This window comes from Urocitellus parryii, chromosome 3 (assembly GCF_045843805.1).
Source record: "Urocitellus parryii isolate mUroPar1 chromosome 3, mUroPar1.hap1, whole genome shotgun sequence".
Lineage (NCBI taxonomy): Eukaryota > Metazoa > Chordata > Mammalia > Rodentia > Sciuridae > Urocitellus > Urocitellus parryii.
Window position 1 is genome coordinate 192,753,107 of NC_135533.1, and position 72,089 is coordinate 192,825,195.

Sequence of the window (72,089 nt, forward strand, 5' to 3'; positions counted from 1 at the left end):
AGATTGTAATATCAGCCCAAAGAATAGGTGAAAGTTTTTGGAAAAATGATAACCACAAAAATAGTTTAAATCATATACTCAAAATGCAAAAAATATTTAAACTGATGTTTCATAAGATGATATCCAAAATGCTAAAAACATATGAAATGGTATTTGATTTAATTAGGCATAAGAAAATACAAATTATAATCACAATTTGATACCACTATGAACCTACCCAAATGAAAGACTGCATATTAATAATTTAATATCAAAAATTCAAAGTGTTGGCAATACTATGGTGCAAACTCTGAGTCGGTTAATAAATTGGAGCAGTCACCTCAGAAAATTGTTTATTGATATCTACTAAACACTGAAGATATGACTATTCCAAGTCCCTTAATTCAATTTCTATGTTTATAACCAACACTATTCACACAAAAAAAAAAACCTTTGGCAGGATGTTTTTCAGAATGTTCTCAAACTTTGTAAACAACCCAAATGTTATCAATGGTTGAATGATAAATTAATCATGCTGAATTCCTACAAACAAATCATGTAAATAAATGAGAGTGAAGCAACACTGCCACATACATCAGGGATGGGTCTCATAAACATGATCTTGAATGAAAAAAAAAAGCAAAACTGTATGATTTCACTTATGCAAAGTTCACAATCAATGAATGAGTCCCACTCCCAGATGCCAGACTGAAGCTCTAAATGCAACTCTAGTCATACCACATCTCATATTTCTCCTGACATGAATTTCGTTTACTTTATCAGATCACAGAAAAGAATCATCCATCTGATCCCTACTTTTCCTCTCTGGCATTGTCTCTTAACAGTCCTCAATTGGCCTCTGATATTTCAAAACATCTTAAACACCAGAAATTTCCTAAGCAACCCATGATGTTTATGTTATGGGGTCTTGCATATGGTGTCCCTTCTCTTAAGAGTATCTTTTTGACTCTATTTTTCTCTCCAATCATCTCACCTGGGAAGTTTTCTCTTCCCTGACCTTTGGGTGTTTAGCTCAGCTGATCCTCTTATAAACTCCCATAGTCTCAACCCATCATGGTACCTGGAAAATTGCACTTAATCTGTTTATCCAACTCATTACTCTAGGACCTACTCAGGAGCAAAGACTCTTTCTTTAATATCATTGGCTCCTAATCCTGAATAGTTGGATACAAATGAGTGAATGAGAGGAAAAATGAAAGAGCACGCTATTGAACTGCCTTTCTCAGCAATACTCTCGTGATGATTTTGTAAAAGAACTTTGTAAAATCAAGTTAAGATTGAATTTTCTGGAAAGCAATTGCTTTAAGTTCTACCCTTTACAGAAATGCAAAAATCTTCCATAGAAAGATAGATGATAAGGGGCTGGGGATTTAGCTCAGTTGGCAGAGTGCTTGCCTCACGTGCACAAGACCCTGGGTTCAATCCCCAGCACCACCAAAGAAAAAGAAAGGAAGAAAGATAAATGATAGATAAATAGGTATTTAGATACATTGATAGATGAATAGATATAGATTGACAACTGTAGAGATGGATAGATATATGAATTGATAGACAAAACTAGAGAGATAGATAGATAGATATAGATAGATAGATAGATAGATAGATAGATAGATAGATAGATAGATAGATTTCATATGGTAGAAATGGACTCCAATGCTTTAATCCACATGCCCAGTTCTAAAAGGAATTCAAATGTCCTAAGCATAAGGAAACTTGAAGAATATGTTTTCTTTGGAAGTCCATTGTTATTAATCTCACAAGAATGATTCATCCTTCCAACTTCCAAATTGCTCTTAAATCAGGGGTATGAGGTTGAGGGAAAGCTACCTCTTCTTTTGTAAGTGTTTGGGGAAAGCACATTATAAATGGTCTCATTGCTCCTCTGGGGAGGATGAAGTTCTTCACTTCATTTGAAGCCCAAAGATCCTAATTTAGAACTTACGTTCTTGAGGATTAGCTCCATATAGTAGAAGATCTATGAAAGAATTAAAGTGAAATCACATCTTTGCAGGCTAGAGAGAAAAGATTTGAAGTTCTATTCTCTTGATACTCATGAAGAAAGACATTTGGAGGCCAGATCCAGGGGGAAAGAGTAACTAGTGTCTACCATCAATCAGTCTGCAAGTGTGGATCTGCTACTTTCACATCAAGACGGGTAAAATTATCTGGTATCTTTTTGATGTGAATTTTTTTTCTAAAGCACACACTCATCAACTACTACTCTATGAACATTTTTTTTTCCTGTGAGTGACCAAGACATACTTATCTGAGCCTTCCTTTCAGCATCTTCTCCAGAACTTTTTACTTACATGATTCTCAGCAGATGAGGTTTTGAACAGATCCTCAAACATCCTGTGAACCTAATATGCAGGAAGCATCTGATTTTTTTTTAAATGAAAGCTTCTAAGGGATAGCAGTTCCTGGCCTCAGTTTTATCTATATTCTTTGGACATTTGTTTGCAACAGAATTTTGCTTCTAATTTGCTCCATGATGGACAGTGGCAGCTGCACATAAAGCAGATCTGAGCCCACGAGAGAAGAGGGAGCATCCATTACCTCCAGTTTGTGCACATTACTGTCATTACCCTTCTGCATCTGAGCATGAGCTGCAATCATCTCTTATCAAAAAAGTATAAAATATCCCCTATTTCCTGTAGTGCCACTGGTTTCTTGTGACTCACTGAGTCATTTTCCTAAGCTGGTGATGCCTGTGTCACCATAAGTTACATGGCAGTGATACCGCTCATCCTTTTGGATTGAACATGTTTGTATGGTGATTTGCAAATGTTGCATGTATGTATCTGTGTATGTGTAAGTGCTTATGTTTGAATGCATTCAGTCAGTCATGAAAGCAGTCATAAAGAGAGAAAAATCTAGGAATTTAGAAATAAGTGATAAAATAAAAAGCCAACCTACATGAATCAAAGAAAAAAAACATGCAAAGTTACTCACAGAGACAAAATGTTTCTAGACCAGAAAAGTTTGAGAACCTTCTGAGTGACAATGGAAATGCATCCCTAAATATGAATGATCAAAGAAGGTGCAATCGGTTAGACTGAGACACACTGGGACAAAGAATTTTGAGACACAATTATCATCAATGCCCATCCAGCCCTCTCCAGGGCAAGTGGATACTCTGAAGAAATGATGATGATAAAGTCAATTGTGCTTGGCACAAAATATCTCATTCACAGAGACCTTAACTTTTGCACACACACATATCATACTAACCAATGTTCCAAACATGAAGATGTTTCCCCAGTTCCCCCTACATCAGGTAAAAACAGATTCTGAATGGAGCACATGAATATCCCCAACAGTGTGCATGGATCACATATAGGTACACACATACATAGGCATATATACACAGAGAGAGATTAAGATCACACATGAGCTTACATACATATGTCCTGGGTGTGCACAAGTTTACTTGCTGTGTCCTTTGTTGGTGTTTACTTCTCCGAAAGTCAAATCAGTTCTGAAGCACTGAAAATTGTGAGCACATAAGTAAAGACGTGCCTGAAGGCTTCAGGGGTGAAATAACTAAGAACATTGTCAAAACAGGGATGGAGACAAAGCCTCATGGGTTTTAGAATGGATATCAAAGAGAGTAGAAGTAGAAGATGCAGAATGGAGAGGAATTTGAGGGAGCAAGGTGTTTGGAAGGCCAAAGAATGGGGAAGATAGAAGACACTCAGGGAGATTGCTGAAATGATAAGAAATTCTAACCAGAAACTGAAAAATAATAAACATGTGATTTAGATGCAGGGAAATAATTCCAGTGACTGCCTGGTCCAAGATGTGGATGTGGGAGATCATTGAATATGAGCTAACGATGTTTTCTGAGTCATTCAACCGTTCTGACTTTTGACATCAAGGATGACAGCAGAAAGACAGGGAGAATATGGATTAGGTGCTCAGTCTTTCAAAAACTGAAGGCCTTATAGTTTACTGACATAACTACGTACTTGTTTCCATACTTTGTTCTTGCTCCTCCCATCTGATATAATGCCATCCCTGCTCCAGGTTGCCATACCACATCTGAACAGAAAACACATGTATTTCCCCAAGAATATGAATTATTTTTTATATATTCTCTCTACCATATAAGTTCATATATGCATTCAAAAACATAATTCAGTGGTTATCTCTGTTTATGCTCCTTGTAATATCACAATCATGGGGAAAGTTTTGACTGTGAACTGTGGAAAGCAGTGACAGTGAATGGAAGAGCAGTATCTGAAATTGAAATTGGGGGTCCCTGATGACTTCGTAGCTGTGGCATGCTTGGTGCCTGGAAAAGTTTCTGTGTAAAGGTGCAGGATGCTTAGTTGCTATGGTAATGCCCTTCATGAGGAGGATCTATGCTAGAGTCTTACCAACCTCGACCTTGATCTCAGGCACACAGCTCCTGGGAATAAAGGAACTCTTTTACTAGACAACCACAATGTTTCACCAGCTCTGCTGCTCCTGAACCTGCCTAACTTTAAACAATGAACTTTCTTGAGAGCTACACAAAGCTTCTAACATTGCACATTGTAACCATGATGTAAATGAGGAATAAACTGCATAATGTTGCTAACTCTGTAAATTTCATGAATACAAAGAATAATCAGTCTATCTATCTATCTATATATATATATATATATATATATATATATATATATATATATATATAAAATAAAGATTGCTGGCATAATTCTTTATGACTGCTCTCCCATCAGAGAGCAGTGCTCGACCCAATCCCAGTTGTTATCTTCAAAAATCTGTGCACATGAGTCTTTATTTTTCTAATCTCCCATCACCCCTCGAAGAAACCTGATAGTTTGCCTGCACTGGTTGGGGCAGTGATCAAGGTAATACATAGGAATTTTTTCAGGTGGTATTAAAAGAATCAGGAGAGAGTTGCAATACAGAGATTCAGAAAGAAAGATAATTTTTTTAAAATGGACCATGTATTTGTGAGAATGCAGGGCACTGGTGATCTGGATGAGCATGATATTGATGAAGTTTTCAGGGCAGAAACGTGAATTCTCTTGGACTGATAAGTAGGTAGAGAGGGAAGAAGTAAAGAAGGTGCTGAGGATAATTCACTCCTTGAGGTGCTTATCTCAGAGAGATATAGGAGAATATTTGAAGAACTGTTTCTAAGAATCCCAATTATTGATGCTATGGTAAAAGACACTTTCAGATTATATGTTGCTAAGATAAGAAGATACATATTATTTTTATTACCTTTTTAGTGCATTGTAGTTATACATAATAGGAGTTCATTCTAACATATTCATAAATGTATACACCATATATTTCTCCATTTAATCTCCATTACTACCCCCTTTTCTCTCCTCCTCCCTCTCTCAATACCCTTCCTCTACTTGCCCTCTTTTTTTATTTTTAATTGGTACATTATAGTTGTATATACAATTGGAATGCACTGTGATGTATTCAATATGGAGTTTCCTCAGAAAACTAGGCATAGAACCACCATATGACTCAACTGTAACACTTCTTGGTACTTATCCAAAAGAACTAAAAGTAGCATAATGCTACATATATACTTATGTTTATAGCAGCATAATCCACAATGTCCATCAATATAAGAATGGATAAAGAAGATGGTACTATATACACAATGGTATTCTACCCAACCATAAAGAAAAATGGAATTATGCCATTTTTCTGGTAAAAGGATGGAACTGGAGAACATCATGCTAAATGAAATAAACCAGACTCAAAAAAAAGTCAAAGGTCAAATTTTTTTTCCTATATATGGAAGCTAAAGAGAAAAAAGAATAAAAGAAGGTGATATTGCGAAAATAAAAGGGAGATCAGTAGAATAATCACAGAGGACCAAAAGGGAGGGTGAAGGGGAAAGAACTGGGGAATGAAGTTGACCAAAGTTTGCTATGTGCATCAATGACACATTTGATCTTTCTATATTGATCTTATTGATCCTGCAATCTGACTAGAACTTGTTTGTTCAAATATCTTTTTAGTAGATCCTGTGAAATTACAGATGATTATGTCTCCACAAAAAAAAAATAATAATTTTACTTCTTTCCAACCTAGATGCCTTTCATTTGGTTTTCATTGTTTCATCACACAAGTCAGAATCTCCTGGTGACAGGAGACACTCTGCTTTGTTCTTTATCCTGGAAGAAAGCATTCTGTCTTCCACCATCAAAACTGATTTTAGCTATAAGCTTTTGGAGATGCCTGTTAGGAAGATAAGATTATTTACTCCACTTCCAGGTTTGATAAGAGTTTTTATCTGGAAGGTTTTATGAATTTTTGTTTTGGGGGGTGTACTGGGGATGGAACTCAGGGGTACTAAATCACTGAGCTCACTCCCGGCACTTTTCTGTATTTTATTTAGAGACAGGATCTCACTAAGTTGCTTAGCACCTCATTTTTGCAGAGGCTAGCTTTGAACTCGTGATCTTCCTGCCTTAGCCTTGGGAGCTCCTGGGATTACAGGCATAAGCCATAGAGCCCAGCATGAATTTTAACAAATGCTTTTTCTCGATCCATGGAGATGATCATGGGTTGTTTTTAGTCTCTTGAAATAGTGAATTATGTTAATTAGTTTTTAAATGTTCAACTAATCTTGTATTCCCAGGATTATCCTCATTTGGTCATAATGCAGTTTTCTTTTAATAAATTGTTTGATTTACTAAAATTTTGTCAATAATTCCTTCATGAATATTTATGAAAGTTATGAGTACTTAGGTTTCTTTCCTTGTGATGTAGTGCTCTAGTTTTGGAATCAGGAAAATGCTGGTTTCATAGGATGAGTTGCTAAGTAGTCTTTTCAGATTTATTAGAAGAGATTGCATAAAATTGGTACTATTACTCTTTAAATGTTTGGTAGAATTCATCAGTGAATCCATCTGGGTCTGCAATTTTCTGTTTCTTTAATAGACAGAGATACTGTGTTTTTATATTTGAGTAAGTTTTGATATCAATGTCTTTCAAATAAACTGTCTCTTTCATGTGCTTCGTCAAATGTAATGGCATAAGACTATTAATAATACCTGCTTGTTTCAATATCTATATACATCATAATGTCTCCTTTTTATTCCTGATAGTAACAATTTCCTGCTGTCTTTTTTTTAACTGATTAATTTGGAGACATGTTTAACAATTATAATAATCCCAAGGAACTGGAATTTGGTTTCATTTATTTTTCTCTATTATTTTTCTCTTTTTATTTTATTGCTTATATCTCTTATCTTCATTATTTCCTTCCTTGAACTTGCTTTAGGCTTGTTGTTATTTCTGTTGTTCTTTTGATTTATTAATATGTGATTTGAAGTTTCTAATTGAAGTCTCTTTTCTAATATAATACTTAGTGCTAAAAATTTCCCTCTCATACAGTTTTAGTTGCATGTCATACATTTTTAATTGTTTCAATTTAATGTTTCAATTTCATGTAACAATGAATGATTTTTAAATTTGACTTTTGATTTTGTCTTTAACCCATAGTTAACTTAGAAATATGTTTTTTAGTTGTCAAATATTTGGAAATTTCCCAGAGATCTTTCTGTTATTGATTTCTAATTAATTCTATTGAAGTCTTTGCATGCTGTGAACCTTTCAAAATTCATTGAAACATTTTATGACACAAAATTTTATTGTGTTCTCTTGAACACTTTGGGGTTTTTTTTGTTCGTTTATTTCTGGATAGAGTATTTTTTAAATGTGAACTAGATTCAGCCAATTAACAGTGTTCTTTAAGTCTTTCCTAATATTTCTAATTTTCTATTTACTTGGCTAATAAAATACCTGAGAAAAGAAATTCAAAATTCCGAATTTGTAAATTTCTCCTTTCAGTTCTTTTGGTGTTGCTTAATGTAGTTGAACTTCATTAGGAGATTAAAAGTTTAGGATTATTACTTTTTTTTTCACTAACTGACCCTTGGTCATTATGAGATAAGCACCTTTCTCTGTGGTGAAGGGAAAGCAAGGAATGAGAGACGAGTAAGTGAGAAATGAAAGACGGAGACTAGGCAGATACACACGAGAGAGTTTATTTGTCAGAGCTGATATATAAAGGCCATCTCTCTATAGCAGAGACAGGCAAAACAGGCTTGGGTTCTAATATTTTTATCAGGGAGACTCAGGAATCAGAGCTGGGCAGATCCTAATGCCAGTGGTTAGGGGTTGGGTTGGTATGAGGGAGTATTGAGCCTGTCTCAGAAACGCCCTTGGGCAGGAAAGTGAAACTTTTTCCTTAAGTTGGTGATTGTCACTTTAGGATGGCCATCCAGAGGCTAAGCAAGGACCTTATACGTGGTAATATATTTTACACTCAATATATTTTATTTAATAATATCATAGCCACCCCAGATTTCTTTTGATTTTCTTTCTTTTGATTGTTAGTATGTTTTCCAATCCTTTTTTAGCTGTATTCATCCTTAGATTTGGAGTGAGTTTCTTATCATTAACATATAGTAGCAGCTTGCCATTTTATCCTGCCCTTTATTTGTGGTATGATCAAGGACTTACACTGAATGATTCTACTGATATTTTTAATTTAGACCTACTTTTTTTTAAATTTGTTTCCTCTTCTATATTACGCAACTGCTTCTTCTTTTCCATGTCTTCTTTTGAATTAAGTCTTTGCGTGATTTGTCTTCATATCTTCTATTGGCTTATTCACTGTTATCACTCTCTTTTTGAAGGTGTTGCTTAAGTTTTATACACACTGCTTTCACCTATTACTGTCTCCCTTCAACTAATGTACCACTTCACATATAGTGTAATGATCCCTCCTGGACTTTGTACCAATCGTGTGATCAATTTTACATCTACTTATAAATAATATCTAAGCTTTACATGAGATCAACAGGTCTGGATTACCCGCTTGCCTGAACTTTGCTTTAACTCAAGTCTTGATGCTGGGTCTTGCCTGATGTTGAGACATGGGCAAAGGACAGGTAGTCAGTGTAGATAATAAACAATTGGGTCAGAAAGATGAGGGCTAATTGTCAAACAAAAGGAAATGGTTTGCTAACACACACACACACACACACACATATATACAACTGGTTGCTAACACTCCTGGGAAACACTCCTTCCAGATGCAATGAGTTGCTAATGTTTGCCCTTTGGGCTGCTTTTTCCTGCCCTTGAGCAATGGGCGGGGAGGAAATCTGAGATTTATAAAAGAGACAAGACCACCCCCTCTCACAGTTACCCAGCTCTGGACCCTGACATCTCTCCAGAGAAGTCTGCTATCTCTGTTCTGTCTCTTGCTTAAATAAAACTTGCTTTCTATGCTTGCTTTGGCATTTCTCAGGTGTTTGATCTTTAACATCAGGGGAAAGGGGACCTGATTCTGATTTCCAGGACTGGTATCCATATCATAGCTAAACTGCAGCCTCAGTGACCTGGACTTGAACAAAGGGGACTTCCTGTGCCCCAACAGGGTCAGACTTGGCATCTTCAGCCCTGTGATCTTCAACCCCACTTACCAGCCACACAAATGCCTAGAATTAGAACCCTGGCTTTCAACTGTACCGATGGCCTAGTGACCCCTCAACTACCTCAGGAGGCGGCCACAGCACTCTAATGGAAACTCAAAGCCCTCTTACCTCAGTCTCACTGAAACTACATCATCTGCCATTGCCTTGCTAAGGGAATGTCACTGGGCATCCAGAGGCCAGGCCATGGCAAGAACAAAGTTCCACTTTATTTTAGCAGACAACAGAGGCCCTCTTTGATTTAGTCATTCATTCTTGGACTAAATCACCTTTTACAGTTAAATTCTTCATCTCCTGGCCCTACCTTCTTGGTTCAATGCTTCCTTCTGTGCCCATTCCTTTACCCTTCCTGGAAACAACCAGAGTCTATGGAATTGAGGGAATCTTTTCCATTCTTTCCCCATACCTCCACCATCTTTTGTGTCCTCTCACCTTAGAAGTGGATTTTAGTTTGGGTGTAACAGTGGTCCCTTCACCTTCTGAATATAGCCTCATTTCCCTAAGGTTTATTTTTTTTCTCTCTCCCTTCTCTCCCCTTCCCCTCCCTAACAAGATTAGGGAGACACTGTTATTTCCCCCCCCCCCTAGTTAATTACCCTTGAATCCATTCACTACAGGAAGGAGATGTCTGCTGAGGATCTGGGAAGTGAATATCTCCCAAATGAATAAGTGAATCCTAACAACCATCTGGGTGCCCTGGGTCCCCTACCATGTAACCCTTGAAGTTCCTTTAAGCACCCCCCACCTTCCTAATAGGGAGAGTCACAGCCTTTGGGACAGGAGTCCCCTGTCCTGTGTTTCTCCTTTGCTAGCAAAGCAATAAACCTTCTTTTTCCTTTTTCTCAAAACCCTTTCATTATTAAGTTGACATTGATTGATATTGGGGATAGGGACCGAGCTTTTGGTTATACAAATAGTTCATTTACACTTTCCTGATTGTAAATTCATTGTTTTCCCCCAAATTATTAAGTTTTTCAAAATCTTTCTCTCTAAAATAAACATTTTTGAAAAACAGGCAAAGCAACCTAGGCTAAAATTCTAAGCAACATGACATCTAAGAGCACACACACTCTGGAACCAAGTGATCAGTGTTTCCCTTCCATTTCTCACATCCTACCTCAGTGTCTCAGCTTCCTCATCTGTAAGATGGGAATGAATAATAGAAATGACTTTAAAAGACAAGTGTATGGGTGCATGGATAAATTAACATGCACACTATTCAGAATGTTAGCCAGAAATATAGTGTGCCCTCAGGAAATACATCAAATTTGTTTTGATTTTCTTTAGTGTTTTCCAGAGATATGCACACCATAATTATGAAAATAACTGATATCCCTTCCTTCTTTCCTTTATGCAATCACTCAACAGTAAGAGATGAATGTCTCTTCTGTCCAAAGCAACATACTAGGTAGGGGTTGAAGATTGAAAAGTGACAAAAAAAAAAAAGGGGCAACCTTGTGGGAAGAAAGAGGAAGCAGGTGTGAAAGAGACCTTTTCATACAATGAGATAAGTGAACAAATGGAAATTTGCAGTTAATTTTATAGGAACACAAACCTCAATTCAGGAAAGATTTCATCATGAAGAAGAGGGAACAGAAATTCATAAAGTGGAATTCCCTGGGCTCTACCTCTCCCAGAAATAAATGGAAATCTACTGTTTTTAATTTCCAGCATGTTGTACTAAGCAAGTCCAAAGGCAGAGGAACACTCAAATACCTGTTAAAAGTTTTAGGCATTTATTCCAAATCAAAGAACCACAGTTGGCCTCCTGAGTTAAATAACTCACTGGCTCTAGTTATTTCCATAGCCTTTGTTCCATAACTACTCAGTTTTTAATGTGTGTGCAAAGCCCAGGAGGGGAGGAGGAGCAGCTGTTTCCCTCAGAAAGTAGCCCTCAAAGAGAAATGCAGATCAAATAACACCAGAGACTGGCAGTTTGCTGCTTCTCCAGGGAAGGCAAGTCTGCAAACAGCTGCCTGGTGGGTGGGGAAGGCTCAGGCTCACCCTGGTGACTGCAGCGCAGCCATTGTTTCCTGGTAACTGGTACCGGATGCCTCTGGCAGGCAGGGCATGTTGAGAGAGATCCCTGAGGAAAGAAAAATTGTGCCTCTCAAATTAGGACAGACTCTTGTATCTGGAAATGAGGACAGGTAGGCAAGATGTGCCTGGGTCTAACAGAAGGTTTTCTGAGAACAGAAGATTCTTCTCCATGTCAACCCCTTTCTGTTACGAAAAATCACAACTTTCTATGGAATTGCATGGGGGAAAATAAAGCAGAGTATCACCTGCAGGAACCAGGTTGAGTGTCACACAGCTAGAGCCAGCCTGTCCAGGCTTTAAACCACTAAGTCTTATGAAAACCCATTCTTCCCTATTCCAGGGAAACACATTGAGACAATCCATAAACAAGAAGTTGTAAATCAGGAAGAAAGAAGTGGAAAGAGTTTGCTCTTTTCCATAAACAAAGGGGACATTGATTTATCTAAGCTTCCACGAAGCAATTTTCATTTCCTTTAAATGCTGGTTTCCTTGCACCATTATAGTAAGAATTGATATCCAAAGCGTGGGTTCACAGCAATACTTCAGGGTTTTATCTAATAGGTAAAATAAGATTTATCTGAGCTGATGATGTAATCACTATCCTTAGTTTTCTACAGAAAGAAAAGGGAAGAAAGCTCAAGTTTTTTGTTTTTTGTTTTTTTTTTTTTTTTACTTTATGGATGAAGAGATCGAGGAACATGAGACAGTAAGCAGGAAATGAAAGATGGAGACCAGGCAGAGATACACACAAGAGTTTATTTGTCACAGCTGACAAATAAAGGCCATCTCTCTATAGGAGAGAGAGGCAAAACAAGTTTGAGTTCTGGGACTTCTATGGGGGCAGCTCAGGAATCAGAGCTGGACGGGTCCTAATGCAGGTGGGTAAGAGTTGGGTTGGTACGAGGGAGTGGTGAGCTTTCTCAGAAACATCCTTGGGCAGGAAAGCAAAACTTTTTCCTTAAAATGGTGGCTATCACTTAAGATGGTCATCCAGATGCTAAGCAAGGACCTTATAATGGACATGGCCAAGATAGCTCTGTATCAGAAGCTTACAAATTCCTCTCTTTTCCTGAGTCCACAGGTAAAATAAAATAGCGATTGGTTTTTTTTTTTTTTTCAAATTTGCACAAGAAACAGATAATTATTGTTTAATCTTATTTTCCTGTTATAAAATTTATTTAAATGTTGGTACCTGATACTACCATCAGTACGCTAATGAGTGTACAATTGTGACTTCTTTTGAGTCAATTCGTGTATTTGCTTAGATTAAGTTCAATCTATTGGTATTTCGTGTTATTCCTCAAAGAGCTCCCTGATGCTCTATCCCCTGATCAAATTATGTCTCCACTTGTTAGAAACCAGAAGAGATTACCGTACTAAGAGACTAATCACATTTTTTAGAGGTAAAAATCTATTTTATGTGCTACCAATTGCTAACACCCAGTTAGCACTTATTCAATGCTGAACTCAGTGATCAAATTTCGAATCAATCCTATAAGGCAGGTGTATTTTTTTAGGTAAGAAACAGAAACTCATGAAATTAAAGCATATGTTTAGGGTCACATTGCTGGGAAGCACCTGACCAAGATTCAGAGCCAAAATGCCCAAGCAGAAATGTCAAATAGACACGATGACAGATGTGATCCCCTATAAGGGATCAGCTTTAATCACTGCTGAATCCCATCACTTAGCATAGCACTAGACATGCAGTGTTTGGTAAATGAATGAATTTTCTTGTTTTGTCAAGGTCTGGAATGAAGTGATTTATATTCCTTAAAGAGCAGGCCTTGATGGAGTCCTAGGAACTATTATTCATGGACAATATTTAAGTTATTCCCAAGTAAGGGAGGGTGCAGAGATGGAAAGCTTCCAAATGCATCTTTACAAATAGAACCTCGATATTGAAACTCGCCAAGGACATGGAAAACTACACATAAATTTTAATTTTAAATTTGGGTTGAAAATTCCAAAATTAATTTAGGTAAATATGTTCCAACAATATTTTTAAAGTCTAGAACACCCGTTGAAATTTAGATTTTTTTAGGAAGGCATCAAGCATCTCGTTCAAAATTTTAAACCTACTAATTTAATCATCACTCTCAATTAGAGTATGGCAAATCCAAATTACAATGATAGTGTGAAAATAAGTTCTAACCCACAAAATTGGTGAAAGTTTGTAAGAACTATAATATAAGGTAGCATTTAAAATCAGAAGGGAAGGAATAAAGGGATTAAATGATAAATTATGTTAGGGTCATTTTGTATCCAGTGGGAATTCCTACATTAGATCCCCAAATCATATGATATTGAAAAGGAAAAAAAAAACTCCCATCTAAAGACATATATAAGTCAAAATAATAAAATAATCAAATTATTACCAAAAAATGTGGAGATCATTATTTTCTTCTTCAGATTGTCCTTTCTACCTCCTCCACAACATCATCTTTCTCCCTTCCTCCTTCCTCCTCTTCCTCTTCCTCTCTCTATTTCTTTCCCTTCTTGCTCTGTTTCTTTCTGTCTCTATCTCATCATTTCTCTCAGTTTTACTTTTGGAATGAAAAGAGACTTCTTAGCCAAAAAACAGGAACATATGACTACAGAACATATTTTAAAATGCTCTGATGAAAAACAGAATGGAAAAAAATATCATTAATACCCACATAGAATCAATATGCTAATAACTCCAAAAAATCACTGAGATGAAAAATAAGTTTTGATGATTTCAGGTTTCATTGAAAATCAATGCAAGTCATGAATTGGCAACCCACTGAAAAACAAACTCAAATAGCCAACCATTATATAAGAAGATATTTCAAATCTACAGCAACAAAATTGCATTTTTACATCTCAAATTAATTGATTAGCTGTTGGAAAGAGCCAGCACTGGTAGTAATGTGGGAACAAGGAAATCCTATATATGATGGAAGTACGTGAGATGCAATCTTTTTGGAGGACGATTTGATACTAAAATACACATATTCATTTCTTACTACCCAATAATCCTACTGGCTGAATGTTTTCTCTGATATGTGGATGCTGATCCATAATGAGGTGTGGGGGAGGCATGGGAGGGAGGAATGGAGGAACTGCAGATAGGGCAAAGAGGAGGGAGGGGAAAGGAGGGGGGATGGGGATAAGAAAGCCTGTGGAATGAGATGGACATCATTATCCTAAGTACATGTATAAAGACACAAATGATGAGACTGTACTTTGTGTACAGAGACATGAAAAATTGTGCTCTATATGTGTAATAAGAATTGTAATGCATTCTGCTGTCATGTGTAACAATTTAGAATAAATAAAGAAATTTTTAAAAAACATACTATTGAAAAACAGTATTTAATGACGATACACGCACATAGTCTCCACTAAACACAGTTGCAAATAAAAAACAAAACACTCAAAAGGACCAAAATGTACATAAATAACAAAATGGAAAACAGAATACTTTCAATTCTTAAAAAAAAATGTGAATGCATTGACCTATAGAGATTTCTAGGATATTGTAAGTGAAAGTTAAAAGTAAGTATCATTAATGGTATAATCCTATTTTTGTAAAAAGAAAATATCTGTGTGCATGTATAAAGGGTGACTTCTATTTTCTATTAGCACATCTTTAGATCTCTCATTATGGCTTTTTCTTTATTCATTTTAACACTTTCTTTTAAATAGAAGATTCTGTTCTTAAAAAAAAAATGTGTTTTGAGCACATCATCTTGATTCCAAATGTTGAATTTACTGCAATGAGTGTACCTAATACTTCAAGAAAACACCAAAATATTGGGCTGGACTGGCTCAGAAGCTCAAGAAAAGACATATTCTAGTGATAGTGTGTCCAAGATCTGCGTCCAATCCAACTTAAGTTCACTTGACCTGTTCTATTGGTTCCCTGCCCAAGGAACCAGAGTCTTGGAGCCACACAAACATTCCAAACTAGCCTGGGCTATCAGTATTGAGAGAGAAAGAGGACATTCCAGAAACATCAGAACCAGAGCTTGTGCTTTAGATACCAACAAAGTTAGGCTATCAATGGGGTGTGCTAAAATTAACTTGCTTAGTTTATCTGTCCTTCCAAACTCAAATGAGTCAGGAAATAGAGTCATCCAGTCATTGACTCTTCAGTCATTTGGCAAATGGTCATTATGCACTGAAAGCAAGTTGAGCTCAGACTGAGGAAATAAGTGCATTGTCTCCCTGCTCAAATGGATTTGATCTGGATAACATACAGACAGCAAAACAGGCATCTATGAGACAGTGGTTAGGTGTTTTGATGAGTGTACCACCTGAGCAGTGTGGGCCAACATAGAAGTTGTTATATTGTTATATATTGGGGGTGTTAGCAAAAAGCAAGGAGGCACAGAGTGGAAGTTCTTTTTACTCTAAAACGTAAAGAATCAGTCAAATTTGACCTCTTAAAAATGGACTTAAAATCAGCATACCACAGTGATGCAGCCATATCAATGTTTATAGCAGCTCAACTCCCAATAGCTAAACTATGGAACCAACCTAGGTGTCCTTCAATAGATGAATGAATAAAGAAAATGTGGCATATATATTCAATGGAATATTACTCAGCTTTAAAGAAGAATGAAATTATGGCATTTGCTGGTAAATAGATGGAGTTGGAGAATATCGTGCTAAGCAAAATAAGCCAATCCCCCAAAACCAAAGGCCAAAGGTTTTCTTTAATATGTAGATGCTAATTCACAGGGTGGGAGCACTAGGGAAGATTGAATTACCTTATGTTAGGTACAGGGGAGTGAAGGGAGAGCATGGGAGAGCATATATGGATAGGAAGGATAGTACAAAAAAATAGACATTATTAATATATATATATATATATATATATATATATATATATATATAACCGCATGACCAATGTGATTCTACAACATGTACGATCAGAGAAATGAGAAATTATAGCCCATTTATGTATAATATATCAAAGTGCATAAATGCATTCTACTATCATAACTGATTAAAACAAATTTAAAAAAATGAGAAATGGAGAGCACTTCAGACTGAAAAAGTGGTGTTTGAAAACGTCCTTTGGTGAAAGAAAGCTCAAAGCATTTGGCTAACTGCAGAAGATTCTGTGCCTAGGGCCCTGAGAGCAAAAAAGGAAGTAACAGTACATGAGATTAGACAGGTAAGTGGAGAGCCAGATATGAGTTGATCTCAGATACTTCCCATGCACAATTTTTCAGTCATAATCCACAGCGATGTGAGTATGAATTTTACATTTTTTCTGTGTTAACATGAGTGTAGGTTAGCTGATCATTTCAAAATTTAATGTGCAGCATGATTTTACATTTTCCTTCAGTTTTTCACTGAAATGTTTATAACATTCCCTGACTCCATTCATTGATCTTCAATGTTGCTTTACATGGAAAAGTGAGCAAGTTATGCCATAAAAGTGGATTTGCAGAAGGCAGATCACCAGTCAGCACAAATCCTGTCAAGAGTTAATTTACCCAATCTATTGTGGGTTTACTTGATATTACTTTATTTTATAAATACACAGATATAGGTATATAAATAATATGCATGCAAATTCATAGACATATTCAGATACCCACATACAAATGTACACTTAGGGTCAGTCCTATGCACGTTTCTTTAAAGCACTGAAGTTTATATCATCCAGTTTCCATAATTATTTCCAGTAAGCACAAATAGGCAGACAAATATTTTTATTGCAGGTGGCACAAGTCATTTCTCAGATTGTATTTGCTTTTTCTTTACATGATAACATTTCTTGCTCAGGGAGGTCCCAGTGTTTAGAAAATAGGTGTTCCAGAAGGCCATTCCAGAAATGAAATATGAGGCGCCAAGTAACAGGCAATGAAGAAGTTGAAACTGGCAATTAAGAAACTAAGCATTTGTGTTCTGGAACCTTAATGAGTTTAAACCTGTGGTCTCAGAGACCTGCTGTGGCCTAATGGAAATAACAACCCAACCTTTCTTGGTGAGGAATGAGAAAAACTGAGCCCCACCAACTATAATTCAACTCTGAAGAGCACACAGAGCTTCCATATATCATATATAATTTATGGGGGAAAATGCAATATTTCTGATGGAGTCAGACTTTATTATTCAAAGATGTTTTCAAGGCACATGGATACAAATTGTGTGATGGCAAACTGTGGGGTGGAGGATCCACCATAGTTAGAGCCGAGCAGGGACATATGATGCAGAAGCGGAGTCACCATTCCGTCCACAAGAATGAAAGAATCGAAACTGAGCAAATACCTGAGTGTTAGGGTCTGTAAACAAGTCGGGATGGCGCCTGGCATTTTGCCAGAGGGAGTGGTTTGTGAAGTAACGCCCGCGAGCCATTAAGTGTGGAGATTCCTTATTGGTTGACTGCTGTATCTAGTTTATGTTAATTAAGATAAGCTGTGTGGAATGTATATATACCCCTCCTGTCCTATAATAAACGGCTCCCACTCCTGCTGTATCAATCTACACAAGTTGCTTGCCCCCCCCCATTAGTCTGCCCAGCCAGCCGGGCTGTGGCACCTGAGCATAGTCAGTGGCCCAAATTCCTTCTCCATGTGGCAATGTGATTTATGCAAATCATGTTCTTACCATTTAAAAGCAATGTTGTTAATTTCATGTATTCTAGATTGTAGTTTTCTTTTTTATTTAATTTACACATTCAGTTTTTATATAGCCTAAAGCCATAATCTTAAGGCATTTAATAGAGCATTATTAGTTATACTAGTTATACTTGCTTATACTTACACAGCACTATAATTAAATCATCTTTGTTTTCCTTGAAAGAGGTCTCTGTACTCCACGGGCTTACAAACATTTTTTCCTCTAGAGAATAAAAGTTATTATTGCTATTTTAACCAAATTTTGAGCTTCCCAAAGATACAGTGTTATCTTTGCCTTGCAGTACCCCGGGTCAAAAGTTGGGTACATGCTTGTTAAACTACCAAGGAACTAATAAGACACACTGTTAAAATGTTAGTTTCTGTTCTTTTTCATTTGAATAATTCTTCCTGAAACTGGAAAAAATAATTGTTTTTCCATCATATTCCACCAGCAGAGACTTTATGTTGTCCCAGCAAATGTGAAGGTGATATAAAATCAAGAATAAAATAAAGTATTACATAGCCAGTTAAATGTGTCCTCAACAGAAAATTTACTTACTAAAAGGTCTAATTATCACATGTGTTATTTCTTGGGAGTAAAAGTCTGAAAGCGAAAAAAAAAACAAAACATATACTCTCGTATTTCTCTGGTTATTCTGGAAAATACTTGAACTTGTGTCCCACTTGGTTTTACTATAATGACCCCAGCTCCCAAAGGAGTGCTATATTTTGAAGTAGCAAAACTTGGATTCCAAAGTCAGTCACAAAACAAAATGTCCACATGGAGAACTGAAATCCATCAATTAAGTACAGGCAGAGCATGAAAATAACTCTTACGTATCAGATGTCATGCTGTAATGGAATATGCTGAAAAATGTTCTTCCAGGAAGCAGAAGAAAAGTATCAGTGACTGATAACCTTAAGGAAGTTCATATACATACAATATAAGTAAAATTTTAAATCACAGATATTAGTTTCATTCATCAAGCTTTATTTGGGGGAATTTTGAAACGACTCCTACAAAAAGTCACCCTCATTATACACTGAAACTTCAATCAGTGCTTTCAAAATATGTCTTAATGAAATCATGTAAACCTGCTGATGTGAAAAAATGTGATTCTATTACCTTTATCAGTTCAGGTCATAGTATGAAACACATTTTAAAAGTCAGGAGAATTTTAATAACTGAATTAGGTATACAGTTGTGGCAGCATGAATGCAGGACAAATGCAGCACCCGGAGATTTACCTTGTAGGAGGGTGGGTACCTTGCTTCTTCCCTAGGACCAAGAGAGTGGTTAACGGACTTGGTGAGGGGGTTGGGGGGTGGGAGAAGAGTGGAGAGGGCTGCCTCATAGGACCCACTTCAAGGGATGCTCCTAGTAGACAGAGAGGGAGTTAGGAAAATAATATTCTGTCCTCTACTTCTTCCCTCGGGTCTCAATCTGGGTTCCAATCAGAGGCAAGAATGTAGTTTGACAAAGTGTGAACAGTTCAGCCCTGAGGGGTGTGAATGGAGAATGGAGAAGGTGGAGCCCATGGAAGATTCCCAGCATGTTTGATTCACTGTTCTGCAACTCCTGTTTCTCACCTTGACAGTCTATCTACATTTTGCTCTATTGGCTGATCAGCAGTCACCTCATTTCTTTGTTCATTGTTATATAAAACTCCATGGTGTGGAATTTTCCATCAGCCACTGAATGGTGATCTCCGTCCGGGCTGTTGCTAGTTTTTCACTAGTACCGGGCTGTTGCTAGTTTTTCACTAGTACCAACAGTGTTGCTGGGCTGATCTCCTACATCCATGTTTTTATGGTTTGGTTGTGAGGTACCTCCAAAAGTTCCTGTGTGAGAAAATGCATGAAGGGTAAGAGGAGAAATGATTGGATTATAGGAGTATTAAACCAATTAGTGAAGTAATCCCCTGATAGGGATTAATTGAATGGAAACTAGAGGCAGGTAGGGTGTGGCTGGAGGAGGTGAGCACTGGGGGTGTGGCTTTGGGGTATATATTTGTATCTGGCAAGTGGAGTCTCTGTGTTTCCTGATGATATTATAAGCTGCTTCCTTCCACCACAGTCTGCCACCATGATGTTCTGCCTCACCTTTAGCCCTTAGGAAGGAGCCAGCTACCTATGGATTGAGACTTCTGAAACTATGAGCCCCTAAATAAACGTTTCCTCCTCTACAATTGTCCTGGTCAGGTCTTTTAGTCACAGTGGTAAAAAAAAAAAACTGAGTAAAATACATGTCATGACACTGGTGTATGAAATCCATGGGACACTTTTCTAAGCAAGAGTTTGCTGAGCCAAAGCAAGTACAGTTTTCAAAGAAACTAAAATGCCCCCTGCCACCCCCCCAACACACACACTTTTTTCAAAGACTGAAACTCCCAGAAAGCTGTTGTGCACAAAAGAGTACCAGGAAAAAATGTTGACAGCAAATTGTTATATCCTGTTGGATATAAAATTCAGATAAACACTGGCAGTCAGAGCCAGAGGCAGGAAAAGACACACCCCTACCCCAGGCAAGGCATCCTGAGGACTAGATCTACAGGGTTCTTCTGTTCTGAGGACCATTAGCCTTCTTTGTATGGAAGGTTCATTTGTTGAGATCTCACATGTGTACAAAAGCCTTAATGACTGGACCTGGTATTGTAATTGGGAAACCCCTTTTAGTCTGTGAACTAAAAGCATTTATCTATTTTATTCTGTTTCCCATCGTGCCAACAGGAAGTTAGTCATTCTAATCCTTAAACTTTTATTTGTAATTCCCCTCTGAATGTTCCATTGGACAAGTCATGTTATCTCAGACAGTATTGAGAATGAAGAGAAAATATTATTCAAATTTTTTCTCTTGTCACCTTTAGTAAATAATTTCCACAGTTTTGTTTTCCCTCTGTATATCTAAGGAACGCATTCTCTTGTGCTGCAGAAGCCTCACGTTAACTGTGTATTTCTGGGTTCTCAGGTGGATTGGGGAGAGCCCTAGCCAGGATGTCAACACTGCCTGTGGTTCCTGTCACCATCTTTCCTGCTGTTGTGAGAATCAATCTCACAAGGAGCCAAGGACAAGTCATACACAGCTCCTGACAAATGGTCAACATTAGGTTGACCCTTAGGGCAGCTCTACTGGACCAAAGCTTCAGAACTAGAAAATTGACTTATTTTGAGATACTTTTAAAATCCGCGTTGAAGGAAGATATGAAATCCCCTTACCATCCTGGTCAACCCAGCTTCTGCTGACTTCCTCTGTCCTGGAATAGTCCTTTCCCTTTCGCCTTCTTTTGCTCAGCTTTCCTGAGAGTTGTAGTCTCGGGAATGCATGCTATACACAGTGGAAGAGCCCTTGCCTACAATGTGAGACCCAGAGTTCAGTCCCCTGCACCACAAGGAAGAAACAGGAAAAAAAAAAAAAAGAGTGGTACTGCTGGGCCAGGGGAGAGTGTGAGGCAGGACCAAATGCAGGGGATACTCGGGATGCTTACTTCCCAGGGCACAGGGAGGATAATCCCTCAGGATATCTGCTCAGCGGCATCAACCCCGAGTTTATAATGTGAAGCTATATCACAGGGTAAGGAAAAATCCCTTACTCGTTTTCTCTTTCCTTGACATATTACTCCTTAAAAAAATGTTTAAAAATGAGTGAACTTTCTTCATTCCTCAATTCCTTTAGGAAGCAGTTTCAAGAAAGCAATTTATTGCTGCAGAAGGATCCTTTATTACCAACATCACTGCAAAATTTCATGTGCCTGTGTATGTGTGTGTGTTCCTGGCTATTTCAATGGGAAGATCATTAGGAAGTGGAATCTACTCTCACTTGCAGGCCAGGCATTCAGAGCTTTAGGGATTTTGTGCTGTTTTTTTTTATCGGTCATCCCACTGGGGCTGATAAGTATGAACTGGATAAAGAGAGGAAGTAGAATTATTTTTGGTGCCTCTATGCTAAAGAAACAAACCTCTCCCATGGCCTTTCTGCTGGCTCACAAAATTTTCTCCTACATTTCTGGCATGGAATTCCATTTCTCTAAATGCTGCAGATGGAAGGTTTCCCACTACAGGCCAACCGCGACTCTTTGGCATGACCCATCTCCCTTGCATAGTCCAGAGAGGGTGCTGCTCCAGACATGGGTAAGAGTGCACCCATCAGAAAGGGCACATGTGTCCTGTCACCAGCATCCACGCATCTGAGCAAGAGCAGACCACGCTCTCTTTCCTGCCATCACCTCTCCCCAGCAATTCAGAGCAAGGCTGAACGTTAAACAGAAAGTAGCACCGGAATGGAACAGCATCATTTCCAACAGCAAGATGAAAGCAGCACTTCAAATAAATCATTTGCTGAAACGTATTTTATTTATCATAAGAATAAAACAAAGGCAAAGCATTAAAAGAAAATTCCAAATAAAGACACCCTGACATTTTTAACATTTTCTTGTTCACTTCTGGTCTTTCTAAAGGTGTTGACGCAGTTTTTAAAGTGCTATTAAGTGTAGCCTGATTCTTTCCTATTCTGCTTTATTTATTTAAATGCTACAGTATTAGGCATTTTTTCACAAAGCTATATTATCTTCTTAAGTATTAATCTAAATGTCAGCACAATAATTTATCAAGAGCCCATTTCATGGGTAAACCTCCCATTTGCCCTTGTTTGGAGATACTCAATTTTGTTTTATTTTAATGCATTGTACATAGTGCCACAAATGATATATGCTTGATGTGGTTGTTTAAGTAATATTTTTGCACTTAATTTTTTTTTTTGCATTTCAGAGAATTAAATTTTGTGGTCAAAGGGCTGAACATTTTTATAAATTTTGTCAAATTGCTTTCTAAGACTGTTTCTACTCTGAAGCATGTGGGGTTGTTTCAGTTAATGTCAAATTATTATTTTTTTAATGAGCGGATTTTTAAAGAGACATATCTTCTCTGTCCTTAGCCAAGCATTTGGTGTTTTACTTGTTTGGAGAAATATTATTATTCATATTTTCCTCTTTTTCAAGTGATTCTGTTATAAAGTTGATCTACACTGGAAATGTGAGGTTGTTGCAAATATTCTGGGCACTGAAAGTATAATTCTGCCTTTATAAGTTCAGCTTCCTTGCACAACATGAAAGGGCTATGCATTCATGCTTAGGGGATGGCTCAGGCACCCTTGAGCTGGGTGCAGGGGATGCCACTCCCTATAAAATGACTGACTCTTGCTAGAGTTGTACAACTCCACTCTGGCCTTCTTATCTTGATCAGTCCTTTAACTTCACAAACATAGAAGGCAAACTCTGGGAAGTAGGTTGATTTGGAAAATCAAAGAAAGCTATTCTCAAACAACAGACGCAATAATAGGTGGTGAACATTACTAAGAGGAGAATCATTTGTAAGGTCTTTTAAATGACCAAGAGCCTTCTCCTAGTAAGCACTGCACTTCATCCTTACAATCCAGATCTGCATTGCTTGGATAAATGCATGTTTCCTCCCTCACCTTGTTTCCCCCACATGCTCTAGCTGCTGTGGTCTATTCTTGGTTTCTAGAATGTTCCACACTTGTTCTGGTCTGAGGGTCTTGGCACGTGCTATCTCCTGTTTAGAATTCTTCCTACTCCTCACCTCTCTTCTCACCATGCAGAATTTGGCTCAAATGCCACCCCCCAACCCACCCCCGTCAGCAGCCTTTTTTCCCCCTGTCCTGGCTGAAGTAACTCACGTCGTTTAGACATTCTCCATCTTTTCGCAGGTTTTGAATGCCTATGTACAACTTACACCTCCTCAAATTGTCTATCCATAAAGTCTTTACTTTCTTATCATCTGTCTCCTCTGGTTCAAATATAAGCTCTAGAGAACAAGGACTTTGCTAACTGCAGAATTCCCAGAGCCTAGAACAGCACCCAGCACACATCATTCAACACATATCCATTGTTGTCAGAGTCCAATGATAATTCTTTTATTGCACCCAAATAAAAAAGTTACAATTTTTTTTTCAAACTCACTGAGTAAAATTTTAATGAATCATCAACAAATTATATGTGGCCCTTCTTATCATCAGAATGTAACACTGGCCAAACTTAGTCCTTAGAGCAAAGCATTCTTGAGTTCTGCTTCAGGATTCTCCAACTCCATACCACGGATTGAGGATACTGGCAGAAATGTTGATATTTGCAATGACCTCAACTGAAGGGGAAATGAGTTTTTGTCTGATTCTTTCTTTTCTCAGTTCTGTAAGGCTTTTAAATAGAAATACCTTCCCATAATTGTTGAGCGAGGAACCATGGAATTCATGGGTTTCTTTTTGGAGAATTTATTTCGAGATTAATCAAAGCTCCACTCCATTTGATTTTGCTGATGCCTTCCCATCTCCTTTGCTATTACAACAGCCTACGAAAATAAACTTGCACATAAATTATGCATCAGGTCTTTAAATATCCTGTTCTTTTTCTTTTCCTGCCCCACCCCATCCAAAGAAGACAATTATAATACACTTAGGTAATATCTGTTGCTTCTACTGTTGAACTTTTTTTTAAAATTTGTTTGCTGAAAGAAATAGAAGATTTTGGTTCCTCTGACATTAGTTATAAGTAGTAAAGTGTAATTTTCAGAATCCATATTTTCAAGGTTTTTTGCTTCATTTTTAATATAAGAAATAATAATCTTGTTTCTAGAGGCAGATTATTTTCCTTTTATCTAAAATTATTCCAACATTAGAATCTGCTGATTTTAATGGCTATTGATCTTAGAGTGGGAGCATTTCTCTTTATTTTTCTTTCCCAATATTTACTTGCTACATTGCTTTCTTCTCTGGAAATACCAGAAAAATGTACAAACAGAACTAACCTTTATAGAGCATGTAGAATGTATTCCATGTTAGACACGCATTAACTTCCATGCTAACAGGGACTTAGTAAGGATAGATTTTTACCACCTGTTTACAAATAATGAGTCAAAGTCATCTAGTAAGCTCAAGTCAGTTCCATTAGACTCTAGGACCTACATCTTCCTCTCCACCTTACTATATTACTTTACAAAAACATGGAGTGATTATATCCCTAAAATATAACCTCCATACAGAGCATGAGTGATCTTCAGAAATAAGCTTTAGTACCTCTTTTACTTTCTTATTCTGTCCCCCACCCCATTTCCTGCCTCTAATCTCTGTACACTCATTTAGCTGGTTTCCAATCAGCAGAAATAACAGTTTCACCTACTGATAAGAAAGACACACACCACTGATACATCAGTGTTCTTGGTTGTAGACTGGCCCTTGAATTCCATCGCTAGGCTTGTCATCCAGAGAATGACAGAATGATAATGGATTCCAAAGAATGGAAGATATTTTCTTGAGGTCCCAATCTGGAATAACCATCTTGCCTATGATAGTCCATTTGGGACTTTTCATAATGCTAGAATGAAGCCAGCCAAGACCTTTTCCCCACTTTCCAACATGGAAAACTAGAATCTTTGTGTTTCAGTGCTTAAAAGAGATAACAGGCAAAGAACAGCATGCCCTTTCCCCTATATTTTGGTAAAAGAAGGGGATGCATTTTCCTTTAAACGTTAGAAAACACAATACACAAAGGAACTTGAAATAACCAGAAGATTCTAAAGAATGGGGTTATCATGAGATTCATCTGCAGTTACTGTGATTTTTTTTCCTCTCAAACCTATAGTCATTATCTCCATAATATATTTTCATCCAAGATTTTACATTCTATTTTTAGTAAACTGATCAAATGTATATTTTAAACACTTATTTGTATTCTAAGCAAAAATATTAGCAGTTTTTAGCAGCACCGGTGCTATCTTAGAAAAGTATTCTTTTTTCACCTGAAAGAATTTTCTCCATTGAATGCACAATACCTTCACCAAACAGCATCATTGTTGTATTTTCTTTTTATTAAAGTCATTTTCGGACACAATTCCAGAGTTTCTAGTATTCTGAAAGAATTTCATTTTATTATGTAATTCCACTGATTCAAAATTCATGATTAATTATCACCTTCTGCATCGATGCTAGAAAATAAGATTTAGTAGTGTACTATAGTGTAGATGCATGAAATAAGATTTCAGAGGAAATGCTCCAAGTTCTTAGAAGATTTTAAGTAACCTTAAACATTTTAGGAGATTTGCTTATCTAATGCCAATCATCATTTTCTATTTCATGCTTTTTTATTTTTTCCTAATACTCAGACACATAAAACTAGCCTAAGATAACTGATGTTTGGTGTGAATCTTTCCCCAAAACAATACACACACACGCACGAACACGGAATGAATTACATTTAAAAAATTCAAAGTAGGAAACTAGGCTCCAAATTAAGAAAAGACATTTCGCTAGTGCCAGAAATTGAGAGAGAACTCCTTTCAGTTATGGAGTGAAATTAAAATTCTATGTTCTGTCACAGTCACCAAATGAAGTTTAATCCCTGAGAGGCTGCATATTTATTTGTTAAATCCTCATGGAGGGGCTGGATATAGGCATAGTTAGTAGAAGGCTTGCCTCTCATGCACAAGGCCCTAAGTTCAATCCCCAGAACCACACACACACACACACACACACACACACACACACACATACACACAAAAAAAAAATTAAAAAAAGAAGAAAAAGAAATCCTCCAGGAGGCAGTAAGGATTTGGTAGTGAAGACCACTGATTACCTGAGCTCCCTACCCAAGTCTAAGAGCAGTAACACTATGTGTCCAGTAAAGGCTGATGCCATCAGCCCAAGAATAGGACCCAAGGATGGGTGGGGGTCCTGGGATATGGGTAAAAATAAAGCTAGCAGCAAGAAATCGAAGCCTCTGGACAGTAGCCTAGGGTGGTGAGGACCCCAAATTCCCAAACCTCTGTGACACAAAAATACAAAGAAAATATAATAACTTGTCTAGAACACATAAGCCACAAAGATTAGAGTAGAACCCACCCAGAAATTCCTTATACAGATATCTTACTGAGCTGTAAACCATATAAGACCTGTTCAAAAGAAGATTCCTATAGAAAGTGAGCTCACAGACAAAAAATTTAAAGTGCATGGTAGTCATCATCAGATACACAAAACAACACAGCAGGCATCAGATTTAAGGATTAGAAAAATCACACAATTTGAAAAGACTCTAATAAATTCAATAGGTTGCAGCAAGTGAGGTGGAGGAGCAGGTGCTATAAACACTGGAAAGAATAGGCTGAATAATTATGTACAGACGCTGTGTTTGTCCACATAGACAAAGTACAGGAACCAATGTGTGAGTTTCCGTGTATGAGATGATTTATAAGAATTAATAGCATTTCTACCCACCAACAATAAGGAGAGGGGACTTTTTTAAGGCCTGCATTCACAAAGAGAACAAGATGTACAAAATACTTGGGGAAAAAATCCAAGATAAGCATGACCTTTATGGAGAAATTGTCAAGTATTATGGGAGATAAAGAATAAATGAAAAGATGGATGAATAAATGGAGGCTATACCGTGTTCCTAAGTGAAATGATTCAATAATGTAAAGATACAAATTATCCCCAAATTTATTTTTATCTTTAATATCATTGATTCTAAAGGTCATAAGACATAAATGTCCAGAAATAGCAATTCAGTACTAAAGTATGTAACAAAAGGCAGAAATACCATGTTAATCAGCTTCTCTTTACTATTGCAAATTGGTATCTGAAGGAATCAATCTAACAAGAGGTGAAAAACCTCTACAATAAAAACTACAGAAAATAAAGAAAGAAATTGAAGAAAACTTCAGAAGATGTAAAGATATCCCATGCTCCTGGATAGGCAGAATTAATATTGCCAAAATGGCGATAATACCAAAAGCATTATACAGATTTAATGCAATTCCTATTAAAATTCCAATGACATTCTTCATAGAAATATAAAAAGCAATCATGAAATTTATTTGGAAAAATAAAAGACCCAGAATAGCTAAAGCAATCCTTAGCAAGAAAAGTGAAGCAGGAGGCATCACAATTCCAGACCTTAAACTATACTACAGAGCTATAGTAACAAAAATGGCATGGTATTGGCACCAAAATAGACTTGTAGTCCAATGGTACAGAATAAAGGACACAGAGACAAACCTCCATAAATACAGTTATGTCATACTCGACAAGGTGCCAAAAACATTCACTGGAGAAAAGATAGCCTATTCAACAAATAGCTCTGACAAAACTTGAAATCCATATTTGGCAAAATGAAATTAAGCTTCTGTCTCTCACCTTGCACAAAAAAATCAACTCAAAGTGGATCAAAGACTTAGTCACTAGAACAGAGACCCTGTGCCTAATAGAAGAAAGTCTTCACCACGTCAACTCAGGATTGACAAGCGCAAGAAGTAAAATCAAGAATCAATAAATGGGATGGATTCAAATTAAAAAGCTTCTTCTCAGCAAAGGAAATAATCAATAATGTGAGGAGAGAACCTGCAGATTGGGAGAAAATCTTTACCACATGCACCTCCAATAAAGCATTAATCTGTAGGATATATAAATAACTCAAAAAACTTAGCATCAAAGAAACAAATAACCCAATCAATAAATGGGCTTAAGGAACTGAACAGACACTTCACAGAAGAAGAAATACAACTGATCAACAAATACATGAAAAAGTGTTCAACATCTCTAGCAAATAGAGAAATGCAAATCAAAACTACTCTAAGATTTCATCTCACTCCTGTCAGAATGGCAATCATCCAGAATACAGGCAACAATAAATGTTGGCGAGGATGTGGTGAAAAAGGCACACTCATACATTGTTGGTGGGACTGAAAATTGGTGCAACCACTATGGAAAGCAGTATGGAGATTCCTCAGATAACTGGGAATGGAACCACCATTTGACCCAGCTATCCCACTCTTTGGTTTATACCCAAAGGACTTAAAATCAGCATACTGTAGTGACACAGCCACATCAATGTTTATAGCAGCTCAATTCACAATAGCTAGACTACAGAACCAACCTAGGTGTTCCTTAAAACTTTTTTAGTAGATTTAAAACATCTTACCTGGAAAGCTCCACAGACTAGAGTAAAACTTACAAAACAGGACAAAGAATGGTGAATATTATTGAAGAAAGGGATGAAGACCTGAGTCACCCTCTTCAGAGAAAAGTATAAAGGAAAGAGCTACAATGAGTGGAAATGGAGATGTTGCCTGAATTTTGGAACAAAAATTGAAAAGCCTTCCACATGGTGGCCCCAATTCTTCTGTTGACAAGAAATCATCAAGTTACTCTCCGTTGTATCCCCCTTTAGAGTTTCCTCTCAATAGTGTCTTTTCTATCCAAGTATGGAAAGGAGGCTACTGCAAAATAGAAAGTTGTTCATACATTTGATTTTACTCTATAAGTTTCTACATTTACAGTACTTCCACTGTATTTCCATGTATGAACCATGGATTCCAATTTCTCTGTATGGAGACACCATCATTCCATTTTGGTCCTGTGATTCTTCTTGGGTCCCTGAGGATTTCTGTTATAGTCTATATATATGAGATGTATCTCCAAAGCTCATGTGTGAGATAATACAAGAATTTTCAGAGGTGGAATGATTAGATTATGAGAGGTGTAAAACCTAATTGGTAGGTTGGTCCATGAATATGGATTAGCTGAACTTTAACTGTAGACAGATAGTATATGGCTGGAGGAGATAGATCACTGGATGTGTGCCTTTGAGGTTTATGTTTTGTCTCTGGTTAGTGAAGTGCGTGCTCTCTCTCTCTCTCTCTCTCTCTCTCCTTCCTGATTGCCATGTCATGAGCTGCTTTCCTCCTCCAAGCCCCTCCACTATGATGGAAGGACCTCACCTTGGACCCAGAGCTATGGAGTTGGCCATCTGTGAACTCAGAACTCTGAAAGCATGATCCCCACATAAACTTTTTCTTCTCTACATTGTTCTTGTCAAATCTTTTGGTCACAGCAATAAGAAAAGCTGACTAAAGAACTTCTCTTCTCCTGTTGATCCATTTGAACAGGATCTGCTGCCTTGGAATTTCCTTAGGACACTGATATGGATGTGTAGTATAATTTCTACTATTCACTGCAATTCCTACTGGCACATTTTTAGTCTTGAATGTCCCCTTCATTCCTTTATTTCTTTACCCAAGAACTCACAGATGTAGTGGCTGCCCATCTACCCAACCTCAAAGCATCCTCACATTCAGAATGGCATTCAGTATGTCTTGAGTGTGACCTAGGTATTTCCTTCTTTTGGTGTTGCAATTTTTGACATGCTGTAAAATAAATATTATTTTGTCTTCCTTAGTCGTTCAAGTCCAGTGACTTATTAGCCATTCCTGTATTCTTAGTTGATTACAGAATGCCTGGCTCAATAAATAGTTGGTGACAGCAAGATATCTGGGAATACTCTAACCCTCTACACTGGCTTATACTGAGATGCCTGTTATCAGAGTTCATGATGTCTTCAGATTAAGTTGCTCCATTATTTCTGGTTACACATAGGGTAAGAATCTTGGACAAAATGAGAAGCATCAAATCCTAGTCACCCCTCCCCCCCCAGGTAAACATCACTGATTTTCCCAATGAAGGTCACCCCTTCTCTGAGAACACCATCACCTCATCCAGAGTAAGCAAATCATGCAAATTTGGCAGAAACTTTCCTTGTATTAAAAGTGCATTCACTCCATAGTTTAATTTTTGTGCCTAGTCTACAAATGCTTTGTGTGTGTGTGTGTGTGTGTGTGTGTGTGTGTGTGTGTGCGCGCGCACGCTGGGGATTGAACCCAGGGCCTTGTGCATGCAAGGCAAGCGCTCTACTAACTGAGCTACATCTCCAGCCCCTTACAAATGCACTTTTGACATGTTTGGGTTTGAGGGAGAATTTGAGGGAAGCAAAGAAAATGTTGCAGTTCTAAGATTTATAGGAAGTTCTTCTAAATTCAGTTCAGTGAGTCTCAGCTTTGAACAACTATCATATGATTGAAGTAGATTATTATAAGAGGAAGAGCTCTCCTGACACAGTACTCCCTCTCAGGAACCACATTCCAGGAACCTAGACTTCAATAATTGCATGCTAGAGAGGTGGTCTATCAATGCCTCCCTGCCTTCTCTTTGCTGGCCTCAGTTGCTTTACTTCTTTACCTCTCAATCCAGGGCACCAGCTACATCTAGTTCCTGCCCTGCCAAGATTCTTGAGGCAGAGAAACACAAATTCTGGTTACCCGCTGACAACCAAGAAAGGAGAGGAAACTTCCGTTTAGCTAATTAAGCTAGCATATATGGAAATTGTTTAGCAGAATGCCTGATGCATAGTAAATAGTAATTATGATTATCATTCCTCTACAGTCAAAACTAACAACACATACTTCAAATAACACACAGATCTGTCCCCCCGGTGACCTCACGCTCCAGTGAGAAAGTCAAGAAATGAGTTGGATATGTAGATTCTAAGTCAGAGGCCTGATCCAAGGTACTAAGGTCTTTGTCTAACCTGGTGTGATGAAGTGGACAAATTTCTCTGGAGTCAGGAAGAAACTAAGAGAAGAGGTCAAAAGGTCTGCAGGGAGGGAAGCAGACGACTTGCAGCAATCTGTGAAGCAAGTCTGCTGCATGTTTATATTTCTCAGTCTGGATATTCGGATGTTGTGGCTTCTCCTCCAGGATAGCTCCTGACTGCATCATTTCTTATGCACTTGTAAATCTTCTTTAGTGGCTAAAATGAAATTCTGCTGCCTGTCTAAAAATGAAACAGGACGTTATTTCTCTAGATACTCGTTTCGTGGATCTCAAAATGTGTTTTAGAGTTTTGGGAACTTTCATCATATAGCTAATGGGGACAACGGTTTTAAAAGTGGTTTGTTCTCTTGCACTTTTTAAATGAGGTCAACAAACTAACATACTAGACAAATGCTATCTTTGCAAGCTTTTGTTAACTATGCATCCAAAGATCACCCCGGAGACCCTTACTTTAATGAAATTCAGTAGGGGGTCTAGACACTTTGATTGTCTTTAGAATATTTTGTTGTCCCTTCAGACATGAATTTAGGAAACTTTGGCTAGCACATGACTCCAAAATAAAAAAATATAAAAATATAGATCTATTTTTTTCACCATTTGAGCAATACTTTCACTAAAGCTATGCTCAGTGCACTACTTTTCAAAAATTTATTTTCCAAATTTAGGGAATTCGATTCCCTGTCATAACATGGATAAGAGTTCAAGTCAGCAAGGGCTCAGAAGTATAATTGAAAATGGAAGTTCAATAAATTATGAGCATGCATAGGACACTATGCAGCACCATGCAAAACACGCACACACACACACACACACACACACACACGGTCACAAAAAGTATCAATTTGTAGGAAAACATGCACATTACAATCCTGTTTTTGAATATATGTTATTAGAAATAAGGATGGACTATTAATACTGTTAACATTGTGTCTGAATTATTGAAATATAAGTGATTTTTTCACATTAAAACACTCCATATTGATACTGACTCGAATGTGCAGAAGAACTAGAAAGAGAAGACACAGCAAGGGTGGTGCTGGAATCAGAGCACATCAGGTCCAAGGGGACTCTAGAGATTTCACTCTATTTTCTCATTTCATGGTGAGGGAGCTAAAGCCCTAGGTGCCAAATGTTTTGCTTTGAACCCACTGTTCATTAGTGCAATAATGAGGCTTCTGACTCACCTCCATTCCATTCTTGACTGACTTTCACATGCATCATAGTCTTAATGAGAATGGCCCATATCAGTCCATTCACCTCACACCTTAACCAAAGCTAGACAATTTGAAGAATATAAAATAATTTTTAAATGTGGTCATTACTCACAGATAGAAGGGTGGAAATATTTAGAAACTCCTGGTATAGCCAGGTCTGACTTGGTTGGCACACGAGTCTGGGTTTGGCTAGGATGGTGTCGGTGACTCGATTCTCTCTCCAGCCTCATCCTCTAATAGGATAATACAGCTTTGTTCACTTGGCTCTGAGAACAGCAGGTGACAACTTCGGGACTCTCAAAATGAAGCATGGAACTGGCACACTGCCATTTTCACCACATTCTGGTAGGCAAAGACTATCACACAACCAGCCCTGATTCAAGGGATAAGGAAATAGATCCTGGCTCATGAAGGGAGGAACTATGAAGAATTGTGACCCAGTTTGCAATCTATTACACTTATACCAGGAGAGCAATCAGATTCTGCAAGAGTAATCTAGTGTGATTCTGGCTTCTTCAAGACACTCAGACTAAAGATGAGCCAGAATATAAGGATGTGCAATTAAGCAGCTTACAATAATTGAGTCTCAGAATCGGGCTTTAGACATGAGAACAGCAAGGCCAGAACTGATTCTTTATGACCCAACACAAGAAGCAGCTAATCCAAGTTGTGACAGGTATACACAAACCAAATATATCTAAGTGCCTTCCTCTGAGCCACCATAGAAATATACAAGATAAACAAGTCATCTACCACAGGCCTTATCTTTCTACATAGTGAATTCATTTTTCTACCCTTATCTCCTATTCTATATGTAGGCACTGCAACATGTTAACCACTGCATCTGAAGCACTGAGCGAAGCAGGCATACTGTGGAACATACTTGCTCACTTTAAGACATGTACACTGATATTTATAACTGAGTTTGGTCTTGGTTTTTCTTCTGCTGTGTCATATTTGGCAGACATTTTAAAAATGCATATCTGCATTAAAATAATCTACATATAAAAATAATTTGGAGACTTTTTCTCACTTTTGTACCATGATATTTAAACAATTTAAATATCATTGTAATTATTTCTTCTTTAAGTGCATAGAAAAATTCTCCTCTGAAACTATCCCTTTATAGGGAGGTAATCTCTGATACTTTTCTCTATTTTTCTATCATAATAAACTTGGTCAAATTTTCTCTCTAAACTTAATTTCAGGCATTTGTATTTTCTTAAAGAAATGTTTCTTTCTCTTGGGGTCTCAAATGTATCATAAATATGAGTGAAGTAAGTAATGTCTAATGATTCTTTTTGTTCATTTCTCCTATGTTCATATTTATTTTCTCACCATTATATCTAATTTAGGATATGTGTTCATTTTCTCCCATTTATTTATTTTAAGGTCCATTAACTAATGCTTTATTTTAATATTTTCCCCAAAGAATCGAATTTTATATCAATATATTGGCTTTGCCATGTTTCTATTTTCTAATGTATTTTTTTCTATTAAAAATATTTAATTCTAAAATACAGCATTCATACCAAAAGGTGAAAGAAACATAAAATGCAAATCTGCAACTTTTTGAATTATTAAATAGTTACTTATGCAGCTGTCACTGAATTCAAGAAATAGAACATTTTCAACTCAGAGCTCCATACATGATCCTTTCCAATTTTAACATTTTCCCTCTCCTTTAGAGGTAAACATGATGACTTTTGTGGTAATCACACTTTGCTTTTCTTTTTAATATTAGCACCCATGCAGGCAACCTGAGCACTACAATTTAACTTTGTCTATTTTTTTTTGAATTTTATATAGATGGATTCATGTAGTGTGTATGCTTAGATAATTTTATGTAACTGTTACAACTGAAGACTCTTAAATTTGTTGTTCAATAGTATTTAATGGTATAAATGCACTTTGTTTATTTTTTAATCTTTTAATGAGATTGATAACATTCCAATTTTTGACTATTACAATTTTGTGAAGTGTAAATGGGTGCACACACACACACACACACACACACACACACATTTTTCTCTAAACAGAGGTCTTTAATGGTTGAAAGCATAGATAAGATCCACAGAATCCATGAGTTCAAATGAGAAAAAATTCATGTCTTGAATTTCAAAAACTTCCAACTGAAATGTGGAATTTTGTTCAATTACAAATTTAGAAAAAGAGAAGCACAAAAATTTGTACCTGTATATTTGTCATGGTTGCCTTTTTTTTTCACTGATAGAACTAATAAATGTTTTATATCACTTTACAGCTGTAGGTACGTAGAAATATAATTTGTGATAATCACTATTTTGCAATTATGGTAATAATTACATCCACCATTTGCTGTTATCATTTAATATGTTAATAAAAATGGACAATTTTTACTATAGCAAAACTAAAAACAACAAAATCTTACAACTGCATTCTTTTTTTTTATTAGCTACACATGACATTACAATGATCTTGGCAATTCATACATTTAAATCATTGGGGTTTAATTTCTCATTTTTCTAATTGTACAGATTGCAGAATCACACTGGTCATAGAGTCACCTATATACATACATCAATCATATTGTCTATTCTATCCTGCTGCCCTTCCTATCCCCCCTACTCCTCCCCTCCCCTCCCATCATTTCTCTCTATCCAATCTAATGTGACACACTTTTTTTTTCTTTTTCTCATCACAACATCATATAGGTATTCTGTATAACGATGAAGGTCTCCTTCCATCTTCCATGCAACTCCCCTTCTCCCTCTTTATCCCTCCCACCTCTCTTCCCTATTTAGTGGTAGTCTTCTTCTCATGCTCTTCCTCCCTATCCCATTTTAAGTCACCCCCCTTTATATGAGAGAAGACATTTGGCATTTGTTTTTTAGGGATTGGCTCACTTCACTTAGCATAATCTGCTCTAATGCCATGCATTTCCCTGCAAATGCCATGATCTTGTTATTTTTTAGTGCTGAGTAATATTCCATTGTGTATAAATGCTACATTTTTTTAATCCATTCATCTATTGAAGTGCATCTAGTTTGGTTCCACATTCTAGCTATTGTGAATTGTGCTGCTATAAACATTAATGTGGTTGTGTCCCTGTAGTATGCTCTTTTTAGGTCTTTTGGGTATAGTCTGAGAAGGGGAATAGCTGGGTAAAATGGTGGTTCCATTCCCAGATTTCCAAGGAATCTCCATTCTGCTTTCCAAATTGACTGCACCAATTTGCAGTCCCACCAGCAATGTGTGAGTGTACCTTTTTCCCCACATCCTCTCCAGCACTTATTGTTGTTTGACTTCATAATGGCTGCCATTCTTATTGGAGTGAGATGGTATCTTAAAGTAGTTTTAATTTGCATTTCTCTAATTGCTAGAGATGGTGAGCATTTTTTCATGTATTTGTTGATTGATTATATATCCTCTTCTGAGAAGTGTCTGTTCAAGTCCTTGGCCCATTTGTTGATTGGGTTATTTGGTTTTGTTGTTGTTGTTTAACTTTTTGAGTTCTTTGTATACTCTAGAGATTAGAGTTCTATCTATTCTAATACAATGGTTTCCCTTTGTGAATATTATGCACTTCATTATATACTTACAAGTATTATTAAGTTCTTGTGAGAAATGTTCTTTAGGCTTTGCCGGGGACTATGTGGCACAAAAATGGTTTGGTATTCTAGGGCCTATAATCAGGAGTGAATAAAGTCTGTGGATCCGTCAGAGAGAAATAAAGTGTATCAGTACACTTTCCATAGCTATAACAAAATACCTGAGGCTAGGAATACATAAAGAAAAGAAGTTTACCTAACTCATTTTTGGAAACTGAGACTGGGTAGTCCCATTCAATGGAATTCTGGTGGAAACCTCATGGCAGATGGGTTTATGGTGGGAACACATGCAAGAGGGATCATACAATGAGTCAGAAAGCCAGAGAGCAGGGAGACTAGTCTTGTTCTTTTAGAACAACCCAATTTAATGGGAACTAATTGGGGTCATATGAGAAGTATATTAACCCTTTCTGAGAGCAGTTTCCTCAACAACCTAACCACCTCCTACTAGGCTTCACCTCTGAAGTGTCTCACCACCTCCCAGCATTGCTACACTGAGGCCCATGCTCCAACATGGACACCCACCCCTTGTGAAACTCTCAAACCATATCCAAACCCTAGCACCAGGCTAAGCTTTGGTAACAGCAACTCCCGCATCTCAATGATTTTAAATAGTATGGATTTATTTCTCTTCCATTCTGTACCTCTCTGTGTCTACTTTGGGATAGTTAGGAAGTTCACTCAGTGACGGAAGATGGTGGAGGTTCCATTATCTTCAAATGACTGATGGTTGAGCAGGGAAAATAGAATGACAAATTATGCATTGGACCTTAAAGGCATCAGTGCAAAAATGAATAATGTATTTTCCTTTGGTCACATTTCATTATTCAAAGAAAATTATATTGTCATTCCTAGCTTAAAGTGGGTAGAAATGAGAATTCTATCAAGTGCCCAGAAGGAGGAAAAGTAAAAATATTGGTAAACAGCTCTTCTGACTATTAGACTATGCGCACATTCACATTTATGATATATAGTGCTCCACTTGTTTCCAAAGACGTCTGTCAATTACGTTCACATGGGTACTATATGAAAATTCATCTTGTTCCTTATATTCTCAGAAAAACTTGGTATGATGAAGTTTTTCTCAGAAAAACTTGATATTATGAAGTTTTCCTCCTTATATTTTGGTCATTCAAGTGGTTTTAAGGGCTTTTTGTTGTCGTTCCTGAATGAGTCCCAAAATAGACTTAAAAAAAAAATACGAGTATTGCACATTTAATGTCCTGTTTTTAAAAGATCACTTGCCCATTTTTTAAGTGAGACAGTCTGACTTTCTCTTTATTTTTCACATTTATTTAAGATATTCTACTTTTTTTCATTGTCTTGCCCTCTGTGCCTCATATATCTTATCCTCTGCCCTTTTCTTATTTTTTAAAATTTAAATTCAAATTATTTTTAAAGTGATACATAAAAATATAAAAACTATATATATATATATATATATATATATATATACACACACACACACACACACACACACACACACGGGGTAATGTACTGTTTCGATATATGTGTACATTTTGTAATGTTTAAATCAAGTTAAACATATATTTCTTCAAATATTTATCATTTCTTCATGGTGAAAAATTTCAATATACTATTTTCTAGCTTTTTGAAATGTACAGACCATTGTTGTTATCTGTATTACCTTACCATGCAATACTGCACAAGAACTTCTTGTTCCTATTTAATTGTAGCTTAGCACTCATGGCTCAACCTTTCCCATCTAACTACTCTCCCCAGCCTCTGGTAACCACCATCCTACATTTTTAGATTCCACATATGAGAGAAATCATGGGGCACTTGCTCTTCTGTGCAGCTAGCTTATTTCACTTACCCTAATGATCTCCATTTCCATCCATAAATAATGTATTTTCATTATTGCAAAAGAGAGGATTTCATTCTTTTTATGGATGAGTAGTAGTCCACGCAGTTTATGTAGCCCACGTTTGTATCCATTCATCAGTTGATAGACACTTCACTTGATTTCATTTCTTAGTATTGTGAATAGTTCAGCAATGAACATGGTAATGCAGATGTCTTCAATCCTCTACTGTTGTTTTAGAGAGATGATCACTTCATTAATGTTTCTTGATTCATGGAGATAAGGTTGATGATGATTTCCATCTCCTCCCTGATAATGTAAGTCTGTTTTATTTGCAATTTGTTCCATTCTTCCAATCATCTGTTGCTATTGTTGTTATTGTACTTTTATTTCTCTGATAGACTTTGCTGAAAGACTCTTGGTTCTGCTTTTTTTTTATGTATTGCTCTCACTTAAATTCTCCCTGGAATAGCTAAAAGCAGGCCGTTCATTGAAAAGATCATATAACTGGCTTTCAGGAACTCTTGTGAATCAGAGTTTCATGCAGTGATTGCAAGTTTTTAACCTTAAATTCTTGCCAGGCACCTGTGACCTGCTCACATTGTAAGTTTTTTCTTTTGAATATTGCTTCATAATGGACTATTTCCTGCCTAAATGCTCAATTGTTTCAGCCTCAGTGCCCCTGGAGAGCCAGGGAAGCTCCTGCTGCTGGGTCATGTACCCCGTGAATGTTGTTGCTGACGAGGAATTGTTAGTTTTGAACCTGGCCTTGTGACACAGGCCCAAGGAGGGCTCTCATTTGGCTTGTTCTCAGTACTATCTTTTGGTCTTCCCACTCCACTGTTGTATTGTAATCGCTTTGCCCACTTGTAAATTTTCAGATGTAACTAAGTTTCATTACAGAGTGGGATTGTCTTTGCATTTATTGTTGTCCTAGTTTTTAACACTCTAAAACGGAAACTCAGAAAGCACTAACTTTTCACCATTGTTTTTCAGGCAGAATTCTGTCAAAGGTTAAACATCAAGTGATATGCTCAAGTCTGCATTTTAGTAGTGTCCATGAAGAGTCGCATTAAGAATTCGGACAAAGTAATGACCAGTCAAGAGTCTAGGTCAGTGATCCTGGCAACGGATAAAACAATTTGTAAGGCAGGATGGTGACATGGAGCCACATTTGGACTGAGGGACAATTTAATGAGGGAATTGAGGAATGAAAAAGAAAAAAAATATTCTCATGCTTCTAGAAGAGTAGAGAATTTTTCTTGTATGGTATTTAGATCGGCATGCAGAGCATATCTTCATGTATAATGCCATCTAAAAATGTGTGCATATTTAGAAGACGCCAATGCTAGATAGGACCTGAAAAATGTTAGATAGGACCTGGAATAGTTCAATAAAGATAATACTGTGCTTTACAACCATGATATAATTACTTCTTCCAAAGAGAATGCCTTTGTGAGCTTTTTACATTAAAATTTCTGAAAGTTTGTGAATTTCCCTTCCATCTTTGAATTACCAACCTCTGACATTCTAAGTACTCTGTGACAGGCAAGTCACTCTCATCTCCTGATGGCACCTATATTACATCTAAAACATAAAGCTTTCTTCCATTTCATAAAGACAGACAGATTGATAATTACCTAGATATATCAATGGGACTGGATGGAAAAGCTCTATAAATAAAATGTGATGATAGTAATTATTGAAGTTGGTAGAATTAATTCCAATTCTGACAAAGATGGAACAATAAAGACCAGATACACATTCCTACTTGAAACAGCTAAACTTTAAACATAAGAAAAAAAAAGAAGAAGCTCAACAACCATTTTTAAGACCCTTTTCAGGCCCATGAAATAGTGATCCTTTGAAACATAGGAAACATTCCAACTGAGCCCAACAATTGCCGCAGTTTATGACCTGGGAAAACTTTCCAGTTTACAGTGTATAACCAAGTGAGCCCAGAAGACTTCCTGAGCTGACGAGATGGACCTGATATTCTGAGGACACCAAGGATACGAGTTTTCAGGACAGGGTCACAGAAAGATAGTTGCCCAGAGAGAACTTGGAGACCTTGGGGGAATCCCTGTAGCTCATGCAGCAGAATTCAGTACATGTTTGTGAGGAAACGACCAGAGGTTGGGCAAGAACACCAGAGAGCACCGGAAAAAAGATCCAAGACCCCTCCCCCAGGCCTGAGAATAGTCTGACACCACCTAGATTGGAAAAGCTAATAACTGAATTGACAGAGAACCAGAAGGGATGTGCCTCCGTGGTGGGAAATTTAACTCACAGTAAATGCTGCTCTGGTCCCATCTAACAAATTACAAAAATGCTACATGAAAACATCAAACTGTTCCTATTAAAAATAACTGTGTCCAATACAAAGCTTATAGAAGAGCAAAATTTTCTATTTAAAAAAAAATTTATAGAAAAACAAACTTTTCATCACCCAACCAGGTAAATCTCAGAACGGCATGCATCTATTCCGAGATTCGAAGATTACCGTTCATGCCAAGGAAGAAGAAAATAGGACTCATAACGAGGGGAATAAAAAAGACAAGCAATCACAATGAACTAAAACTGTCAAAGATATTAGAGCAGCAAAGGGCATTCAGTTATTAGGACTGATTCTAAGTGTTCAACAAAGTTCAAAGATACGTAGAAAAAATATTTAAAAGATCCAATTCTAAGTTCTAGACATGAAAAGTAGAACAAGTGAGATGAAAAATACACTAGATGGGTTGAACAGCAGATTAAACATTGTAGAAAAAAAAATGATGAGTGATCCAAGAACTGGCAATAGAAACTATCCAACAGGGAACACAGAGATAAAAACATCCAAGATACTGAAAATAACCTTAGCATGTTCTTCACTTTAAACATTATGTTACATATAGAAGGAAAGAACTAAGAAAGTAAAATATATATATATATATATATATATATATATATATATATATATATACTGATATTTCCAAAGTTGATGAAAACTATAAAATTACAAATCAAAGAAATTCAATAAACTCTTAAGTAGAAGAAACGTGAGCATATCACAGTCTACCAAAGCATGTCAGAATCAAATTAGACGCATCATACAAAGCAGACCAAGACAAGAATGATGTGAAATTTCTGGGGAAGTGGTAGAAAGAATCATTGTTCTCCATAGATTTCCATGCCTGAATCTCCTGAACTTGTAAATACATGACTTTAAAATGACAAAAGGGACCTTACAGACATGATTGAGGTAGAGACCCTGAGATGAGGAGACTACCCTGATTTATCGGGGAAGCCTAATAAAAACACAGAAGTTGTTAAAAGTGGGTGACATTTCCTGACTCTAAATCAGCCATGTGAAACAGGGAGGTTTCTTAGAATCACTGGTTTTGAGGGTGGAGAAAGAAGGGCACAAATAAGGAACATGGTCCTTTCGAGAAGCTGAGAAAACAGCCTTCAGTTTATAATCAAGATAACAGCAAAATTGATCCTACCACCACAAGGAAGGGAGTCTCAGAGAAGCCCAGTTTAACAGGAAACTCTAGGAAAGCCTCTATAATGCAAAGGAACCTACTGATTTTAGGCTGTGAAACCCATACCAGGCTTATGACTGACAGAACCGTGAAATTAAATTATCACTGCTATTTAAGCTCTGAGTTTGCAGTAATATGTATCTTAATTTCTATCTTTAAAGTAATACATGGGGTAAAAAAAAATGCCAGTGTAGAATTCCATATCAATCCAAACGTCAGTGTGCACCTCTGTTTAAGAAATTGACAAACTGACTACAATTTATATAGACATGTAAATGGAAGAGATAAGCAAAGGTGAACAAACTACTTAAAAAAAAAGTTACAAAGTTACAACTGTCAAAATAATTGGCACAGGTATGAAGGTAGACAAATTGATCAGAGACAAAACAAAGTCCAGAAGGAGACTCACATATACACAGACCACTGATATTTGACAAATCTGCAACAGCATCACAATGAAGAAATGTCAATAAATGGTGCTAGAACAATTGCATAGCCACATGCTGAAAAAGTAAAGTTTGACACAAACTTCACACCATGTACAACACAGATGAGAAACCTAGATCTAGAGGAAAACATTGGACAAAAATGTTGTGAAGTTAAAGGAAGCAAAGACATGTAAGATCTGACACCAAATCACAATTCATAAAAAAAAAAAAGTCTGTTGAATTGCCTTTGGCAACATTTAAAACTTTTGTTGTTTTAAATTTACTGTTAGAGGAATGGAAAAATAGCCTACAGATTGGGAACAAAATATTTTCAAAACATACATGTAATAAAAACTTGTATCCAGAGAATATAAAGTACAGTGTAAATTCAATAATGAGAAAACAATCAATAAAATCATTGAGAAAACTATCAGACACCTCACCAAAGATGACTAGCAGATGGCCATAATGTATCATTAGGAGAATGAAAACTAAATCTACAATAATGATGCAACATATTGACTGAGTCTAATTAAAATTACTAAAATACAACAACAAAAACCTTGACAATACCAATTGGTGAAAATATAGGGCAACATATTTCTACCTGAGATTAAGAACAAGACAATACTTAAATCACAACCTCTATTCAAAAATGCCAGCATTGTTACAAGGCAAGAGAAAAAGCATAACACTTACAAAATAAGTCATAAATTATCAATATTCACAGTTTACATAATGAACTACCTTAAACAGCTAAGAGAATGTACAAGCAAACTATCATGATTTCCAGATACAAATCACTATTTAAAATGATTTCCTTAATACATATCAGTCACAAATCTTAAATATTTAAAATTCATACTACTTTCAATAGCCCCAGTACTAAAGCAGTATGAGATTCCTTAGAAAACTAGGAGTGGAACCACCATTGGACTCAGCTATCCCACTCCTCATTTTATACACAAAGAACTGAAAATCAGCTTAATATAGTGATACGGTCACATCAATTTTTATAGCAGCTTAATTCATACTAACTAAACTATGGAACCTATATGCCCTTCAAAAGATGAATGGATAAAGAAATGGTGGTATATGTACACAATGGAATATTACTCAGCTTTAAAGAAGAATGGAATGATGGCATTTGCAGGTAAATGGATGGAGTTGGAGAATATCATGCTAAGCGAAATTACCCAATCCCCCAAAACCAAAGCCCAAATGTTTTCTCTGACATGCAGATGCTGATCTATAATGTGGGGTGCTAGGGAAGAAGGAAGAAACTTTGGATTCTGCAGAGGGGAGAGTGGAGAGGGAGAGGAGGGGCTGTGGGGGGGGGGACGGTGGAATGAGATGGACATTATTACTCCTATGTATGGGTATGATTGCACGAATGGTGTGACTCTATGTACAACCAGAGAAATGAAAAGTCGTGCTCTATTTGTGTAAAAACTAAAATAAAATTAATTAAAAAATAGCCCCATACTAGTTCATCTTTAAAAAGACAGAAATTTTGTTATTTTCAACAACATGTTTGAAATTGGAAAACATTATATTACGTGAAGCAAGCTAGACAAAGAAAGATGTATACTATATATTCTCACTATACATGGAATCTAAACCCTTCTAACTTTATTAGAGAGAACAATAGTATCACAGACCAAGAATCAAGGGAGAAGAGGAAATGATAGTCAGAAGATACAAAGCTTCAGACCAAAGAATGAGATTTTTGTTGTTGTTTTTTAAGTTGAGATGTATTACACAGCATATTGAATATAGCAAATGAAGTATATTTCAAATTACTGCTGGTAATTTTCAAATGTTCTCATAACAAAAAAAATAGTATTTGAGGAAATGGATTTGTTAACTAATTATTTCACATCATCGTCATAAACCCTAACATCACTTCATGTCCTATAAACAGACACAACTGTAATTTGTCAGTTTATAATTTAAAATAAATATTTTAGAAACAGCCCCAAACTATGACATACAAATGAAGATCTCTACATCAAACTACAAACATTATTGAGATAACCTAAAGGTCAACATAAATGAAGTGAAAGTCAAGTTGATGTTTATGGATTGAAAAGCTCAATATCACAAAGGGTTTAAACGTTTCCTAAACTGATTTCAAACCTCAATGCAATACCAAATTAGAAGCATGGGTTTTTGTGCAAGTTGACACTGCCGATAAAATTTCAGTGAAAACACAAAGACTTGAGTCTATCTAACAATATATCAAAGAAGAATTAAGATTTCAAGATATGAAGCTCTGGTCTTTAGGTCAGTATGGTAATAACATGAGGACAGAAAATTTGACAAATAGAACTAAAATTAGAATTTATAAACAGGCATATATATATATATATATATGTATGTATACATATATTATATATATATATAAACACCCAATGTCCCTTAGAAGTGATATTCCCCATGCATTTTACACAAATGTCACTGGATCACTTGAATATCCACAAGAAACAGAACATGCTACTTCTTCCATCAGACCTACGTACATAAAATGTGAACCAAATGACAGACCTGACTGTGAAACCAGATAAAAAAGCTTTAAACAAAAGCAGAGAATATCTTCCTGGCCTTTGAGCATATATTTTTTTAAAATAGCACACCAAAAACACCAACCATAAAAGAAAAATCACAAATTTTATTTTATGGAAAGCATAAACTTCTGTTTAACCAAAATACCCCTATGAAGACACTAAAAGGGTAACCCATACTTGGAGGGTTATGAAAGAGAGAGAGAGAGAGAGAGAGAGAGAGAGAGAAGGCCTTCCAATGTGTGCATACAGTAAATAACTGGGATCCAGAATAAAGAACTCAGTCAGAAAAAGTCAGACAACATAAATGCAAAATAGGCAAAGATAGACATTTCATTTCTCAAAATAAAATATGCAAACGACCAAGAATCATGTAAAACGCGACTGAATTTCATTAGTCATAAAGGAAGTATAAGTCAGAACCACAAAGAAATGTTAACAAAACACACACATCCTAAATAGCTAAAAGGACAAGATGGAGAATAGCAAAAATTTGTAATGATGTAAAACTACTGGAATTCTCAGATACAACATATTAACTGATAAAATCATTTTTTAAAAATTTGTCATTTTATGCAAATCAAAACTACTCTAAGATTTCATCTCACTCCTGTCAGAATGACAATCATCAACAATACAGGCAACAAGAAATGTTGGCAAGGATGTGGTGAAAAAGGTACACTCATACATTGCTGGTGGGACTGCAAATTGGTGCAACCACTATGGACAGCAGTATGGAGATTCCTCAGAAAATTGGGAATGGAACCACCATTTGACCCAGCTATCCCACTCCTGGGTTTATACTCAAAGGATTTAAAATCAGCATACTATAGTGGCACAGCCACATCAATGTTTATAGCAGCTCAATTCACAATAGCTAGACTATAGAACCAACCTAGGGGTCCCTCAATATAGATGAATGGATAAAGAAAATGTGGTATATATACACAATGGAATATTACTCAGCTTTAAAGAAGAGTAAAATTATGGCATCTGCTGGTAAATGGTTGGAATTGGAGAAAATCATGCTAAGCAAAATAAGCCAATCTCATAAAACCAAAAGCCAAATGTTTTCTCTAATATGTCGATGCTAAGGCACCCAAATATAAGGCAGGGGGCACTAGGGAAGAATAGCATTACCTTAGATTAGGTAGAGGGAAGTGATGGTTGGGGAGGGGAGGGGATGTGGGGATAGGAAAGGTAGTATAATGAAACAGACATTATTACTGTATGTATATATGTGACTGCATGACCAATATGATTCTGCAACATGTACACTCAGAAAAATGAGAAATTATATCCCATGTATGTATGATATATCAAAAGTGCATAAATGCATTCTACTGTCATGTATAACTAACTAAAACAAATTTTTAAAGTTTAAAAAATTGTCATTTTATGTCATTTATAAGTCAGGGGAGTGGTTACCCTTGGGGATTGTGGAGTGTTGTCTGAAAGAGAGCACAACAAAGGTCTTGAATGCTGGAAATACTGTATTTCTTCATCTGGGTGCTGGTTGCATGGGCATGCTCATGTTATTGTAAATGCCCATTTACAATAACTGACATACAGTTTCCCAAACATATGTAAATATTCAACTAATTTTTTTTAAAAGCAGAATTGCAAGTCCTTTTCAACTTTCAGATTGGCTCGATTCCATTGTGACTATGTTAATTTTTCCAAGTACTATAAGGCAACAGATTTAATCTTTCATGCTCTACGGATAAATGGAGCCTTCCTGCAACAAAAAGAAACAATTTCCTCATAATCTCTGTAACTAGATGATCTCTCGCTGGGCAAGCAACACAGAAAATTCTGTAATTTTCATTCCAATTTTTTTTAAAAAAGTCTTGATTTGGCTGCGCAAGCTGGTGCTGCCACACAGCTGTGTTCAATCAAAGAAAATACACCTTATCTGCTCTGTAAACTCAGACAAAGCCAATACAGCTGACTTCCAAGTGTCACAGAGCGTGTGACAGAGCAAGAAATTTAAATCTAAAAATATGAGACGATAAAATGGTTCTGTACATGAAATTCTTTCAAAAACTAATTGAGAACAACAACAACAACAACAAAAATAAATGGTTTTGATTCTGTACACACGCCAAACTGAGGCCATATATATTTTGCATGACATAGCGTGGGTTCAGGCTGTGGTGCTGAGAGAGGTTAACAGGGTTTGATGAGGAGACATTCTTCTGTTTGGCTTATCCTCAAATGCCCTCAGGGCCTTTCCTTGGTAGGCCACCATGGTCCCTTAGGAGAAGTACCATGGTCACATCCTTACCATCTCCAGGGTCTAGTCATATTTACTGTCTGTTCAGCACAGAGAACCCAGGCAAGATACAGAGGACAATGCAAAATCAAAGTTGATGTGGCTAAATGCCTAACCATAGCAATAAATAAGCACCACTGTTCACGCTTGGAGGTTAAGGGCTATAAGAGATCCCACAGATATAGGGAATTCTGACATTGACTTCATTCTGAAAGTTCTGCTACTTCATTTTGAAGCTACAGTATTTTATTTGTGAATTTTGAATTACATGTTGGACAAAATATTATTTATGAGTAGAGCTTTCAACATCTAACTGTTTAGCCCTTTGATACCAACTTATAGAAGATGCTTGTTTCCTGTTCTTTAGCTCATTATGTATTTTTATGGATGTTGTATAAACACTTGGAAAAACACTTTTTGTGTATGGGCAACACAATTTTATGTTGGTATTATGTATGTGCAGTCACCATTTTTAAAAAAAGCTACTTAAACCATATGGCCTTTTTTTGTCTTTGTCACAGACATTTGTGCTAATGTCCATTATTATAATAGTTGTGGGGTTTCTTTTGTTTTTGGTATAATAATTGTAATATAATAATTTCCATGCCCTACCTGCCTACCATTACCACCATTACCTGCCTACCTACCGTTACCACCATTACCATTACTACCATTACCTACCATTACCATTTATAAGTATGGTAGTCCTTATAAATTTATAATCCATTATGTAGATTAATCTACTGATTTGGTTACAGATCTCACAGTCTCATCATGAGATTTCAAGGAATACCTCACACACAAACCACAAGATGATGATAATTTCACCTAACTGTGGTCCTCCAAACTTTTATAGCTATAAACATATTATTTATTTGATTAGCAAGTCAAAAGGAAACTTTTCATAGTCTCTGACACAGTCTCAAAGTATATAAAGTAAAAATTAATAGCTTCATCAGAACGGACTAACACATTCATCATCATAAAAGGAGATTTTAACATAAGTTTCTTGATAAGTAACAGATTGAGGAAATCGAATTTTTAAGCTAAGTAGGCACTTTGAACACTAATGTTAATGAGATTGATCAAGTAGACATATGTATATAAAACTGGATATTGTACATTGTTTTCACACACACATGAATCATTTGCAATATTTGGCTCTGCTTTATACCACAAATCTCAACAAAAATTGGAACCAGCCAGCCTTGGAACCAATGTTCTATGATCATCAACTGATTAAGTTAAGAACAAAGACTTTTTCTAGACAACAAGAAAAAATCTTTTTTTTTTTAAATTACAGATTTCTAACAGAATATTATGAAAAAAGAATCCCAGAGGAGGGGTGGAGAGAAGAGGGTCAAGAAGTGTAGGAGGAAGGACAGACATGATCAAAGCACAATACATACACATATGGAAATGTCACAGTGAAACTCATTAAGCTACAAATAACATGCATTAATAATTATATAAGTTTTAAATAAGTATATCTATAGAAACAATGGCTTAAATAAACCAATATATAAAGATGATAAAACTTATAGATGTAAACTATAAATTCAAATAATACAGGCCAAAACATGTGGAATACACATAGTTTACATGAGAAAAGAAGAAAGCATGAAAATTTGAAGTTGATTGGCATAATTAACAACATACCAATGAAATAAAGGAAATAAAGGCCATTTCAGTAGATGCAGGAAAAGCATCTCTGAAATGAAACATACAAACATGATTTTTAAAAGTTTAGTATAAATGAAAGAAAAAACATGTGTTATAAGCTAAATTGCATCCTCCCAAAATTTATACTGAAGCCCTAACCCCTAATACTTCAGAAAATGATCAATTTTGAAATGAAACCTTTAAAGAAGTAACTAAACTAAAATAGAAGTTCTTTATTTGGGCCCTAACCACAACAATGGATGTCTTTAAAACAAGAGAAAATTGGGACACAAAAGGAGATACCAAGGTCACATGTGCACAGTGAAGGACCACATGAGGATATTGAGAAGGCTGAGACCATGCAACGACACAGCCAAAGGCCATCGCTTGCAGACCAAGGAGAGAGTCTTCTGTAGAAACCAGTCCTGCCAATACCCTAATCTTGGGCTCCCAGCCTCCATAATCATGAGAAAATGAATTTCTGTGGTTAAAGCCAGTCTGTGTTTTGTTATGGTAACTCTACTAAACTACAGCAGAACCTGTTTTTAAAATGTAGAGCAAATACTCTGTTTTATGTTGAAATGTCAAAAAACATTTCCTCTAGGATTAGGGACAAGGCAAAGATAGCTGTTAGAATTTCTTATTCAATATTTTACTCACGTTCTAGTCAATGCCATGAAGAATGAAAACAAACAACATGGATATTGATTCAAAAACATGATGCAATGCTCACACCATTGCAGATGATATGCCTTGTTTGTGGGAAAAATCCAAAATTCAGGTAGGTTTCTAGAATGAAAGATTTTAATAAGATCATTACATGTGAAATCACAATGCAAAAGTTTGTTGCATTTTGTATGCCACTTACAGTTAAAAATATAATTTTAGGGGCTGGAGCTGCAGCTCAGTGGTGGAGCGCCTGCCTTGTACATGTGAGGCCCTGGGTTTGATCCTCAGCACCATATAAAAATAAATAAAGATATTGTATCCATCTACAACTAAAAAAATATTTTAAAATTATATATACATATAATTTTAGGATGATTTAAAAGACATCAAAAATATAAACATATTTAGGGAAATTGTCATGAAAGTGAGTTGTATAATTTCTTCTGAAAGTCATTGATAAAGAACTAAATAAACTGAGCTATATTTTGCTTCTGAATAAGTCAAATTCATAGAGACGTCAGTTCTCCAAACTGACCAATTGAGTTGATTTCAATTATACTCAAAGTCCCAAGAGGTCCCCTGCTGTGGGTGCTCAATAAGGCATCAGAAAATTTACAAACAAGAACAAAGAGTGAGTTGATCAAATTAATCATTCTGCAGAAGGTGGAGGGCTTGTCCTGTTCAATATCAAGATAGACTTTAAAGCTATGGTAATTATAACAGTGCCTAGAAACACAAAGATAGAAAAATAAAACTGGATGGCAGGAAAATGAGAGAATTGAGGAACCAGATGCAGACTCAGGTGTGTGGAAGCCTCAGTTATTATACTGTGAGAATTTCTGATCAGAGGGATTTCTTAATGATGGTCCTGGAGTAATTAGACATCTACATAAAACTTGTGAAATGAATCCTAATGACATAACTTACTAAAAAAAACAGATCCAAGTAGGTTAAATATACAACTATGAAAGGAAAATATGTGAAACATATATAGATCTCTGGGTGGAAAAGGATTTAAGATATGCAAAGGTCACAAGGAGCAAGCCACACAGGAAAGATACAGTCAGCTACTTTAAAAATGAGAATTTCAATGTTTTAATATATATATATATATATATATATATATATATATATATATATATATAAAACTAAAATCTGAAAAAGGAATAGCATTATAATTAGAAAAAAATGTAATAAATTTTTTAAAAAATCTTTGGGAAAAATGTACAAAAAAATCTGAACAGTTAACTTCATAGTAAGGATATACAGGTGACCAATAGACATGGGAAAAAGAGGCTCAAATTCATTAGTTTTCAGAGAAATCTAAGTTCAAACCAGAATGACATATCTTCTTATTGATTCTCATTTTTTAAAAAGTAAAGTATCATGGTAACAAATGTTGCTGAGGTTATAGAGCAATGGTATATTCATATATTGCTGAAAACATGAAAATTATATAACCATTTCCACAAAGGAACTGACAGTTCCCTTTTAACATAAATATATTCTACAACCCAATTGTACTACTAGCTATATATAGTGTTAAAACTCTTGAAAACATGCGTTTTGAGAATCTACTGGAATGTTCAAAGCAATTAAATAGAAATCGCCAAAATATCCCACTAGAACAAAATGGATTAGCAAATCATAGTGACTAAGAAAAATGATACAAAGATAGAAAAATAAAACTGAATGGCATACACATCAACACAAATGAAACTCTGAAAAAATTATATCAAGCAAATTCACATACTAGAAGAATATAGTCAGTGTCATTCAATGTAAGCACAAAACTAAAGTCAGCTTCTTGGCAAAAGCTGACCAAAATTTAGCATAAGTTTATAAACATATGGGATAAAATCATAAAGAAAATTAAAAAAATAGTTAAAACAAAATTTAACAGATTGATAATTTGAGAAGGAGGGTGTAGGATAAAATTAAGGGGGGACATGCATGATGATTCTAAAATCCAATAATTTTTTTTTTCTTTATTGGAAGGGTAAACATAGAAATGTTCATTTTAATTTTATTATCTGGAAAATTTACCGTGACAGAAATGGTGGAAAAAAAATTAAAAACCACCAATACAGACCAGGTTCAGATAAATTAGAAATTTAAATACACTCCATCCTTAAAACGAAAGATAATGTCAACAATTAAAAAGTTTCCTGAAGAAGGAATATTAACAAAATATTTTATAAAAACCAGCTTAACCTAAATAATGAACTCTAAAAGACAGTGTAAACTGTAATAACGTAGAAACCCAACCAAATATGAATCTTGATACAAAAATATTTACCAAAACATTAGCACACAACAACTAATAGCAGTTTTTCCTTATAATAAAGAATGATTAAATGTTTGATAGTCTATTAAAATATTATCAGCAGATTAATAAATCAAAGGAGAAATTATGATTATAGCAATTAGTGATGAAAAGTCAATTAGATGAAGAAAAATAAGAAAAAAATTTAATGGAATTGGAAATTACCATTTCCTTAATGAAAAGAGTAAATGAAATTAAGTGTTGAATGTTCATTTGCAGCATTCTCAGATGGAATAAGACTGGTTTGCTCATCCTTACCATGCTGACCTACTGTCATCCAAGGCCAGTTTTTGTCAGTCTGTCTTTATTCTCCCTGTGGCATGCTGCTTATGCAAGGAGTCTTTCTAGACATATTCTTTTCTATTCACTTCCTATTCATTTTAAGTGAGCTCTTTATTTTAAAATAATTTTAGATGTACAGAAAAGTACTGACAATAGTATAGAGTTCCCACTTACTCACCCTCTTCTCACACAAATGTGGTATATTTGTCACAATTAATCTGTATTGGAGGATTATTATTAACACTTTATTCAGATATCTGTTTTTTTTTTTTTGGGGGGGGGTAGTACTGGAGATTGAATTCAGCAGCAGCCACTGAGCCACATCCCCAGCCCTATTTTGTATTTCATTTAGAGACAGGGTCTCACTGAGCTGCTTAGCACCTTGCTTTTGCTAAGGCTGGCTTTGAACTCTCAATCCTCCTGCCTCAGCCTCCAGAGCTGCTGGGATTACAGGTGTGCACCACTGTGCCTGGCTCCTTATTTTTTGTTACTGAATTTTTTTCCACTCCAGAATGCCATTATGCATATGCCATGTCACATTGAGTTCAGGTTTCCCCGTAGCCTCTTCAGGCCTTCCTTATTTTTGATGACATTGACAGTTTGAGGAGTATTGGCCAGGCATCTGACGTTGTTCTCATACATAACTAAACTGAGGTTCTGAGTTTTGTGGTGGAAGACCACCAAGGGCCCTTATCCTGGAATATAGAAGTACTCGCTATCAACATGCCTTATTTGTTGAGATTGACCATGGTCACCTGACCATGGTAGCATTTGTCATGTTTTCCCAGTTTGCAGTTTCTTTTTCCTTCTCTTTCCCCTACTGTGCTTTTTTTTTTTTTTTTTTTTTCAGGAAAAATATCATGTGCAGCCCACACTTCTAGAGAGTTCATCTTCATTTCCTTGAGGGCAGGGTATCTCTAAACATAAATTATATGGGATTCTTCACAACAAAGTTATCCATCTATTCCTTCTTGTTTATTTCCTGGGTTATTGATTTATATCAGTGTTACTCATGGATATTTATTTCATACTCTTACTATGAGTAAATGTTATTTTATTGCTCAAGTGGTTCCAGCTTTGATCATTGACAACTCTTTCAGTGGAGTCCACTGTCAATTTGATATTTTCTATTCTTTGTGGGTTGTGCAGATTTCTTTTTGTTAGTTTTTAAGGTTTTGAACTTTTTTTTTTTTAAACAAGACGCTCCAGTTTCATTTTGTATGATTTCTGGCCCAGCCTAGTGTTAGCCCTTTCTCCAAGTAGCCCTGATTCCTTTTATTAGAGAATGGTATTAGAAACCAGGATCTTGGTGCTATGTGGCCCATTCAATTAGTTCATAGATAAGCTGCATATTTACTCTATGTCCATGCTTTATACATTAAAAAGTATAAAACTTTTTGTCATACCCCAAGATCCAAATTTCTAACAAGGAGTACCAGAGATTGAACTCAGGGGTACTCAATCACTGAGCCACATCCCCAGCCCTACTTTTTGCATTTTATTTAGAGACAGGGTCTCACTGAGTTGCTTAGCACCTCGCTTTTGCTGAGGCTGGCTTTGAACACACAATACTCCTGCCTCAGGGCCTCCAAGCCGCTGGGACTACAGGTATGTGCCACTGCACCCAGCTCAAGATCCAATTTTGCAGGGAGGGGGGGAATTGATATTACTCTTACTGAGAATGCATGTCTTAAGAATCTTAATGCAATAAAATATCAAATAAGATATATGAATGTTAAGGAATATTATTTCTTGATGATTATGATTTTATACCTAGAAAATAAAACACAAGAAATTTATGTCTACAGTATATAAAAATTCTATCATGAAATTCAGATGCAAATCATTTAAAAGCAGGTAGATAGGAATATATAGCCATTGCCTAATATCTGCTGACTATTGGTTTCTGGGCTCCCAACAGATACCAAAATCTCTGGGTGCACAAGTTTATTAAAAATTTTGCATGGAACATACACATATCCTCTGGTACACGTTGTCATCTCTATATTACTTATAATATCGAACACAATGTAAATTTTAATAAAGATAGATTGCATGAGAGGTTAACCATTTATTAAACAAATAAAAATGAAAAATTAAATTCCTTTCTCATTTTTGCCCAGAAATAAATTTCAGCTGAAACCACCATTGAAAGAAAAAGGAAGGAAAGAAAGGAGGAAGACGTGAAAGAAAGATCGCTGTACTAGATGTTTAAAATGGGTACTTTTTCCACATAGTGGGAGTGGGAAAGTCCTACGTAACCTGACACAAAACCTAGATGTTATGTCTGAGAAATGAATGCCTTTTGATTATACAAAAACAAAAATTTCTTACCAAGATTAAAAAAATTCTCAAATCAAAGTGAAAAAGCAGATAAACTTAGGTAAGCCTTTTTATAATAAACAATTTTAATTAACTTGCATTAATTATCAGGAACTCTCATCAGTCAACAAGAAAAGGAAAATGATTCATTAGGGAATATGGACAGAAAATAGAATGGCTTAAGAATACATTAAGAGATAGTCAACTTATAGTTTTAAATATTTAGCTGGCCCAGAGGAAGAGAAACCTGCACAGAGCTGTGTTGCTACTGGGCTGTTGAGACCCTTGTTCTTCTATTTAGGGCCTCAGCTTCTTGTGGACCTGTCTAATATTTACAGTGCTTCCTACCTCCCTGTAATGACTGTCTTTTCTTGCCGCTCTGGTCCTCCCAGTCTTAATAATGACCTGATATTATTGTCCCTTACCCTGGATACACTGATTCTCTTCAGTTATCTCTTTGAATGAATATCAATTTCCTGTTAGAATCCCAATACATATACTTCTCCAGCACTATCCAAAAGAAATGTGTTATAAGCAACAAAAGCAAGTCTCAAAATAGTTTTAAATTCTCCATTGGGCATGTTAAAAAAGTAACTTGACTTAAAATTGATTTATATGATATTTTATATTTTATTTAATTCAATATGTCCAAAATATTATCATCTCAGCATACAATTAATATTAAAATTATTGAGTTTTTTTACACACTTTGTTTTTACTAAATGGAGTCTATATTTTACACATAGGGAGATTATGCCAAAGGCTCAGAGCCCATTCTCCCAAGGGCTATATAAAGACCATTTCTGAAAACAGAACTTTCTTGCAAATGTGCATAGTTTGAGCATGCCAGGCTTGCTAAGTCAACTGTTTCTTGCCCTGTAGGTTAGGAAAAATTACACAAAAATAGGAAAGAAGCAAGAAAGACTAAAATTCTAAGAGCCAGAAGAAAAATGAGGTAATAAATGTAAAATAAAATAACAGCCTTGGTCCATTTTCTACTGCTATAACTGAATACCACAGACTGAGGAATTTATACAGAATAAAAGTCCATGAAGCTTATGGTTTTGGAGGCTGGGAGGGGCCAGATCTAGAGAAAGCCTTCTTGCTGGTAGAGACTGCAGAGCCTTAAACAGTCCAGGGTATATATACCATGGCCAGAGAGAGAACACACAGGGGAGGGAGAGCCAACCCGGCTTTTCTAGCAGACATAATCTGGAGGCAGGCCATTAGCCCATGAATCTATTAATCTAGAAAGGATTAGTATATTCATGAGGTCAGATCCCTGGTGACCTAAGAACCTCTTCAAACATCCCACTTGCTCCCACCTCTTATTACCCCACAAAGAGGATTAAAACTCAGCATGAGATTTGGTGGGGGGCATCCAAACCATAGCATCAACACACGTCTCAGTAATTAAAACTATTAAATGAATAGCCAGAGTGAAGAGGGAAAAAGAATACAGGGAAATGCAAGAAGGGAGACCATCAGTCAACAGCAGGCCTCCAGATGGGAGGTCTGTGCTGAGAAGGGAGATCTGGAGACACTGTCTTGCCTCATCCTCTCTCCTGGCTTCTCAGACCTAGTGCCATCTTTAGTTCTTCTAGCATCTGTCAGAAGGGCCCTACTGGGTCTGAGAAGCTGTGCTCCTCCAGAGACCTCAGCCAGCTATCAGCAGCCTGGACCCCATAGCTCTCCTATGCTCAAGTACCTACTTTCTTCTAGGAAGCTTGCTGGCTTCTGTCATGCTTATTAACTGTGTAGCACATCCATGCGGAAATCCTAGATGGAAAGTTGATGGTTTGCCGCTTGCCTAATCACCTTCTTTGCCATCTTAGCCATGGTCTCGCTGTGCACCACCTGTTCTTTGTGTCCAGCGCCCCCCACCCTCCACCTTCATGCATCTACAGGAACACAGAGATTGTCCATTCAGAGCAACAAGAAGCCTAATGAACGCCATGACACTGCGGAAAGGAAATGTCTAAATGCTCCCATGCTCACCTTGAAGAACGGGGATACATGAGAGTGGCACAGGCTTTGAGAGCATGTTATGCTTCACCGCAAAGTGAAAAATGCATTTGCTGAAAGCAAACTGCCGTCGCGTATGAAAAGCTATCAGGGCTCTGAGTCCAATTAGAGGGGGGAAAAAAATCAATAGTGATTCACTTCCTTGTTAGAGGAATTGATTTTCTTGATAAAGTTCACAATATTTTTAGAGTTTGTCTTAATCATTTTTCTGGCATAATGGCACAGTTCCAACTCTTGCAAATCATACAGTTAAATTGAGATGAGTGGTTTAGCGACAGAGGGAGTTACAAATCGATCACATCAAAAAGGACAATGCATCCCTCAGAATGAGGGCAGAAAGGTACCTCCCAGTCATCCAGCACTTGCCACACACTCAGATGTTTATTTTACCTACTTTAAAAAAAAAAAAATCTGAGTAAAGATCATGGTTTTCTAGTTTTCGTTTGACTTTAATATCAAAAGGGATATTTAATTTCATTTTTTCTTGTTCTGATAAATTAAACCGTGTCCTTGCATTTTGAAAACCCTCAGTGTGAGTTTCAGGTCTCTCTCCCTCTCTCTTTTGCAGGTTGCATGACCTTGAGAAAATCATTTCAATGCCTCTGAATTGTTCCTTTTGAAAACAGATCAGATTTGCCGTTGCGTGTGCTTGATATATATGGGGCTGTTATGGTTTAGATATGAGGTGACACAATGCAAGAACAATCAGAGGTGAAATGATTAGATTATGAGCGTTGTAACCTGATGGGTGGATTAATCTACTGATGGATTGATTAGCTGGGTGGTAACTATAGGCAGGTAGATCGTGGCTATAGGAAGTAGGTCACTGGGGGCATGACTTTGGGGCTTATATATTGTCCCTGGTGAGCAGAGCTCTGGAATCTTCCAATTATGGACTCAACATGTAAAACTGTGAACCAAAATAAACCTTTCTTCCCCTACATTGTTCTTGTCAGGTTTTTTTTTCTTGTTACAGACACAAAAAGACTTACTGAAACAGTGACCATACAACAATTATATGTAATTCAACAAATACATTGCAGACCCTGACCCAAAGACATCAACTCATTTAACCCTCACAATTACCCAACAGAAAAGCAATTGCTATCATTGTGTTTCATAGATGAGGACACAGGGACTTAGAGAGTTTCTAGAATTTTGCCCAGTCTTAACTCTTAATCACCATACTCCTAGAATCATCCCCCTGAATCTGCCTCTGCTTTCTAGTTCTAAATAGCAAAAGCTTTCATACAGATGTGACTCACCTTTGGTCTAAAAATTGCCATTGTTCTTTTCTTCACAAATATCTCAGCAAATAAACTACTAACCTCCCCTACTCTTTCTGCCAAAATATCTTCATCCTGCTAGAAAAGTGGAGCTGTCAACATATTAAATCAATTATAGGGTTTTGGGAGTTCTCCCTCCCTGAGTAAAGAATTAAAAGATTCTTTCCTTGACCAAATAAAAGTAGTCATAATTAACATCAATATAAAGGTTGATTAACATCAGTAACAAAAGGTTGACATGATGGTTAATTTTATGTGTCATTTTGATTGGGCTAAGGGATGCCCAGATAGCTGATATATCATTATTTCTGGGTATATCTTTGAGGGTATTTCCAGAGGAGGTTAGCATCAGTAGACAGAATAAAGAAGATTACTCTCACCAATATGGGGAGGCATCTTCCAATCTGTTGAGATCCTGAATAGAAAAAGATTGGCAGAGAAAGGCTAAATTGTCTCTTTTCTTGAACTGAGACACTGGTCTTCTATCATTGGACGTCAGAAGCCCTGGTTCTCAGAACTTTGGACTCCAGGACTCATATCAGTGCCCCTCTTGTCTCCACCCATACACCATTTTTGATTCTGTTTCTCTATAGAGCTCTGTCTAATTTAGTTGGTGTTTCCAGATGAAGCAGATATATGACATGAATACTGCCAATCCCCTAATCCCTAACCCACCACCCATGGAAGATCGGAACACTCTGGTCTAAGAAACCATCATCAGTTGCCTGAAGTAGGCATGAGAGAATTATCTCACTTACCATTTTGGAGAGTTCAATGTCACAGTAAGCAATGAAGCAGAACAAAGAGAGGGCCAAAGACGACACTGATAAGCAATATGGGGAATGGGTTAGCTACATTGCTGCAAAGGAGAGGTGATCACATCAAGACTATGTTTGAAGCGGCCAGGACATAGAATGCAGCAGGAATCTTGTCTTATTAATTACTATATACCCAGTACCCAGTACAGTGTCTGGTAATGCCTCAAGGAACATTTGCAGCATGAATATCTACTTGACCCAAAAGATAGCAATGACATTCAATTCTAAGCAGAAACAGGAAATTGCAAATTCCAAACCAGATAGTTTCAAGAGCTGCTATGGATCCTGACTTCTAGGAGTTAGATTCTGCTAGGACTTTGAGTGCAACCAGAACTTTTGAGTTTATGTTGAAGAACTCTTTGAGCAGACAGAGCCAAACTGGGCATCTATTAAGAGTAATTGAGAAGAAATTGGGGAAGAGTAACAGCGGTCACTAGAAATCAAATACTGGCCAACTCCTTATAATACAAAATTAAAACTCCTGCTTTAGAGATAATTAAACTAGCTTCTTGTGTAATCAAATTTTATTTTAAGTCACTCTACTCTCAGATGAGCTTTTAAATCTCTTTCTTGAGAAGTTATACTATTGTTGTGAGATATCCCATCAGGAGAGCCTGGGTAACCTGGATGGTAGCCTTCATTGACTGCAGATTTATCACAAGGTCCTGTGTAAGCCAATGTTTTCTAAAGTCCACCTATGAGACTTTATTGTAGAAAATACTCTATGGATGGAAAAAAATATTCTAGGCTAAACAAATTGGAAATACTACACCCTATATTCTTCTTTTGATGATTTTCATTTCATATTAGCTTATAAAAATTCCTGGGGAATCCTAAAGCAAAGATACCAGTTTATCCCAGCATTTCTCAAGTTGTTCAGTTACATAACTTTCTTTTTCATGTAATATAACCTAGTAGCATCTCAAAGTGTAAGAGAACAAAGAATAGACTAAAAGTCAGATAATTTTGAGTCCTGGTCCTAAGTCCTAAATACAAATTGCTAAATGTGTTCCTGGTAAGTTACTTATACTTTACAGGCCTGGGTTTTCACTGTTCTAATACCTACCACAGCAAAGCTTTGAATGATTTAAATAAGATGCTATATCGGGAAATTTTGTTGTAAATAATGAAATATTACACAAATGCTAAGTATTATCATAATTAATTCACTTATTTCAACATGAAATATGAGAAATAGTTTTCCAACTACATATTTGTCACTCTTGTCATTCATAAAACACTCTTTAAAGACAAGCTCTAACTCTGCACCATGGTGCATGCTTGTAATCCTAGCAGTTTGGGAGTCTGAGGCAGGAGGATTGCAAGTTCAAAGCCAGCCTCAGCAACTTAGGGAGGCCCTAAGCAATTTAGTGAGATCCTGTCTCAAAATAAAATATAAAAGGCTGAAGATGGGGCTCAGTGGTTAATACTCTACTGGGTTTTAACCAGGAAGAAAGAAAGAGGAGAGGGAAGGGGAAGGAGAAGGGGAAGGGGAAGGAAGAAGAAAGGAAAGAAAGAAAGACTATATGCACAACACAATAATTGAAGCCCATTAAAGACTTTTCTGCTTTATAATCAAATGACATAAATTTCATTCACTCTTGTCATTTTAAGTTACTGCCCTAAAAACCTAATTTTACAAACCCCACAAGTGCTATTTGAGACTAATATTTAATTTAAACATATGCATAAGCCTACACTTGTTCCAACAAATTGATGTACCCACGTACCTGCGAATGGAGAATTGTGTTCCCACATTCTGCACGTCTTACTTTTTTATTCTTGACTCGTCTTGTCATTACCTGTTTTTTTTTTCCTTTTTTTGCTATTATGTTTCATAGTCCCTATACATTTTCTAAAACATGGATATTTCACTACTGTGTGACACACTAAGATTGAAAATTCAGCATGATAGAAATCTCTTTCTAGACTTGAGTAAAGTTCAAAATGCCATCAGGAATCTAACTCTGTGCCAGGTGTGGTGGTGTATGCCTTTAATCCCGGTGGCGTGGGAGGCTAAGGCAGAAAAATCAAGAGTTCAAAGCCAGCCCCAGGAACTTAGGGGAGCCCTAAACAACTCGGCAAGTTCCTATTTCTAAATAAAATAATAAAAAGGGCTGGAGATGTGGCTAAGAGGTTAAGCACTCCTGGTTTCAATTCCTGATGCCAAAAAAAAAAGAATCTTCTGTGTTGAGTGTGTGTATGCACACACATGTGCAACGGAAAACCATGATCCAAAAGCCAAATCCTGATTTTTCCTTCTGTTTTTAGATAGCCTGAATGATAAGAATAGTTTATATATCTTTTAATGTTTGTGAGGAGGGAGAAAAATATTTTAGGACAAAAGAAAGTTACATGAAGTTCAAAATTTAATGTCTTCAAATTTCATTACCATGTAGCCACACCTGTTTACATAATATCTCTGTCTGCTTTCTTGACACAGCAGCAGAATTAATTGAGTAGTGGTGACAAGAGACTCTATGGCCTAAAATATTTACTCTCTGACCCTTTATAGAAAAGGAGGTTTGTTGATCTCTGTTGTATGCTTATACTTTAATACAGCATCCATGAGAAAATAGTTACTCTACTGTGCAGACACCTGAGGACTAAGTCCTTTTTGAGAATAACTTAATTGGCCTTTCATTTTTTCTTATGCTAGAAGGTGATATGGTTTGGTGCAAATCCCAGGGCTTTGGGCTGGGGGCAAAACTACCTCTAGTTTTATCACTCGTCTGTCCTTGGATAAGTCATTCGAATATTCTCATTCTCAGTTTTCTTATCCATGAAATCAAACTCACATGAATTTTAACCAGTTCTTGCCACAGAGTTGTCTTCTAATAAAATGTCAGTTTGCTTTCTCAGCATCCCAGCAAGGACTTTGGACCATTAACCACAAAACACTTGAAAAGCACAGAGCAGACAAGCCCTTAGCCTGTTTCCTGCAGCCGATTCTCAGCACTTCTCAGGTTTGGCTGACAGAAAAATAATACGCGTTAGACAAATCCCTTGGCTTAGCCTTTCCTTCTTGTAGACAATTATCTAACTGGACATGCTTCTCACTGAAAATGTGCTTAAATGGTACAGCTCCAGCCGGCATCCTCTGACAGTCCTCCTCAGAGAGAGAACCCTGAAGCACAGTGCCTCAGCATCCCCACATGTGGGGAAGAGGTAGAAGGTTGGGGGGCACAATTGGAGAGTTTGTCTTCTAACTGCTTCAACAAATCAACCAATGACAGGAGCACTCCGTGGCTGCTCCAACTTGCCCAGGGCAGTAAACACGAGGAACACAACAAGCAGACAGGCTGGGCCTGGTCCCTCAGCTCAAGTACCCTTACGCCTCCACCAGTTTCATTACTTATGATGGCATTACCTTGGGGCCCCAGGGGGATGCTGTGGTACCTCACTCGGGTCCTCTTTATCAGGATGGCAAGAACATCACCCCAACTTCTGGGAGAAATGGATGCTACAGGACACTGGTCAGGAGAACAGCCTTCGGATAGAAACCTGTGGTTCTGCGTCTACACTCATCATTCAGGAGCAGCCCAGAGCCAACATATAACAGATAGAGGTGTGCAACAGCTCGCCGCCACCATGGCAGGACAACTCTGCCTAGCTCTTTGTGCTCCAGAGCCTCCTTCCATTGTCTCCAGCAGATCAGGCCCAAACTAGATTTTTCCCGATATCATATCCTTGCTCAGCTTCTTTGCCTTTCTTATCTCTAAGCTTCAGTTTCTCCCTCACAGTTTTCTGAACTGAAAAGGGCTTTCTCATTATATCTTGTTCTCAGCTTCTAAGAAACTGAACCTAAGTCACCCCTCTGGGTCCCCAAAGGAGCACAGGACTGTATCCCAAAGGGGCATGCTCCTCCTCTGAGTCAGACTAGACATGACTGCCTGTCACCCTCATGGAGGTAATGGCTTGGCCAACCAGACCTGGAGGACAGGCCCAGGGAAGGACTTGTGAGCAGGGAGTGAGCCCACCCCTACTTCACTCCCCCCCTACACACACATATACACACACATGCTGAGGGAAACTGGCTTGTCTAATCCATGCCTCCTCAGGGACTGTGGCTGGCCAGGACCAGTGCCCAACACTGGTAAACACCAAAGTGGCTTGAAAGCTGGCACAAAGGGAAACATGTCCCTAGGCAAGATGAGAGTCAGGATAGCAGGAAATTTAAAGCAGGCCGGGGATGAGATGAATGCTTACAGAGACTGAACAGTCCGCCTCCCTGCCATGATGCTATCTGGCTTGAAGAAGTGAAGGAGCAGCACTAATGCACTAACCTGATTAGTGAGGAGCTGTGCCAAACCCACAGGGAGTGCCATAGGACTCCAGAGAGAGGAGGGAGACCAAATGGTGAGCAGCAAGGGGACCACGATGACTGGGAAGTGCAAGCCACATCCATGCCAGCCTTCTGTCACCAGCCCCCGTCAGGGTGTCAGTGATTGCCTGGGCTGTGGTCACCTGGGCTGGAATAGTCATGAATAAGCCCAAAGGTTAGACTCTGCTGGATTATGTGAATTTTGCTTCGGTGGCTTAAGGCCGATTAAGCAGTCAGGGAATAGAGGAAGTTTAAAGAAGATGAAAGGGAAGCTCAGGAAGCAGTCTGTCATAGTAAAAGGAATTAAGTCCACAGAGCCAAACGGAGCTATCCCTGCAAAACAGGAACACAGGGCAATGGCAATTGAATTGAAGTCAAGGACTCAGGTGGGACAAGAAGGAAGAAGTCAATTTAAGGGGTCCTCTAGCTTCACTGATAGAAGAGGAATTGAGGAAGGGGCCACTTAGCAGAATAAACTGTGAAAATTGGCATGGCTTAAGGTGCTTGTCGTGGTTTTTACCCCTTTATTTGTAAAAGGAATTCCTATTTAAAAACTGTATACAATAGGCTTTACATGGGCATGAAAGAAATTTCTGGGAGGTGAAAATATTCTATATATTAATGGGGCATATTGATTACCTAAGGTCAATATTTGTCAAAAGTCATCTATCTACCTATGTACTTGAAATATGTAAATATTATTGCCTCTAACTTACACATCCATAAATTCTTTTTTAAAAAAAATTTATATAATAACTATTTTGATTATGTAATAGTAAATGTTTATTTTGCTTTAATCAAATAATCAGTTACAGTGTAAGTTACATCCCTCTCTTTGCAGGTAGCAAATTTTGGCCCTGAGGTTGCAGATTTATAAGGATTATACTGGTAGCTAATTGAGTTTAACAAAGTTAATTTTCAAAGGTATCAGAATTTTCTCGGATGAAAATATAACATTTTTACTTGATAGTAGTAATCTGTTTTCTGAAACTTCTTTGTGAAACCAATGTGTTTACAAGAAAAAATGGTTGTGATGTTTGCACAAGGTATGTGAGAGAATTTTGAAAATTCTAATTTTTTTTTATCACTTCCAATATGCCTTACAGTCCTCAAGTGGACTGACTTGTTATGGGCACAAGGAAATAAACAAGAAATCATTATTATTTAAATTGTATATTCTACTAGTGGGTTCTGTGTATTTCCTGTAATTATTCCTTATTTCAAGCGTAAGTTTGTTTTGAGAACAGGTTTGCTGGGCCAAAGCTAAGAGATGGGAAGAGGATATAGATTAATAAATATCAGCGTACACTAGCTATCAAAATGACTTCCCTCAAATGACTTTGAGAAGGAATCTGCTTTACCTTTCAACCTATTTTAGAACTTCTTATTGAGATCACAGATTCTGTGGCCTCCCCGGTTAAGGGTGATTTTTAAAAAGTTAGATTTCAAACACAAATTGGAAAACTTTTCTGTGTTTGGAGGCTGAATGTTTTCTATTCTCATGGAAACCAATAAATTAAAAGGTGTTGAAAATATGCATCTAATAAAACTTGGAAAGCTTCTATTAAGAAATCCTTTATCTTAGGCTCCGATTTGGAGTGGGAAAATATTTGGCATGTTGTTATTTCTTCATGAGTATTAATCTGTTAAAAGTAAAGTTACAGCAGAATATAATCTTGGAGTGCCCTGACGTTTATTCCATTTTTAATGAAATGTTTACTTCTGTTGCTGCTCTGAGGAGGTATATTAGTTGAGATCTTCCAGAGAAACACAACCAATAGAATGTATGGGTGTGTGTGTGTGTGTGTGTGTGTGTGTGTGTGTGAAGATCTAGATGATAAACATAGAAAAGGATTTATTTTAAGAAATTAGCTCCTATGATTATAGGAGCTTGGCAAATCTAAAATCTGCAGGGTAGACTGGTAAGCTGAAGATCAAGGGAAAGTTGTAATTCAAGTCCAGAAAACATCAGGTGGCAGAATGCTTTGTCACTCAAGGGAGTCGATCTTTTTCTGTTAAGTCCTTCAATTGATTGGATGAGGCTTACCCACATAATGGAAGTAAATTGCTTTAATCAAATTCTACAGATTTCACTGTTACTCTCATCTTCAAAAACTTTTACGGCATCTATAATGATATTTGAGCAACATATCCTGATTCTGTGGCCAAGCCGAGTTAATATATAAAATTATCTATCACAGGTGTGTTAGGAGGAGGTATGATACATTCTATGATGTACAAAAAAGATGATTGGGAATTACAAGTACTGATGTTGGGCAGTGTCTACGTGTACAGTAAATGTGAAGCAGAGTTGATACATACCCACTTGTGCTTGCAATGTTGGTGAGATGTTTCTAGCCGATGACTGCTCGGTCAATACCATCAAGGTCATAAAGAGCTATAAATTGTATTATAAAAACATTCTTAGTGGAAGTTTTCCTTTTAATGTCAAACATTTCTCAGTTGGATGATAATAGTTCTATTTTCTGATACTTTTGAATTTAGAGACTTCAGCATTGTTAAACTTTATGTACTCATTGCTTTATATATCTCAGGGCTTCTAAGAAGTTGCAATTCAATACCAGTCTGCAATTAAGATTTTTAAAAGTTGACCCTGATACCAGTTGAAAACAGAAGAATGTAACTCAGTGGTAGGGCAATTGCTGAACATGTGCAAGGCCCTGGGTTGGATTGCCATCAAGAAAGAAAGAGGAGAAGACAAGGAAGGAGAGGAGGAATGGAGAGGAGAAGGGGTAACAGTTTCAGAGCTGTCGCCGCTTAGTATCAGCCCAATGAACTGCTGCATTTCAAAGGACCCTCTTTCAAGATACCACACAATGGCCCATGGTGGGAGGAAAGAGCAGTTTCCCTGGGTAGCCATGAGCAGCAGGAGAAGGGCCTGGCATGAGAAGATGTGATGGGGAAGTTTCCAGGAGCCCACAGGGCAGCTGTTACAGATTGGGTTCTGGAAAACAAACTGAGATAGAGACTTGCACACATGGTTTCCTGGGGAGTTCTTGGGAAGAATACTGGGGAGAATGAGGGAGCAGGATGGGCCTGGGAAACACAGCATGGCCATGTTAGTGGGTACTGCAGTGATGCTCCAGGGCCCTGGAGTCAGATGAGGCCAAGAATCTGCAATAGTGCATTGAGATATGTCCAACAGAGTCTAGGCTTTACACCATTCAGATCTGCTCATGCTTTTCTGCTGGTTGTCTGGTTTATCTTCTGTGATACTTAGGACTTTCCTCTATTTTTTTGATGTATATTAGTATAATGATATTATAATTTCTTCCCTTAAAAAATGCAGTTAAGTAGACCTCATTATTATCAGGCTCAATAGCTTCAGGCAACAGCATTAATAGGGAAAAGCTCCTGTCCCTGTTGCTACAAGCACACCCAAGGCCCAAACTCACACTTATCACTGTTCTTCCTCACCACACATTCCAAATGCCTTTAACCCCACTTCAGAACCTTAGCTGGGGTTAACTGCTTACCTAGTGGAAAGAACCAGGACTTCATCCAAAAGGTGTTTGAGGAAGTGTTTACCTGTTTCTCCACTTACCATGAACATAAAAGTACCAAGAAATACAACAGTGAGTCCCCTCAATTCTGGACATAATCCACTCAATCCAGCCATCATAGCAGCAACCGCAGCTTCCCACAGAAAATAGGATTGAGTATGCCTACCAATTTGCCTCTTTGCAGAAGAAACAAAGAACAACATAAAGGAGACTGGTAAATCCAAATTATGAGTCATATGATAGACATCCCCCCCCCCCGCCAAAAAAGTTATGATAAATTTCAAACATACCAAAAGCATGTCATGATTCTATAATGAACATCTGTGTAACTGCACCCTAGTTTCTACCATTAGCATTTACTGATGTTACTTTATGACATTTTTATCCTTCGATTCTCTACATATCTCTATTAGTTTACTAGGGCTGGCATAACAAAGTACCAAAGACTGGGTGACTTAAGCCACAGGAATTTATTTTCTCTCTCGATTCCAGAGACTAGATGGAAATTCCAGGTTCAAGATGTCAACAGGTTTAGTTTCTCCTGAGGACCTCTTGCCGTGGCTAGCAGATGACTGTTTTTTTCTCTGTCTTCACATAGTCTTCCTCTGTGTCCCATCTGTGCCCTAATCTCCTCTTCTTTTAAGAACACAAGACATATGGACTCGGGCCCACCCACATGATCTCATGTTACCATAGTTACCCCTTGGAGGCACTGCCTCTAAACAGAGTCACATTTCTGCTATTTCCACCATGCGATCGATGGTGTTTGTTAAGTTACCAGAGCAGAGGAATACAGCTGGTAAATGTAGAAAGTGGTCATTAACAGCAGAGTCAGAAGATCTGGTTTACTCATCCTTGGATGTTATCTAGGGGAGAGTTCCAAACAAGTTTTATTTTGTTTTGTTCTGGTTTGTTTTGTTTAACCAAGAATGATGTTTTGAGGAGGATGTTTTGGGTGCATGAATGAAGAATGAATTAACTTTAGGGCCCCATCTCTGTTCACCCTTTAGGTACAACATATACTGTAGTTCAGGGTTTCTTAAACTTGGCTCTACTAGTGATTTGGGTAGGATAAAGCTCTGTTAGAGGGTGCTCCCATGTGCATTGTAGGGTATTTTTTCAGCATTCCTGACATTTAATCACTAGCTGTCAGAAGCACGGCCATCCATCTCCTCCCTCATGCTGCTCCAGCTACAGTAACCAGCTCACTGTTCCTCCAATGGACGGCGCCATTTTCTACCAGAGGCGCCATTTTCTACCAGTCTATGTTCTTATTATATCTTTTACCAGGAATACTTGTCCCAAACCTCCACAAGATTTACCCCCTTTCCCCTTCAAGTCTTTGCCCAAGGTCCACCCCAATGCCCAGCTGTAAATGATCAATTTCTCCTGTATCCTTGCCCTCACTCCTCAACCTAGTTTTGATGCTGAAACCTGTTTCCAGATATTGCCATATGCCTGTCTGGAGCAAAATCCCCTCTGACTGAGGACCATGGCTATAGCTGGACCCCCTCAACTTCCACTGAAGTCTGTGAATACAAGGTGGTTTCTTGCCCACACTGGCCTGCCTGTCACGCTATCAATATTGTTGGCAATGAAGGATCTTTGTGAGAAAAACAAGTCATTATGCTCTTGATGACAAGTTTAAGTGACACGGGATCTGAGTAATAAGAGCAGTCTTCTATTAGGTTATTTGTTTTCTCTTCTCCTTATTACATGGTTAGGTTTGTCCAGCCCAGAGAAGGCAAAGAAAATACAGCATGAAGCCAAATGAGTGCTTTGGTATAACCAGGTCTTTGGGCATTTTTATTTATTGGAGGTCTGTTACAGAAATATGAGCAGTAGAATAAAAATAAAGAAATCAGGGGCTAGGGTTGTGGCTCAGCAGTAGAGTGCTCACCGAGCATGGACAAGGCCTTGGGTTTGATCCTCAACACCACATAAAAATAAATTAATTAATTAACGATATTATATCCAAATGGGAGGGAAAAAAAGGAAAATAACACATAGAAATGAAAAGTTTCTGTTGACAGAGGTCCTGTGCTTTTGCCAGAAGCAGGTGAAATGCACATTTGATATTGAACTTCATAGTGCTGGGGAGAAAGGATGATCAATTACCAGATGCATAGTGTTCCATTGTTTTAAAAAAGAGAGAGAGAAGTACCTAATGGAAGATGACATTGAAAACTTTAGAAAAATCTCCCTCACTGTTCTTCAAATTATAAACAGTGCACAATGAACCAGGCACTTCTCTATAAATAACGAATCTTTCCATCTTTGATTTTTCCATACCTGTATTAAGCATAATCAATTAACTTGTATACAAAATTACATGCTTTAAATAGAAGGTGAAATTGTCCCAGAATTACAAATAAATTGAATAGCTCATCGAATAATAAAACTACTAATAATTCCTTATACTTCCTTTCATCTACATTACTATATTTAGTCCTTAGAAAAACCTGAGAATATTACATATCATTAGTAGATCATAAAAGTAAGACTTCAGAGAGTTTTGTGCGCAAGATCGAAAAATCTAATATGTGAAATAAGCAAATTTGACTCCATGCTTATGGATTTGTTCATTTTTGTTGTTTTTTGCTTTGTTTTTATTTGATTTTTTTCTAATTACATTGCCCATCTTTACTAATATCTTAGACATTAAACTTTATTTTAGTAAATATTTAATAGCATATATCCATGATGAATTAAGAAAATTTCACAAGGATATGAAAGAAATCTGTACTTGAAGTGACTTAAACAATAGCAAATTGGTCACTTCAGAACACGAGAACAAAAGAGCCAGGCCCCTGATGTGGTAAGAACGTGGCATACAACATCCCGAAGAACTAGCCTTCCTTCCTCTTACTCCACCACCTGGAGGGTCAGCTTCACCCACAGATGGGCTCTCCAATTGCACAAGATGGCAGCAGTTGTTCCCAGCACCAGGTTCAAATATGACGACATCCCCCAGAAAAAGAGATCATTTCTTCTATTTTAAAAGTAGCATTATTGAAATGTAGTTCACATACCTTACTGAGCTTCTTGTCACTTGTTTTATTTTTCCTTGGAAGTGGAGTAATGAAATTTCTATTATTGTCAAGTTGCCTCCTTGCTTTCTGTCCGCTTTTGCTTCATATATTTTGTGCTCTGTTATTAGGTGAATGTGTATCTACAATTGCTATCTCTTCCTTACAGATTGACCCTTTTATTTCTGTAAAATGTCCCTCTTTATCTTCAGTAACATAACTTGTTTCAAAGTATATTTTGTCTGATATTAGTGTAATCAGCTTTCTTACATTTGTTGTTTGCATTATATATAGATATTGCATTATATATATTAAGAATACATATAAATATTTAAAAATATATAAATATTTAATATTTATATTTTAATATAAATATATTTAAACTAATTAAATATATTTATAAATAAAAATAATATGTATATTTTGCATATATGTGTGTGTGTGTGTGTGTGTATATATATATATATATATATATATATATATATATATTCTATGCTTTCAATCTGTTTGAATCTTTAATCTAAAGGGATAATCTTTGGACCATATAGAGTGGACCTAGGTGTTTTATCTGGCCTCATGATTTACAATCTCTGCCTTCACACTTAATGATATTATTGAATTTATGTCTGCCATTTTACTCTTTTGTCTTCAAGTTTTCATTTTTGTTATTGTTTTTCTATTTCTCCTTTACTGCTTTCTTTTGCAATAAATGGATATTTTCTAACAGCACTTTACTTTATTTGATAAATTAAATTAAATAAATTCAGCTACTTTAAAAAGTTATCCTTAGTGGTTGCTCTAGTATGAACCATGAGCATTTCAGCTCACCAGAATTCACTTCGTATTTACACTTAGTTGCAATTACATATAGAAACAATGCTTTCTTACAGTTCTATTTTCTTTTCCTCTTTTCATGTGCTAGTATCATTAAAGAGTTTATATTAATAAGTGTTACAAACCAAATAGTACAGCATTAAAATTAGTACTTTATATAATTGTATAACTTTTAAAGAAGGTAAGAAGGAAAAAGTATATTTTGTAGTTACTGTTATCTATTAATGTTTTAATTTTTCTTCCTGCTTTTCCTTATTTGTTCCTATTGATTTTAGTCATTTTCTGGAGTCCTCACATGAAACACAGACAGCTGTACTCCCAAACTCATTATTTTTGCAATTTTTGGCAAATACATTACCATGTATTATATACATATTATTATACAATTACTTTTCAAATCAAGAATAAAATAAAAGAGAATAAAACATGCATTTATTTTTTTAATTTTTATTTTTTAGTTTTAGGTGGACACAATATCTTTATTTTATTTTTATCTGGTGTCAAGAATCCAATTACAAAATTATAATGTATAATTACAAAATCACCTTTACTTGTACTTTTAGTTTTTTCACATGGGTTTGGATTACTATCTGGGACCACTACTTTGAATCAGAAGAACTTCCATTAATATTTATTATAAGCTTAATCTTCTAGAAATAGATTCTCACAGTTTATGAGAGGTTTCTAAAATTTTTATCTTTTATTTTTAAAGGTAATTTTGCTGTATATAGGATATTTGATTGATTTTGTTTTCCTCCAGCACTTTAAATATTTTGTTCCAATTTTTTCTATCCTCCATTATTTGTCATGAGAAGTCATCTGTTAATCTTGTGGGAATTCCCTTGTAAATACTGAGTCATTTTTCTCTTTCCACTTTCTAGATTTTCTCCTTGTCTTTGGCTGTCTGCATCTTGGTTATATAGCTATAGATGGATCTTTGAGCATTTAATTGACTTAGAGTTTATTTAGCTTCCTGGATATGTTATTAAATAAATTTGTGGAGTTTTCATCCATTATTTTTCAATTATTTTGTACTTTTTTTTTCTCTCTCTGTCTTCTCTGTATTCCCAAAAATAATGTACCATAAATGTTTCTTTGAAATTGTTTATTTTCCTTCATTAATTTTAGTCTTTCTTTTTCAGATTCAGTAATTTCTATTCATCTGTTTTCAAGTTTACTAATTTTTTTCTCCTGTAAGTTCAAATATACTGTTAATTACATTAGATACATGTATGAATCTGTCACAATGAATCCCCCTATATATAATTATAATGCAGCAATAAAAATTAATTAATAAAACAAATAAAACATTAAGATCCTCTAATAATTTTTATTTCAGTTATTCTACTTTTCAACTCAGTAATTTACATTTTGACCTTTGATATGATTTCTATTTTTTATTGATTTTTTTCTATTGGGTTAAACATTGACATCATAACTTCCTTTAATTCTTTAATCATGGTTATCATTAGTTTTTATCATATTTTTTAACAACTACTTTTAAAGAAGTCTTTTGTTGATGTTGTTATGTTTGACACCTGAGTTCTCTAACAGTTTTATTGGCTACTTTGCTTTGTCATATAGATCATACTTTTCTGCTTCTTTGCATTTTTCATTTTTTGCTGGAAAGTGATATTTTACCTAATATGTTATCACAACTTGTATAGTAGAACCCCTTCCCAGGGCTTATCAATGTCATTTGACTGATTTTTTTTTTTTAGTGATTATCTGATTACTTTAAGGGAGTCTATTTCCCCATCCTTTGGTGCTTTTGGTCCTCAGTGGACAGAGAATTGGGTATGAGCATAGTTATTCTGCAATATGAGTGGTCTGGGCAGGGCTGTCTTTAACTATCTCTTTTCCTGAACTTACGTATGCATCTCCTGTTTGACAAACACACTCCTGTCACTGGGCATTTTCCATTTGCTTCTGCCCCTTCCTGGAAGACTCTTTCTCCAGATACCATCATGACTTATTTTCTTCTTCTT